The sequence below is a fragment of the Podarcis erhardii genome (assembly GCF_964252035.2).
Source record: "Podarcis erhardii genome assembly, chromosome: 7".
In the NCBI taxonomy this organism is placed as follows: domain Eukaryota; kingdom Metazoa; phylum Chordata; class Lepidosauria; order Squamata; family Lacertidae; genus Podarcis; species Podarcis erhardii.
The window spans coordinates 58,435,790-58,506,826 of NC_138511.1; the positions used below are offsets into that span (position 1 = coordinate 58,435,790).

Here is a 71,037-nt window from a genome sequence, read left to right on the forward strand (position 1 = left end):
CAAGGAGAGGCGAGATTAAGACTTAATGAAAGGGCTAATCCCCCTTCCTCTCTTGCACTCATCCTCTTGGGTCAGGCAGGCGCTTATCCCTCCCAAGGCAGCATCCCAGAGGGGAAGCCACAATCCCAGTCTCTGTCTTGGGCACCTGGTTTTGCTTGCAGCAGTGGAGCGAGAGCAGGTGAAGATGGCACTCTGCTGGGTGGGTGGGTCAAGGCAGGCATCCTGGAGGCAGGAGGCAAATTCTGCACAGCATGCCTGTGTGTGTGTGTGTGTGTGTGTGTGTGTGAGAGAGAGAGAGAGAGAGAGAGAGAGAGAGAGAGAGAGAGAGAGAGAGAGATGCAATGTCATCCATGACAAATATCAGGAAAGAAGATGTGCTGTAGTTATTAGCTGATCCTAGGCACTTCCTGCCTTTTTGGTGTTTATGAGACCCACAGTTTCTCCTCTTTCTTCTGCAGAGGCACCATGGTGCCCCACAAGAGGCTGCTCCACCCCAGAGCTGGCTTCAAGTTGCTTTTGGCACTGGTGCCAAAGGCCCTGGATGGGCTTCTTCTCCTCTGGCGAGCTGTGTGGGTTAGTATATGTGGAGTAGTGTAGGACTTCATTAGCAGGCTGGGAGTAGCCTTGTGACTGGGTGAAACATAGCTCATGTTTTCCCCTCTGGGATCAGTCAGCCAAAGGGGAGGAGCCTTTCAGGAGATCACTGAGTTTTGCCTTTGCACAAACGGACCTTGCTGAACTTTTGCAGTGGCGTAGGCAGGGGTAAAACGGCACCATTTAGGCACCGGCTACACCCCCATCTCTGCCAGTGTTGTGGGCTCGCAACTGACCCCTTGATGCAATATGGACAGGGTTTGTCGTTTTTCAAGAAGAAACAAAATTCCATTTAGTGATGGCTTTTCCAGAGTAACATCTGGCTTCTAAAATTGTTTGGTGGGGAAAGAGTTAGAGTATGTACATACATTTCACTTTTAAATTTTGAAAGGTTTGCATGTTGGTTAGCAGACCATCCCTATTTTCCAAGGACAGTCCTGGATTTACAGAAGCCATCCCCATTTCTGATTTGATCCCAGAATGTCCCGCTTTTCCTTAGGATGTCTCTATTTTCATCGGAGAAATGTTGGAGGGTACGGGTTAGAGTGAATTGGGGGAGGTTCTGTGGGGTTTGTGTGTGGGTTTTAAACTCCCTTGTTAATTGTGTCTTGTTTTTTAAACTCTCTGCTGCCTACTCCTTATTTATTTGTTTCATAATACCTACCTACTGCTTGGTTGTAAAAAACAACCCTCAAAGTGGTTTACAAAGAGAATAAAGCTATAAATTTATCAGAAAAACAACTTTAAAAAAACCACACACAAAACATTCAAAAGATAAAACCAATAAAATAGATTAAAACCCGCATCAGCTTTCTAAGCATCTGCATAGGCTTGTCTAAACAAAAATGTTTTTAGCAGGTGCCGTAAAAGAGTGCAATGAACGTCCCTGCCTGATATCTATAGGCAGGGAGTTCCAGAGTACAGACACCGCAGGCTGTGAGCTTCCTTTCTGACATTCCTCAAATGTGGGTGGCAAGCAGAGGGTGGAGAAAGGCAGCCATGCTGCGCATTGTGGTTCAGAGGTTTGCACTTCACCAAACTGCAATGCCCTGGATTCTTTTGGGGAAGCCCTGGCAGATATAATGCTGTAAATGTGAGGCAGTTTGGTAGGTCAGGTAATGCACCCTCAGGTGAGAAAGGGGGTGGGTGGGATTTCTAACTGCTCTCTTCTAACTGCTCTCTTTCCACCTCCACAGGTTATCTTGTTCTGTTACAAGCTCTGCTGGGAAGCCGCCTTTGACCTTGTGCAGGAGGTAACAGCCCTGAATCTTGCAAGTAACCCCCCACCTCTATCCAAGCTAAATAGACACCTCAGCCTTCGGGGTGTCAGAGTGTTATAAAGGCTGGGGGTCTAAAATACTGTTATACGCAACCCCAGTCTCCAAATCGTGAGAGCATCCTGGGGTTCCAGGAGCTTACCCAGGGTTTGGTTTTCTTGGAATGAAGGTTAGAGAAGACTGTGGTGTCTTTAGAGTACATAGTTTTATTTACACATATATACAACCTGAGGATGAAGATGGAGGGGCTCACAACGTCAACACCCCAACAGATCTTGCTTCTCCATTTGTCACAGCTTTGGATCCAGCATAGAGGAAGCATGTCTCTGTGTCTCCAGCTTCCAGCTCACTCTGGCTGCTGTTCTCCTACCCAGCAGCTAGGAATGGTGGTGGATGTGAGCCCCGCCCATTAACCCAGTGGGAACCATCACTCAGCTGTAGCTTTTGCTACCTGGCTCATTCTTTTGGGATGCTGATGAAGACACTTAAGTGGCCAGCTAAGGTCATTGTTTTACAAAGAAACTTGTCTGACTAGTTTAGCAAACTAACTAACCCTCACTGGGTACAGGACCCCAAGAATTGGAAGGGACTAGACTGACCCCCCCCCCCAATCCACAATAAAACCTTGAGTTTGATGTTCTCACCCTCTGCTGCTGTCTTAGGCTTGTTCGTCAATGACTTCATGGCTGGAGGACATCAGTGAAGCCCACCAAGGAGATGGACTCCTCTCCTCACCAACAACCCCTGAGCCCCAAGAGGCAGGTTTGTAGACTTATGATGGGCATGGGGTTTTTTTTTGGGGGGGGGGAGTGAGATGAAGGGGTTGAACTAGATGGGCCTCCTGATCCAGCTGCTGCAGGCCTCTTCTTAGTTGTTTTCTTAATGATTCCTAGATGGAACTTCCACGGACAGAATCATGGAATGGTGGTGAGCAAGAGAGAGAGATGGCCATTGCTCTTACATCTTGAGCAAAGGCTCTGTTGCCACCAACCTCTGGGTTTCTTGTCTGAGGGTTGCCTGAAGTTCACAGGCAGAGGCAGTTGGGGGCAAGGTATCTAACATCCTGCATCACAGGGGGTTGAACTAGAGATGACCCTTTGAACCCTTCCTTCTCTACGATTCTATGATCTTGGTGTTTCCAGGTGCTGAGAAACTGGGGAAGATGGTGCAGATGCTCCAGGAGTCCAGCAGCACCATGCTGGGGCAGCTGGTGGGTCTGGAGGCTGAGGTGCAGCACATTAGCCAGGAGCTGCGAGCTGAGAAGCTCCTGTGGAGCAGCCGCTACCTGGAGCTGCTCAGGGAGCAGCAAGAACTGCTTGTGCAGGTGGGCCTGGAGCGGAAACCCCCCCGTTTCCCAGGAGTCACTTCCTCAAGGCTCCTCTTCAGCTGGAAAGATGGTAGGGCAGGGGTGGGGGGCAAATCTGTACCCCGCCCCCAAAGCTGTCAGGACCTGCAGCTCTTGCTATTCTCCCTGGCTGTTCTCGGTCTGATGGGAATTGGAGTCTCAGTGGAATGGGCTACCTGGGAAGGTGATGGACTCTCCTTCATTGTGGGTGGATGGACAGGGATTCCTTAGTTGTGATTCCTGGAGTGCAGTGGGTTGGACTAGATGGCCCCTGAGGTTCCTTCCAACTCTAGAGTTCTATGATTCTATATCTGGAGGGCTACTCCTAATGGAAGGGCCTCCACGTACCTGTGCCCCAAGGCAAGGGTTTATTTTTGCAATTATTATTTTGCAAATCCCAAGGGCTAAGGCCATCCCGAACTGAGGACAGGTTGGAGAATGCCAGTGGGAAGGTCCTCTGGGGAAGCCCTACCAAAGGGAGAGAATGGAGCTGCGTTCAAGCTGTGCTAATGGGCTTCGGCAGCAGAACTTCATACTGGTCCCCCCCACCCTACAGATCATCTCTTGTTGAAATTTATATCCCACCCTTCTCCCTCTGCAGCAACCCTGAGTCCAGTCTCCCACCTCTCAGTCTACCCTGCCCCTGCTGGGTGTCCATCCATGGCAACAGAAGTGACACTCGCTCAACTGGCAGCAGCCAGCCCAGCCCCTCCCCAGCTGGCTGATCTCTCCTCCACCTCCCTTCATGGTTTTGCTGTGGGAGACGCAGGCCACTCCTGAGCAGAATGGGCTCCACAGCAGAGCATCAATGTCAGCCAAGCCAATGTGGTGTAGCATTAAGAGTGTAGGGCCAACACCTGGGTTCGAATCACCACTTAGCCGTGAAGCTCACTGGGTGACCTTGTGGGTCAGTCACTGCCTCTCAGCCTCCACCTACCCCACAGGGTGGTTGTGAGGATAAAATGGAGGGGGTGGGCGAAGAACCGCATAGGCCACCTTGAGCTCATTGAAGGAAAAAAGTGATATATAAATGCAACAAGTAAAATAATAAATGAATGAATCAAGCCCTCTGTTTGGTGCAGTTCCAAAGGCAGGACCAGACTCTGTGGCTGCAGGACATAGAAGGAAAGAGCGATGCCCAAGAGGCCCTGGGATGCTACACAGAGGCTGGTGGCCAGAGGACACAGGCTGCAGCAGGCAAGTGAGCCCAAAGGACAGGGGATCTCAAGCTGGTGATGGAAGGGGAAGCTATATGGTGGTTTGGCAGGTCAAGGTGGCAGAGGAGGAGAACTTGCAGGGTGGCAAGATGCCGGAGGGGTGGTGGAAGTAGGCAAGAAGCTGGTTTCTCCCAAATGGGCTTTGCTGCTGTGAGTTTCAGCCTGCAATATGTTTCACCACCTGTATATTTTTCTGCTTCCTTTCAGAGCTTCCCTCTCCCTAGTCTTACAGACTACGAACAGAAGCCGGCTGAAAAGGCATGCTCAAAGTTGCACAAAGAGCCCCTTGTGGAAGGAGAACTGGAATCCACATCTCTGTCCCTAGCCTCCTGGATTGCACAGGCTCACTGATAAAATAAACAGGATAAAATAATCTAGGGGTTGCTATATTTCAAAAAGTGAAAATCTGGACGCAAAAGTTGTTGAGCTTTTAAGCAGGTGCCGGAAAAAAGTGCAATGAAGGCCTCTGCCTGTGAGCTTCCTTTCTGGCATTCCTCAAATGTGGAAGCAACAGTGTCGCAGAAGGTGGCAAGCAGAGGGGTGGAGAAAGGCAGCCATCCTGTGCATTGTGGTTCAGACAGTCCAGAGACACTGGACACTGTTTCCGATGGCCAGATCCCAGCGATGTCTGGGAAATTCCAGATGTGTGGCAACCCTAATTAATCCCAAAGCCAGAACCTTTGTGACAAGGGGGCCTCTGGGCTATACTGGGTTGCCTTTAGGTGGCTTGGGGGGGGGGGGCGGTCAGATAACTCCATACCTGTCCAACATTTCTCCAATGAAATTAGGGACATCCTAAGGAAAAGTGGGACATTCCAGGATCAAATCAGAAACTGGGATGGCTTCTCTAAATCAGGGATGTTCCTGGAAAAGAGGAACACTTGGAGGGTCTGTAACTAGGCCCATTTGGAGTTCTGTCCTCCATGAGAATTTTCTTGCCTGAGATTCAAAAGAAACTCCAGGCTATGGGGGCTTTGATCAGATAAAGCTCCAAGGGGCAAACAGATGGATGCAAACAGGAATGGGTCAGGGGGATAGACAACATTTGTGTGTGTCCTTGACTGGTGGGTTGGCACCTCTCTCTGCCTGCATTCTGACCATGGTCTGTGGTGCTTTTGGTGCTATGGAGGGTGCTGCCACTAGGTGGCACCCATAGCCTTCTCTGTTTGCTGGCTAGCTGGCTAATTCTAAAAGGTCTCCCTGCTTTCAGATTTAAAGGGCACGGAGACCAGCTTCTGGAGGAAGGATGGGGTGACAGGGATTGAGTCAGAGCTGGTGGTGTGTGGTGTGGAGGTTATAGGCGGTGATCTAGCCTAATCTCCATACTTGATGTGGGAGATCAAGAGAGATGTTGTGAGAGAGGAAGAAAATACTTGCGTTCCTGATTCCTGGTACCTAAATGCAGGACTTTACGCTTGTCTCTTCTGAATCTCATCTTGTAGGTTTCAGTCCAGCATTCCAGCCTGTCAATATCATTCTGAAACTTGATTCTTCTTTCTGTGGTTTAAGCTGTTCCTCCCAGCTTCATTCAACCTGCAGATTAGATAGGCACCCTCTCTACACACTCAGACAAGTCATTTAGAAAATTGATGAGCAGCAGAATGCTTTGTACTTTCCAACCATATTGACAAAATACATACGTAGATGCATTATTTTATTTGTATGCTACCTTTCCATAGTTCAAAACATGCTCAAGGTGGACATTACAAACATCTCAAATAATTACAAACATAACCCCCCCCAAATCAAAAAGTTCCAAATTTGAAATTTTTTCACATAGAAATAATAGAACAATTTCCACACAAAAATAATACCAGTAACAGGTACAGCCTTCTGCAACACCCCCCTAAATAATACCGCATTGCAATAGTCTGTTCAGCAGCCTCAGCTTTTGTAGCTGGAGTCAGTCAGTCTCACGGTCAAGATAGTCTCTTGACGTCTTCAGCAAACTGGAATGTGTGCAGAAGAGGGAGACCAAAGTGATAAAGGGTCTGGAAACAAAGCCTTATAAGGAATGGTTGAGAGAGTTGGGGATGTTTAGCCTGGAGAAAACTGAAAGGTGATATGATACCCAACTTCAAATACCTGAAGGGCTGTCACAGGGAAGATGGAGCAAGATTGTTTTCTGCTGCTCCAGAGGGAAGCATGTGAACCAATGGATTTAAATAACAGCAAAGGAGATTCTGACTGAACCTTACGAAGAACTTTCTGGTGCTAAGAGCTGTTTGACAGTGCAACGGACTCCTTTGGAAGATGGTGGCCTCTCCTTCATTGGAGGTTTTTAAAGAGAGGTTGGGTGGCCATCTGTCAGGGATTCTAGAGTTGTGATTCCTGCATTGCAGGGGGTTGGACTGGCTGAACCTTGGGGGGCCCTTCCAACTCTACAGTTCTATGATTCTATGAATCCTGTTGCAGTCCTCTTGAAACTTCCCTCCAGGCTGACGCAGAGCCATTCACAGTGAGCGCTCGGTGGCTATGGTTGCTCAACCACCCGTGGATCCACCTAACAGTGTTATTATCCAGCCCATGTTTTTACCATGTTGTCAACAAGGAGATTGTGGGAGCCCTTGTGGATGGCTTTGTTGAAACCAAGATGTAGTGTGTGCATGCCTTGCCCACCTAGTAACTCAATCAGCAAAGGAGATAAAGTTTCCTTTTTTTTTTTTTTTATAAATATTTATTAAAGTTTTTAAATATAAATGCACAAATAATAAACAATCTTACTTCTATCACAGACATAATTTCATGACTTCTTTGGACTCCCTCGCGTCTCCCGCTCCCATTTACATCGTTAAAAGTTTTTTCCAAACAAATTATCAACTTGTTTACAATCTCATGTCCACACATTCAAATATAATCTAGCACTTCTTCCAAAAAGTTTTATATTTTCTTTAGTCTCACTTATCATCAAATTTCAAATCTAATTTAGTGGTGGCCAATTTTTTATAATCTAGCATCCTTCTTAACATTCAACCAAATTACAATGTTTTTGTAGATACTTCTTGAATTTCTCCCAGTCTTCCTCCATCTTCTCTTCTCCCAGGTCACGGATTCTGCCAGTCATCTCGGCCAGTTGCATATAGTCCATCAGTTGCATCTGCCACTCTTCCAGTGTGGGTAGATCTTGAGTTTTCCATTTTTTTGCGATGAGTATCCTTGCTGCCGTTGTTGCATACATAAAGAATGTTCGGTCCTTCTTTAACACCTTCTGGCCGACAATACCCAGAAGGAAGGCCTCTGGTTTCTTAGTGAAGGTATACTTAAATACCTTTTTCAGCTCATTATATATCATTTCCCAGAATACCTTCACCTTAGGGCATGTCCACCAGAGGTGAAAGAATGTTCCTTCGTTTTCTTTACATTTCCAACATTTATTATCAGACGAATGGTATATTTTGGCAAGTTTAACTGGGGTCATGTACCATCTATATATCATTTTCATTACATTTTCCTTCAGAGCATTACATGCGGTGAAGTTCAGCCCAGTGGTCCACAACCTTTCCCAGTCCTCAAACATGATGTTATGCCCAATGTCCTGTGCCCATTTTATCATAGCCGATTTAACCATTTCGTCTTGTGTATTCCATTTTAACAGCAAGTTATACATTCTAGATAATACCTTAGTCTTTGGTTCTAACAATTCAGTTTCTAACTTCGATTTCTCCACCTGGAACCCTAACTTTTTATCATTTTTAAAAACTTCTTTAATCTGAGCATAATGTAACCAGTCTCGCACCTTATCCTTCATTTTCTCTAAACTCTGCAATTTCCAATTGTCAGGAGATAAAGTTTCCCTGGCACAACTTATTCTTGGTAAACTCATCCTGGCTCCTAGTAATCAATGCATTCTTTTCTTGATACTCACAGACCAACCCCATAGTAGTGTTGCTGCAGAGTTCAGCCCTGACTAGTCTGTAATTTCCTGGATCCACCTTTCCTCCTCTTTTGAAGGTAGGGACAACACTCCCCTTCCGAGAATTCTCAAAGATAACAGGCAGCAGCTGTGAAATAACTTCCACCATCTGCTTATAATTGTAGTATTATTTCCCCTCAGAGCTGTTGTTTGTACACAGGGGTAGGGACACCTCTCTCTTGCAAATTTGGGATGCCACCTAACCAAGCTAAGGGCAACTTAGCCCTGCCCATTTCAGTGAGAAGGAGAGAAGCATGTGTGCTTAACTCTTGCATTAAAGCAAGCCAGTAATGTAGTGGATCATGCACCTAAATTCAAAGGACTTGTAAAAAAGCAGGAAAGGAAATCAGGTTAAGGCCATGATAAAAACTCTCTCAAGTAAATTTAAAACCCCACTTTAAAGGTACTGCTTGCTGTCATAGCTGTCACAGATTGGAAGCTCAAGCTGACATGCATGGTCTCTCACTCTTCATCCTCACTACAACCCTGAGGTTGGTAAGGCTAAGAGATTGGTCACTGCTCAAGGTTACCCTAGGGACACGGGTGGTGCTGTGGGTTAAACCACAAAGCCTAGGACTTGCCGATCAGAAGGTTGGCGGTTCGAATCCCCGCGACGGGGTGAGCTCCCATTGCTCTGTCCCAGCTCCTGCCAACCTAGCAGTTCGAAAGCACGTCAAAGTGCAAGTAGATAAATAGGTACCACTCCGGCGGGAAGGTAAATGGCGTTTCCGTGTGCTGCCCTGGTTCACCAGAAGCGGCTTAGTCATGCTGGCCACATGACCCAGAAGCTGTCTGCGGACAAACGCCGGCTCCCTTGACCTATAGAGCGAGATGAGCGCGCAACCCCAGAGTCAGTCACGACTGGACCTAATGGTCAGGGGTCCCTTTACCTTTACAAGGTTACCCAGTGAGCTTCATGACTGAGTAGGGATTTGGTCCGTCAGGTCCCTAGGCCAGCACTCTAACCATGACACTGCGATAGGTGGGATGAGAAAAAAATGCACTCTGAACATGCTCAGACACATGGTCCCCTGGATGATGATTTATTATTCCAGCTTGCCCAGGGCTCAGCCACTGGCTCCCACACCCCATCAGAGGAGAGGTTTCCTCTTTGCTTCTGATCTTCTGATGGGCATTTCCCCGCCCAGGTCTCTTCCAGAGGAAAGGATAGGCAAGGTGCAGCCCGATGGCAGCTGCCTTCCCCAGGCACAGGATGAGTCATGCAGGAGAGGGCAGGAAGCATCTCGTTCTGTGGAAAGGCTGCTGGGAATGGGGATGAGCTGGATGCCATGTCAGAAGGGAGGTGAGCATGCCAGCCTGGGGCAACGGGCAGCACAAGGGAGGGAGGAACATAGGAATGTAAGAAGTGCCTTCTGGATCAGGCCAGTGGCCAGTCTAGTCCAGCATCCTGTACTGGCGTTCAGAAGCATGGTTGCTTCCAAACTGTGGAGGCAAAGCATAGCCATCCTGGCTCGTAGCCATCAATAACCTTATGATTTTGGTCAACCCTCTTTTAGAGCCATCCAAGTTGGTGGCCATCACTGTCCCCTGTAGAAGTGAGTTCCAATAGTTTAACTATGTGCTATGTGAAGAAAGACTTTGGGCTTGTCCACACTTCTGCTTGCCCTGTGCCTAGAAAGAATGGGACTCCGAGCAGTTTTCAGCTTGCCCTGTGCTTTCTTTGTCCTGATGCTCTCCTCTGGAAAAACCTGCCTGCTTCCTTGGGGTCCTTCTATGCAGCAGAAGGAGAGGGGGACGCCCCCCGCATAACACTGTAGTCCAGAGAATCAAATGATGGGATGGGAACATCTGTTCAAAGCTCAACTTATTGCATAAGAAGAGCCTGGGTGCTGCATCAGGCCAGAGGCGCATGTAGCCCAGCATCCTATTCTCACTACAATCTGTCTCCACCAGTAACTATTTCCCCATCTGCAAAATGGGAACAACGGCACTCTGAGTTGTTTAGAGGTCAACCAAGGTAAGGACTACAAAGCACACTAGCCCTGTATCATAGGAACCCAACTAAGCTGGACAACCTTTGCCTATTTATGATTATGCTTCCTGTTGGGCTAGGAGCTCAGCAGTGCCCAGTCTCTGTCCCCACGGCCAGAGGAAACTCTTTCCTTGTTTATCTATAATCACGGTGGGGTGGGGGGAGTGGGGAGGTAGGGAAGGAGGGGATTCCCCTTCCACCTTGGCTCAGACTGGGTGAGGCTGCTCTGTCTTCCTGGTCTCTACAGGGAGCTGTATCTGGAAAGGCAGAGAGAGGTGAGCAGAAGCTAAGGCTGCAGATGGAAGGAGCTATCGCCCCATGGACAGGTGTGACAGCAGAATTTTTAAATGCTGCAATTCCTCCTCTGTTGCCTTCAATGTGACAACCCTCACACAGTGAAGGGTAGAGCATCTGTCTTGCGTGCAGAAGGTCCCAGGTTCAATCCCTAGGGAGGGCTGGGAATGTCTCCCCCCTGAAGCCCTGTAAAGCAGCTGCCAGTTAGTGTAGACAATACTGAGCTAGATGGACCAATGGTCTGACTTAGTATAAGGCAGCTTCTTAGGGAGCCTGGAAGCCATCAGAGTCACTCATGTCTACTTGGCTGCTGCCCTCCCTCCTTGAAGCTCCAGGGAGCAGATCAATGGCTGTCCATACAGCTGGACCTGTGGAGCTGATTGACCGAGTGTGGCATGTATGTACGTATAGAAAGAAAGAAAGAAAGAAAGAAAGAAAGAAAGAAAGAATTATTTATATACCACCTTCATCTCCAAAGGATTTCAAGGTGGTGTACCTGGTTCTCCTCACCATTTCATCCTCACAACAACCTTGTGAGTAGATTAGGCTAAGAGATGAAGACTGGCCCCACCCAGTGAGCTTCATAGCCGAGTGGAGATTCGAACTCTGGTCTCACAGGTCATAGACTGACACCCTATCACACCACACTGGCTCCTAGAGTGGTTAGTGTGTTGGACTAGAACCGGGGAAACCAGGGTTCACATCCCTCCCCCACCCTCAGCCATGAAGCTCTCTGGGGTGACCTGGCGCCTGCCGCTGCCTCTTAGTCTAACCTACCTTGCAGGGTTGTTGTGCGCATTATATGAGAGGGGGGGGACCATGTACACCACCTTGACCTCCTTGGAGGAAAGGGGTGGTACAAAAGTGCAACCAATAAATTAAACAAATGCATTTCAGAGCGGTTACATAAACTCCGGCTGAAATGGGTGTGGGGTTTTCCCCACAATGGGTAGATCGAGAGAGGCCCAAATCGCAGGTATTTGCAAGCCCTTTTCTTCTGCCTTCCCGCTGAGCTTCTCCAAGCCGAGAGGCTGAGTGATGGGCTGAGCTCCCTGCCTCACGTCTCCACAGACACAATCTGAAACCAGTCCCAACAAGCCCTGCCCTGCTGCTCACCCACGCAGCAAGAGCAACAGCACAGAGGCTCCAGGAAGTTGCTTCGAAGTCAGGTGATTTCTGGGGCTGGGAAAACCCCTCACAGTGCAACTGGCTGGGTTCAAGGGAAAGCTCAGCACCGCCAAAGGAGAAGGCCCGAGAGGCCTCTGGGAGGGTGGGAGCCACCAGACAGGCCTGAGGGTGGGGTGGGGGGAAGCCAGGAGGAGAGGGAGGCAGCCTTCCCCACCCCTTGTAGTCTCAGGCAGGATCTGCTGATGGAAAGAGGCTCTGCACCCAGCCAGCCAGCCTAGGCTCAGGGGAGGGGAGCAGGGAGATTCTACATCAGGCGTCAGTAAACTTTTCCAGCCGGGGGCCGGTCCACTGTCCCTCAGACCTTGTGGGGGGCTGGACTATGTTTTTTGGGGGAAAATGAACAAATTCCTGTGCCCCGCAAATAACCCAGAGATGCATTTTAAATAAAAGGACACATTCTACTCATGTAAAAACACGCTGATTCCCAGACCGTCCGCGGGCCGGATTTAGAAGGCGATTGGGCCAGATCCAGCCCCTGGGCCTTAGTTTGCCTACCCATGTTCTACATCCGTAAAGAGTAGCAGGAATCTTTCCCCTACCCCATCCTGTCCCTACATGGCATGTTAGCTAGTCTTGCATTGCAGAACACCTGCTTGGCCTGCAAAAGTTTCCAACCTCTGGGATCGCAGGTTTCAGGGCTAGGAAAGTACTCCCTGCAGAGCAGGCTCCCCTAGCCTGGCAGCCTCCAGGTGTTTTGAACCACAACTCCCATCAGTTGTGGTCCTAAGAGCATAAGAGGAGCCTGCTAGATCAGGCCAGTGGCCTATGCGGCCCAGAATCCTATTCTCACAGTGGCCAACCAGATGCCTGTGGGAAAGCTACAGGCAGGATTTGAACACAAGAGCCTCTGCTTTCCTCTGGTTTCCAGCAGCTGGCAATCCTCTTTTAAAGTGGCCATCACTGCTCCCTGTGGGAGTGAGTTCCATAGTTTAACTGTGAGCTGCAATAAGATTTTCTTTTACCAGTCCTTAATCTGCCAGCATTCAGCTTCGGTGGATGTCTGAGTTATAAGAAGGAGGGGGGGAATGTCTTTGTATACTTTCTTCATATCATGCATAATTTTATAAACTTATGTCACCTCCTACTGTGAGCGTAGATGGGCCAATGCTTGGGCTTGAGATGGTGGTGAAGGAATTAAATGCAGAGTCTTTCGCTCAAATGCATCAGATAGGCAAGCGGGAGTCCTGAAAGCCTCTGGCTGAACCTCTGACAGGCCTTGGGTGGAGGTGGGCTAGTTTTAGTTTAGCTGAAGTTCCTCTGAAGTCACAGGAAAGCCCAGTGCCCCCCCCCACCCCCGAGACTGAACAAAACTGGGCACATCCCATGATGAGGAAAGTCCAACGTTCAAAGCTCAGCTCGGCGTATAGAGCACGAAGCGGAGACACAAACAAGGAAACTCCCCTCTCAAGACAGAGAGCAGCTTATTTCCTGCCCCCAAAACCACAGTGTGATTTTTTAATTATGTTTTTACCACTAGTAGCAGCAGAAGCAGCAGCAAAGTACGCCGGGAGAGCTGTTTCATACCAGGGCCAGACTGTTGCTCCATTTAGCTCCAGCAGTACCCACTTTTGACTGGGAGGAGTTTCCTGCCATCTCAGGCAAAGTTGGCTCTTCTCTGCCACCCGCTCCTGTAATGGGAAGCGCCAGAGATTGGAACCTGGGACAAGCTGCAGACGAAGCACATGCCTGACCACCAGTGCTGTGGCTGTCCTTTGCAGGTTTTTGCCAACCTCTCCTCACGAGACGTCGACAGGCGAAGAGTTTCGTCGTCTAGGCCGTGGGTCACCAACATGGCACCCATGGGTTCACACAGTCCCTCAAGAGGCCTTGCCTGGAAAAAGAGTCCCATCCCCAGCACTGAAATTAGGCTTGGAAGCAGTTTCCTATTTCTATTCTTTTTTCAGACTTGTGAGGGGGCACTTGGGGGTCCAGCTGGGGAGGGGAATTAACTCTCCTCTCCTCAGCTGAAAACAACCCTCTGCTCTTAGGGCACACCTCACACAGTTTCCCTCTTGGATTTAAATTATGTTTATTTATGAAGTAAGGAGGGACAGAAAATATTTGTCCAGATAAAACTTGATTAACCAATTCTGCTGTTTGTAGCCGAGCAGGAGGCACACAAGGAGTCCTGGGCACCTCAGAAGTTTGGTGACGAGCCCATCAGAGGCAGGACCCTTCTCAGCATGTGCAGCAGAAACTCAGAAAAGTGCTTTTGGAGAAGTTTGAAGCCATTCAGTTGTTATGTCAGAACCTTAGAAGAGCTTGCTAGATCAGGCCCATCTGGTCCAGCATCCTGTCCTCCCAGTGGCCAACCAGATGCACCCATGGGAAGCTCACAAGCAGAACCCAAGCACAAGAGCCCTCTTCCCTTTTGTGGTTTCCAGCAACTGGGATTCAGAAGCATTGCTGCTTCCAATTGTGGAGGGCAGAGTGTAGCCATCATGGCTAGTAGCCACTGACACTCTTACATGAATTTACCCATTCCTCTTTTAAAGCCATCCAAGTTGGCAGCCCTCAGTGCCTCCAGTGGGAGTGAGTTCCATGGTTTAAGTTGAAGGAGGGGAAAGGGCTCCATTTCATGACTCGAGAGCTGCTGTTGGGGTTTGGGGTGGAAATGGAGAGAATGTCTTTCTTAGCATCTTGCAGCACGCACGCACACACGCACTGGCCTCACAGGGGCTTCATGGACCACGCTTGGGATGCAGGAGCCCAGGATTTCTCAGCCACACCCTTCCCTCTTCCATGACAGAGGAAACAAGCCCTAGGGGCAGCATTGGTGTGTCAGGAGGGGTGCCACAGAAATTGCCTCTCACCCTCCTGCTTCTACCTGAAGGCACCTTGCTTCAGCAGCAGTGTGTTCCAACCATTGACAGCCAGTGTGGTGTAGTGGTTAGAGTGTTGGAGCAGGACCTGGGAGACCGGGGTTCAAATCCCCACTCGGCTATGAAGCTCACTGGGTAAACGTCCACCAGCCACCGCCTTTCTAGTTCACAGGGTTGCTGTGAGGGTAAAATGGGAGGAGAATCACGTATGTCGCCTTCAGCCCCTTGGGAGGAAAAGTGGGATATACAATTGCAACAAATAAATTAAGGGGACGAGAATGATGTGAACAACCAGGGCCTTTTATTTGTGCATCACAATCGGTTGTTATTGCTTCAGAGAGAGAGAGAGAGAAAAAAAAGGAGGAGGAGGAAGAAGAGGAGGAAGAGGAAAAGGAAGAAGAAGAAAGATCACAAGACATTCCAAAGTGTTTTTACTGTTCCATGCACTTTAAAACAGCCCACTCCTAATTATGGGACAGCGACCTCAGAAGGAAGGAAAACCAGCATCATCCAGGAATCCCATCCCATTAAAAACCAAACTCTCACGTAATTTACAAAATGTGCAAAGTTATAAGATTACAAACAATAGTTAAAAAGCATTTTGCTTACTAACATGAAACACCACTGTTCCGTGATGTATCATAATATAACCAGGCATACGGGGTTTTCTGGGTCCAGGTGGCTCTTGCAGCACACAGTGCTAGCCTGGCTGACCTATCCCTTTGGCACGTGGGAGAAGGAAGGAGCAGGTCACAGCACCCCCATCCCCCAAAAAAATCCACTCATGGGGCAGGGGGTCTTGTGCTCTGCTCTCTCCCTTCTGCCAGCCGCCACCTGGGATGGCTTCAGCGTCAACCACTAGAAGGACCACACGGAAGAATACATAACGTATACAGAGGGATACAATATGCATCAACAGATCAACTGCTCCTGGCCTGCAAGTGAATCACACACTTTATTTTTTAAAAAATATATAAGCAGGAACCAGGAGCAATTGCTATTTATTCATTACCGAAAGTATCTATAACCGTTAATATCGGACTTGCCAGTCACCAAGACTGAGCCACTAGAGGAGTAGCGAGCACTGAACTCTCCACCCCATATCTAGAGATGCCTCCTTCTACAGTTCTGGAGGTCAGGGGAGTGTGGGTGCCCTTTGAAAGCTGGGAGAAGGCAGGAGGGCAGTCAGAGCACAGCCAGTGCTCTCACGGCTTCCAGTTGTCAGAAGTTTTTTGTTTTTTTTAAATCACAGCAATGTTATGGGAGAGCCTGTTATCCCCTTTTGCCAACTTCACCCTTGCCTGGACGTGCCATTGCTCTTATGTGAAGAACATGCCTTGCCTCTGAACAAATGCTTGAAGGGGAGGGAAAGGTTGTCCCTCCTCATCCTAATTGCTCACTGGCCCATTCAGGCTTCAAAGCTTCAGCCGGTGTTTGGGAAGGACCTTCCCAGGGGAATCACAGAATTATAAAAGTCAGAAGGGACTCTATGGGTCATCTAGCCCAACCCCCTGCAATACAAGAAGAGGACTTCCTCCAGGGCCGAACCACTGCTTTCCCTCCACTTCACACCCCAGGGTTTTGGGACTTGTAAGTGAGGATTTCGGCAGCGAGCTGCTGGGGGTCGAGAAGCTGCGGGAAGCGGCTCATGACTGCGTCCACCAGGTGAGGGTGGAAGATCCCGCACAGGCGGGTGTGAACGTTGGCCCGCTCCTTGGCAAAGTGGTCTGTTGCGGCCCACTGGCAGGAGGCCTTGTCGTAGGGCAGCTGGTGGCCCCTCAGCCCCTCCCTGGGGGCTGTTGGCTGGTAGGGCTCGGACCAGTACTTGGGCCCCAGAGAAGCCCTTGAGTCAGCAGGCAGGCTGTACCCGGGCAGGGAGGGAGGGAGGGCCCTGGCAGAGGAGGAAGGCACCTCTGGGTTGTAGGGCATGAAGCCGGTGCCCGAGCCCGCAACGGACTTGTGGTAGCCCTGGGGCTGGTAGCAGTTGTAGCTATTTGACTCGGGGCCCAGAGGGTGCGGGTAGGTGGGCCTCTGCCCCCTGCAGTGGTGGGGGTGAGAGCTATGGCTGCCTGGGGGGCTGGGCCACATCTCGGACAGCTGGCTCTCCAGGGAGCCAATGCCAGAGTCAAACTGCTCCTGAGACACGTAGGAGAGGGAGTCCATGTGGGGAGAGGCAGGAGGCGGCGGCTGGTACCACTCTGCAGGCCGGTAGGTGCCACCGCCGCTGCTCTTATGAGGGGCCCCTTTGAGCAGGAGGTGTGTGGGGCCTTCCCCGTGCTTGGATTTGTGGGTGGAGCTTTTCTTGTCCACGGAAGCCTTCTGAAAGGGGGTCTTCTCACTCTCAGGGGGCAGGGAGCCCAAGGCTTCCACCTGGGAGGGCCGCCGGCTCCCCCTCTCCTCCTTGGAAGTTGGCACACCCCTGGTCGGGGAGAGCCTGGCGTTGGCGCGGAGCTCGTCGGCCACGGAGCGCTGCAGCTGGTTGAGGCGCTCCGGGTGGTAGAACTTGCACTTGACGCCGTAGGTGCATTTCTTCCCTGAAAAGGGAAGGGAAAAGGGGTTGAATGTGGGGCAGAAGTACCACAGGAAAAATGGAAAACCCTCCTGGCCCAGAGAGAGAGAGAGAGAGAGAGAGAGAGAGAGAGAGAGAGAGAGAAAGAAAGAAAGAAAGAAAGAAAGAAAGAGGGAGGGAGAGAGTTTGGTGCCAGGGGTGGGTGAATGGAGAGTGGAAATAAACCAGCCTTACCGTAAGGGCACTGCTGCTTCTTGTGCTCAGGAACCACCGGCTTCTTCCTCAGAAAGTTGTCCAGGCTGGGTCCATGACGCCCAAGCGGATCATCGGGAAGCATGAACCTGGAGGCAGGCAGCACACACCTTGGTCAAGAGCAGCAGTTCCCAGAGGCCATGATTCTCCCCCTCCCACCACAGCCAGCGACAGACAGAAAACCCAAATGGCCCCTGAAAAGAAAAAAAGGGTTGTAGTTCCAACTTCTTCGGGGAGGTGTTTCCCCTGCCCCCCCCCCGGGCTTGTGCCCAGGAGTAATCACTGAGAAAGCCCAGCTCCTTGCCATGCCCACCCAAACCTTTTGCACAGATGGGGCAGTGTATTTTGGTTCTGCTGTCCCCGGAGACGAATAGGGCACTGGAGTCCTACTCCTGGCCACCAGCACCCCTTCAGACCCAATTTTCCACTGACCAAGTCTAGCTTCCAAGGCCCCACCAGGCATGCTGCCGTCCTCGCCCCAAATAAAGCTTATCTTGGCAGCCATGTAGGCTGGACCCCCCAAGAGTTCCTCAGCAAATCTCTCCCATTCTGTGTCCAGCCACATTCTCCCCCCAGTCCAATTTCCTCGAGCGCCCAAGGGACCTACTTGTCATTGACGAACGAGTACATCAGCAGACGCTTCTCGATGAACTTCTTCCACTCAGGCCGCTCTGCCTGCAGGTCTCGGTAGACGTCGTTGGAGACCACGATGCCGTCCGACTCGTAGGCCAGCTTCACGATGAAGCGGTCATCGTAGCAGACCACCCGCTTGCCCCCCACGCGCCGGGAAGGCGTGAAGACAAGGATCCTCTTCTCCTCAAGCTCGCGGAGGATGTGCTGGTCTGCAACAGGACACACCAAGGTCACCCTCTGCCCAAGACAGCTCTTGGAAGGGCCAGGCATTTGCAGAACAATTCGTGAGCAAGCCAAGCTGGCAGGAGGCTGGGGGAGGCCAACTCTCTAGAGCCGGAAACTGAGAGACGCAGCCTGACCTAGGTAACACTGCCTGCTGCTCACACCCCCAAGCAATTTTGTTCCATCCCTACCCAAATGAGAGCTTTCCCTCTTTCTCTCTCTCACTCAGATGCCATATCACATCCTACAGATTTGTTTGACTTGAACCCTCCTCTTGGGACATGCAAGTGGGAACCCAAATTAAAGCAAGTCTTAGAGATGAAACGTCCACAGTCACGAACCTTTAACGTAAGAACATATGGTGAGCCTGCTGGATCAGGCCAATGGCCTATCTAGCCTGGCATCCTGTTCTCACAGTGGCCAACCAGAAGCCCCAACGGGGAGCTCACAAGAAGGACTGGAGCACAAGAGCCCTCATAGGAGGTTGGGAGAACAAGTTCCATAGTTTAATTATGTTCTGTGTCAAAGACTTTCTTTTCCTTTACCTTTGCTGAGTCTTTGCCATTAGAACTTGCCATAGCAAGGAAAGCTGATAGCACTTCAGGAAAATGTTCAGAGTGGGATTTTGGAGTGTTTCTGGAGGGGGAGTTCTGACCTTGGTGCATCTCGACATCCTTCTGGTCAGGTAGAGGCAATTCAGGGCAACCCAAGAGGCAACTGGGGTGACTATTTGGGTGGGACAGCCAAGCCTCACCTGACATTTCAAAGTATGTGGGGTGGAGGGTGGGCAAGGCAGAGGAGTCAACCATGATCTATCCCATCCAGTGCATTCAGTCATCAGCTCAATGTCAAATGAAAACAGACACTCCCCTGGCTATCTCAAGCCATGTGCTCAACACATACCTGTGATTGGGACATCAGGCCTTGGCTGCTCCTTCCTCCAGGATGGCACAAAGACAGTGATGTCTGTGTGTCCTCGGTCAAGGAACCACTTCACCGCCAGAAAGATGCCCTGGCAGGAGAAGACATCTTTGTCCCCGTGGCTGCAAAGATACAAAGATTCACAGGGTCAGTGTTCAGGTTCCCACGTGACCTGTGTGTCACGAAGGCAGAGGAAACCTCGGAGGAGATCCACTGGGCAAGCTCTGTGCCCTGCTGTTATTTGAAGCCAAAACTCACAAGGAGATGCTGAACACCATGCCACCGCCGCCATTGCCGCCTTCCTTCCCCACACCACTGGGATGCCCCTTGACCTCATTATTGGAGCGAATATTCCTTATGTTAAATGTTGAATTCAGCCCTGCCAGCCAGTCCAACAACCCCTAAGAAGAGCTAGCTGAATCAGGCCAAATGCTCATCTAGGCCAGTATCCTGTTCTCACAATGGCCGGCCAGATGCCTGCGGAAAACCCGCTAAAGGACCCAGGTGCAAGAGCCCTTCCTGTGGTTTCCAACAACTGGGATTCATTGCTGCTTCTGAAGGCAGAACATAGCCATCATGGTTAGTGGCCCTCGATAGCCCTCTCTGCCATCATGGTTTATAAATGATACAGATACACAAAACAATGCGAAACAAAAATAAATAAATCTTATTCTTTTGAAAAACAGCTCCTCTGAAAATATGTTTTTATGTGTGCTGGGAGGGTGGGGGGAATCACAAGAAAAGTCTGCCTGATCAGGCTAATGGCCCAAGTAGTGCAGCATCCTCTTCTCGCACTGGCCAACCAGATACCCATCATGGGAAACTTGGAAGCAGGATTCAAGCATGAGAGCACCGCCCCCTCCTGTGGTTTCTAGCAGCTGGTATTCAGAAGCATTGCTGCCCTCTTGACTGTGGGGGCAGAACATAGCTATCCTGACTAGCAGCCATTAACAGCTTGCTCTTTTGAGTGGAAGAGGTCTGTTAAAGCACTTTTGCCTCCAGGCTGGACATTGCGAGCCCTGGATCTCATCCTCAGCGTGCCCTTCACTGCCTGCTCTGCCCTTTTGCCACTTGCATCAGCCTCCCCCCTCCCAATCCCTTTGGTTCTCTTCCTGCTCAAATTAGCTCTCTGGAAATGGTCTCCGGGTTAATGTACAACATCATCGCTGATAAGTTGAGGTATGCAGTGGATACGACTGAGCTCCTGCACAACTAGTCTTGGTAACACAGGGCAGACTTTTCTCACCAACAAAGTACCTTTTCCAAGAGGAAGTGGAAAGGGGGAGTTGGGAGAGGAATCTGTCCTTCCCAACGCGATCTTTCCAGCTGGGGGCTCAAGGACATGCACATTGACACAGTGCAAAGTTTTCTAACCCCACCTAAGCCAAGGAAAGCAGCTTTGAATGCCAGGAGCGCTCAATCCCTGCCAAACGAGTAAACGGCGGTCTCCCCTTCGGCATGCACAGAGCACAACTGCTTCCCTTTGGAGTCACTGCATCTAGCAAACCTCTTCCCCGCCCACAACTCTGACATGGAGGGGGCAGAACTTCCAAATCCCAGCCTCTCCCACAAGAAGTAGCCAGGTCAGATGCTCCTCTCTGGGCAACAGTCCAGCGCTACCAGCTTAAGTTCCCTGGGCAGTTTCATCAGAGGGTGAAATCCACTTCCTGTTCAAGGCCTTTGTGCAATTAGCACGTGCGCCAAGCAGGAAGGAAAAAAGGACCCAGCAGCAGTGAAGCTGAGAAATGCTCCCCCACAAAGACCCGCATAATGCAAGTAATATTTGCATAGGCTGAATATGTTAATTCCTTCTGGCAGAAAGAAATGTTCCCATAGTTTTTTGATCACCCACACCCCAAAAGATTTAAATTAGGGGCCAGGTGGGGATGATCATAGAATCACAGGTTTGGAAGGGACCCCGAGGGTCATCTTGTCCGACCCCTTGCAACGTAGAAATAATCACAGCTAAACAAATCCTTGACAGAATTCCTGATGGGAAGAAAATATGACTTTCTATTAAGAGAGTGTCTTAAAACTTTCATGGGGCGCTGATGTCTTTCCCAGAGCTTCCTGTTATGATCATGGTTTCTAGAAGCTGGCCTTTCCAAAGCAAGAGAGAAACAGGAGGAACCTCAGGAAGCCACACCTGCCCTGGGTGCCCCTGGTGGTTCCAAGGTCTCCGTAGCCACAGGGCAGGCAGGATGCTCTCTTGGCTTCAGGGCCCCTTTTCCAAAAGGGCTCAAGCAAGGACCGGCAGCGCTTGTTTATCGGCTGGCTTCCTTCCTGCAGGTTCTCTGGGGAGTTCACAAAATAGAGCTTCAGACACAATGATGTAATGATAGAATGCAATGTAATATCTATAACAATTTCTAAGCCTGAAGAGCCCCCAAGCCTGGGAAAATGACGTCTGGCAACAAAAAGACCCCCTCCAAATGCCAGGCAGGTCTCTTTGGGGAAAGTGTTCTACAGTTAAGGGGCCACAACTGAAAAGCTCCCTCAGAGCATTGGAAGAGGTCCTTAGCACTGAAATCAAGGCCTGCCCAATGAACAGGTGGATCCTATTTCTACAGGCAGGTAAAGTCCATCAGCCCTTGGAAGGAGCCCAACTAATCCAAACACCAACCCCCACATCATGCAAGCGGTCAGTGGAGATAATTGCTTTCAAAAAACCAGTTCATTTCCCTCCCTTTCTTGCCATGCAAAGACGATTCTGCTTGCAAAGAGACCAGCGCCTGCCTGTGACCAAGTCACCTGTCCCCTTACCTCAGAAAATTTATTTATTTATTGTGTTTATATCCTCATTTGTAGGATGCTCTCCCCAGGGAGGTTCGGCTGGTGCCTTCATTACACACCTTTAGGCACCGGGCAAAAACATTCCTCTTTAACCTGGCCTTTTAAAATGTGTGGAGTGTGTGTTATTGGGTTGTTTTTGTTTTTATTTCTATAATGTATTTCGTGTTTTTATATTGTGATTTTATGTTGTAACTGCCCTGAAACCTGCGGGTATAGGGTGTTATATAATAAATAATAATAATAATAATAATAATATTTTCTCCAAGGAGCTCAAGGTGACATGTACATTGTCCTCCCCCTCCTCACTTAATCCCCACAACTCTGTGAGGTAGGTGAGGCTGAGAGGCAGTGACTGGCCCAAGGCCACCTGGTGAGCTTCATGGCTGAGTGGGGATTCGAACTCTGGTCTCCCAAGTCCTAGTCCAACACACTAACCACTACACCACACTGTAACACACTAACACACTACACACCACAGTGGTGCGATTACTCAGCCATGCTTCCGAATCGGGTGCCTAGCCCATCTTCACTATATGATGCTCACATCTCTGTTATTCCCAAGCCCATTAAAGACCACATTAGCTGTGCATATTATAGGCCAATCTCCTTAATGAATGTAGATGCCAAGGTATTAACAGAAATCCTTGCTAACAGATTTTAGGCTGTTTGTATAGCTAGATCAGGCGGACTTTATTTGCCAAAGGCAGGGAACAGATGATTTAAGCTGGTAGCAAATCTTTGTTTTTGTTTTTTTTTAAAAAGAACTGATGGGCTGCAACTATTTTTCCTGATGCTGGAAAAGTGTTTGATAAAATACATTGGTAGTTTATTTCTGTAACTTTGAAAAAAATGTGCGTTTCCTCAAGAATTTATGAATTGGGAGTAGAATCTTACACCTCTCCTCAGGTGGACTCGACAAACGGAATTCATCTGAGTGAGTTTGGTATAGAGAGGGCTACAAGGCAGGACTAATATATTTCACCCGTTATATTCATGGTTAGTGCCATGACGGTGTGCAATTTGCCAGAACAGGGAAGACACTCCTGGTTTGCTGCATGAAAAAACTGGAATTTAAAGCAGCTATGTATGCAGATGACTATTACAGTATTTATTATTAGCAGACTCCAATAGTCTATATAAACTAATAAAATCTATAAATTTTTGCCTAATTTCTGCCTATACAATGAATTATTTAAAATCCAAATTCATGCCACTATTAAGTTATCTGGTTTATGTGACTAACTGGCAATTTTGTTGGTACCCAGAGGTAACATATTTCAGTATTTTGGATCCTAGAGATATTTCTCAATTAATTAAACTGAATTTAAACAGACTGATGACAGAGATATCTCTTGATTTGGAAAGATGGGCTTAGACTTAGTATTTGGGATAAAGTTAATATGCTTGAATTGAATATTTTGCCACAGATAATTCATGTGCTTTGTAGTATTCCTTTAGATATTCCCCAAGTGTATTCACACAGGTTTAATGTGGCATTTTGGGAAGTTTATTTGAGGGGGACCTCTCAACTTCATTCTCACTTAAAAAGATGAAGCTGTCAATATTGGAAGGAGTTAATTTTCCACATCCTACTTTACATCATAAGACAAACCTTTTAGCTTATGCAAATGGTTGGCAAATCTCTTTCTGCAAATACCACGCCCCCCCCACAAGGGTAATTTTGGAGATGACCTACTTGGCACCCCTGTATGGATAGATGATGCTTGGACATGGAGCTATAAAGCTTGGACTGTGCCTGTAAAACACAGAGGAAAGGTAAGTGTGGATAATCCCTCAGTGCAAGCATAGGCATAGGCAAAATCGGCCCTCCAGATGTTTTGGGACTACAACTCTCGTGATCCCTAGCTAACAGGACCAGTTGTCAGGGATGATGGGAATTGTAGTCCCAAAACATCTGGACGGCCGAGTTTGCCTATGCCTGCTCTAATGGTAGAGGAGGAAAAGCAACATTAAGAACATAAGAAGAGCTTGGTGGACCAGGCCAATGTTCTATCTAGTCCAGCATCCGGATCTCACAGCGGCCAAACAGGTGCCCCAAAGGGAAACCTGCAAGCAGGATTCAAGCACAAGAGCACTTTCCCTTCCTGCAGTGTCCAGCAACTGGGATTCAGGAGCAGTGCGGAGTCCAGCTGTGGACTCAGCCATCACGGCGAGGAGCCATCAAGAGCCCTCTCTCTCCATGAATTTGTCTAATCCTCTTTCAAAACCATCCAGTTGGATATCATCCTAGAGCGAATGTTTTGAATAATTTCTTTTATATAACTGACAGACGGAAAATAGAAAGTCCTTGTAATTCTTTCTCCTTCTCTTTCTTTTTCTTTGGTGCCCTCTGCTCTGGGCCATTATTGGGGTCCAAGGATTAAGCACACATGAAGGTGGTGGCTGGCTGGTAGAAGAACCATGAGTGAGAGGCAGGGAAGGGAAGATCTCCCAGGGTGAGAGGCAGGGGGTGGGAGCTGGGAGGGTCTACCAGTTTCTGTGAGCAACAAGAGCTGCCTTTGAGAGAGGACTCTGCATTATCTTTTCTCTTCCTCTGTTTTTGTTTTTAGTTAGATTAGGTTCCTAAAATATCATTGTATTATGAAATAGCTTTAACAAAATCTTATAAAAATATCCATCCATCTATCTAATCAGGAGAAATGTCAACTTTCCAGGGGCTCCCTCTCACCTCCTCCAAACCCTTTGACACTACACCTTCCTGAAAGTTGACAGTAGAGAGAAAGAGAGAGTCAATATTAAAATACGAAACAGTATTATGGGAAGCAAATCCCACAAGTCAAAACTGAAACTTTCTTGAGGATCTAAGAGCAACTAACTACCAAACCCTCTTCTCCTTATTGCAGCTGCTGGAGAAAATTTGCATGCTGTTTCCTAGAAGCCTCGTGTGGAATGGCTTGCGAAGGAGCCCAGCAGACTCATCTGATGTGGCAACAACTGTGAAAAATTCCCTTAGAAGGAAGTGGAGGCCAATTCTCCTCCACTCACCCCTCTGAGATTTGCATATAGTTGCCTTGAGTATTATCCAGGGGAGGGTGAATCAAGAATGAACACAGCAGTTCGTCATTCCACTCTGAACAGGAAGCTGGCTCTGAAACTGCCCTGCTCTTCCTGGGTCCTGGTGGCTGCTTGTTTATATAAAAATAGCAAGGCAAAATACAAACAAACCTTAGAAACAAAACAAATTATCAGCACACTTGTGTAGGACTTGTATCCCCCTCCACCCTGCTCCTTTAGGAGGGTCTGATGGACAGGAGGCAGGCAGTAAAAAACCCTGAAACCTTAACTGTGATCAAGGAGCAAATGAGGATAGCAACTGCTGTTTGCCCCATTTCCACCATAAAAAAAAGAAAACAGGCCCTTGCTGGATCAGGCCAGTGGCCAATCTAGTCCGACAGTAGCTGACCAGTTGCCCTAATGGGGAACCAGCAGGCAGGACCTGAGCCCTCTCCCATCCTGTGGTTTCCAGCAACTGGGAATCAGAACCATGGCTGTCTCCAACTGTGGAGGCAGAGCACAGCCATCATGGCTAGCAGCCCTCTCCTCCAGGAATTTGTCTAATTCTCTTTTAAAGCCATCTGGGTTGGTGGCCATCACTTTCTCCTGAAGGAGCGAGTTCCACTGTTTAACTATGCCAAGTTCCTAACACCACCACTGCCTTGGGGCAAAGGGGGCAGGGGGTATCTGAACACTACAGTAAGGATGCTGTGCAGCTGCCTATTGGGGTGCGTGTGTGAGGTGATGGACACACTATGATCCCGGAATGAATTAAGATGCCATTCTCACCTCCACTACCCTGATCAATGTTAGAACTTCTAACAGGCTCTCAACCTCACCAGGCCAGGTGAGGAAAAGCTCTCTCCCTTTGAAGGGCTGCAGGGATGTCCCCATTCTAGCAGCTAACTCTTAAATCAGCACTGTTTTCCTGGGAGACTTCTCCAAATTCAGAGAACATCCAGCATGGACTGTGTACAGCCATACCTCAGGTTGAAGTAGCTTCAGGTTGAGCGTTTTCAGGTTGCGCTCCACGGTGACCCGGAAGTAACGGAGCGTGTTAGTTCCGGGTCTCCCCATTCGCGCATCCGCAGACGCTCAAAATGATGTCATGTGCATGTGCGGAAGTGGTGAATCACGACCCATGCAGATGCGGGTTGCGTTCGCTTCAGGATGCGAACAGGGCTCCGGAACGGATCCTGTTCGCATCCAGAGGTACCACTGTATATTCTCTGCTACAAGGGTAGTCCAGAATCAATCACACAGAATTTGGCATTCCAGAATCGTGGCTTTCAAAACCAAAGAGCACCAGCTCATAAGTAATCGAGAAAAAGGTTTTCTCCCATTGGCAGGAACATGAGAGTTTGCCACTGCTTAACTTCTTAAATGACTGGCAAGTGCTTAAATCTGTCAACAAGCTACAGCCAGTAACTTGGGAGTTGCTTCCCCAAATTCCACAGTTGAGCGGGGGCACTTTGGGTATCAAGTAAAGGGAATACACTCAGATTATAGTTTACTCAAAAAGGCACTCCCCACATTATTCTCATTCTCTGTTTTTCCTGGCCACAGGCAGACTCCAGGAAGGAGTGCTGGCGCAAATAAAGGTTTTAGGATTCTTTTGCTCAGGGTACCTTCAAGAGAGGGTCTACATCCAGGCCCTCTCTGCAGTGGCCCTGAGGTGCTTCTGGGAAAGGGGCAGGTACATTTTGGGCCCTGGAAACTTATGAATCAGCACAAAGGGTAGTTTTGAGGCGAGTGTTTTATGCTCTCTTAATAACTGGAAGGTTGCAGGCGGGGTGGGTGGGTTAAAACAAGCAAACTAGCAAGGACAAATCTGCCCCAAGACATGCCCAGAACTCCTGCAGGGGGAAACTGGCCTTCCAACCCACAGTTGCTGCCTCTTCCACTTGAGATGCACCCCCTCTCCACCTGCTGCACCCCTTTCAAATCAAATCAAATCAAATCAAATCAAATCAAATCAAATCAAATCAAATCACAGCTCTTAGATGAGCAACAACCACAAGAGAGAAATGATCACTATAGAGCAGGGAACCTGCTTGGTCAGATGCTTCCTTACAAGCATAATTCCGTCATAGAAATCCAGAAATCAGTGTTCCAACTTGTCTGTGAAAGCATGAACAAGCAACCTGTATGCTGCCACCACCTCTTTTAACCCTGGAGTAAAATTAACTTGCCAGGCAGATTCCTGGGCTTGAAAGTTAATGTTAAAAAAAGTTAGGTAACTCTCCTCTCAGTGGAAGGGTTGCTGTTTCAGGAGGCTGACATCTCTGCCACCAGTTCCTCTCCGCTCCCCATCTGCAGCTGCTTCTGCCCCATCCCTCAGGAGCAGAGACCCCTGGATTGTATCACCCACTGTCAGGGGAGAAGATATGATACAATAACCACGCACCACACCACAACACACCAGATCCCCATTGTAATTTTTGCCTGGATTTTATTGTCAAACTGGGGAGACCACCTCAGCTGACGAGCAGGATATACATATCAGACCACTATATCTACACAGGGCAGGATCTTGCCCTCTGGACAAAACAGGAAACACAAACACAGGCCTTTCCCTCACAGCAAGGCAGAGGATCCTGCCCACAGTGAGAGGAACAAAAACATACAAACTTGTAACACGAGGCCCTCCCCTTGCTTAAGGAGGTGGACGTGTTGGTTCTCAAGCGGCTTATTTCTTGCAAAACAGCAGAGCATGGCTTGCCAGCTGTGCAACACGGGTCCTGAGCAATCTCCCTTGCGCCTGAGGCCTTTCATATGGCTGGAGGCTGGAAGAGGAGCAGGTCAGAACCTCTTCCCCCTCCCACCAGTTCCAAGCGCCACAATAACAACTCTTGCCCCATCACTGCACAGAAGATCCTCTTCATGGTCAGAAGGAGAGAAGGCCTGCCCACTTTCCTCAGGCACAGGAAGGAACTTGACAGCGTGAAAAAACCCAACAAGCACCCTGCTTTTCAGAGCCATATGACATCAAGCTCTGTCAACGCCCCACGAGTCAGTCATGAAACCACTACAGAGGGAAAGTACACAGAGATGGAGAGGATAGGCAAAGAACTAGGCCGCTCCCTAGAATATTGACATCTGGGCTTAAAAAGAACAGCCAGGTTGGGCATTTAAGGTGTCACTCTCTGCTTATAGGATCATAGAACTGGAAGGGACCCAAAGGGCCATCTAGTCCAACCCCCTGCAAGGCAGGCGCCACAGTCCCAGCAAGCACCTCCCACGTGGGAGGGAACGAGCCACCACAGACAAGGCCCTACCTCATGGCCACGTTGCTCCCGTCAATGACGATGGGGCGCAAGTTCTCCCCGTCCTTTCCCTCCAGAGGTGTGGCCCGGGTGGGGCTCTGGTTTGCTGCACCCCCTCGGGGGACCAGCGGTGCCTCGGGGGCGTCCTGGGGTGCCTCAGCAGGGTCCCTCTCCCCCGTGGCCATCCCATGCTTGACCAGCTCCCCGAGGACCGTGTTGGTGTCAGCGTTCGGGCCGTGCTTCTGGAGGACAGCCAGGATCTGCTCCGAGGAGTAGCCCAGCTTGCGGAAGAAGTCCACCTTCATCTGCATTTCGGTGCTGTCCTGCTCCAAGGAGCTCCACGACTCCAGGTCTGCGTCAGACTCCTCTGGGCTTGGGCCCTTCAGGCTCAGGTAGCCACTCTCCTGCATGGAGCTCCCTCCAGGCTCCTCCTGCCCACTGCCACCAAGGCACTTCGTTAAGGGCAGAGGCTCAGGCCAGTGGGCAAAGCCACCCTGAGGGGCGGTGGAAAGGCCGCCTAAGTTCATCCTTTTCTCCTCTGGGCAGAATCTGTTCCTCATTCACATGCCAGAGCTGCAAAGGAAAACAGAGCAGCTGTTACAGCCAGACTTCAGGAGGGAGTCGGAGGTCCAGGCTGGAGCACTCCTGACTGCTTAGCCACAACTCAAGCCTGGGGTACAGGAGGCTCCATGGGACAGAAACAGGCAGCAGAGCCCCACTAAAGAATCTCGCCCACTTCCCAGTCATGTGCTTTCCCTAACCTCGATCCAGGAGGCACCTCCAGCCAGGGCTGCCCCGCCTGGACCCAGGAACTCGCCACTTCCGCCCCGCCTCGGTCACTCTACAAGGAGGATTGAGCGGAGTGGGGGGGGGGGGAGTCGCCCCCGATCGCTCCTCGCCCCCAACGGAGACGCGCGGGGGGCAGAGTTCAGCTCCTGCTCCGCCTAAGGAAGCCGAGGGCGCGGCCTCGCTCCCCACCCCCTCCGCTGTCACCTGCCGGCGCTCGTGACCTTGACGCAGCCCCAGCCAGACCAGCCGCCGCGGTGATGGGCGCGGGGCAGGAAGCGCCCCGTTTCCACCACCGTGGGGGCGAGGCAGCGCACCGGGGCGCTGCTCCAGGACACCCTTTTAAAGCTGGATCGCCCCTCCAGGACACCCTGGATTTAAGTTGGATTGTCCGCCCCCCCCCCCGCAAAACAAAACAAAAGCCAGGCCGGGGGTAGAGGGCGCCGCCTCCGCGCCCGGCCAAGCGGGCTCCCTACCCGGCACTTCGCCCCCGCCGCCGCTTCTTCCCCTCCTTCTCGCTCTCCAGCTCGGCGGGGCCCGCGCGCTCCTCCATGGGGCCGATGCGGGGCCGGCCGTGGCTGGTGCTTTATAGGGCGCCGGGCTGCTGGCAGCCGAGAGGCGAGGCGAGGCGGGGAGGAGCCGCCTGCCGCTTCCTGAACCGCCCTCCTCCCCGGCCCGCCCCGGCTCCGCCTCCAGCTCCTCCGACGGCGCGCAGCGAGGACGCGCGGGGGACCCATGGCCGCCTGGCAGCGCCGCTCGGGGTTGCCACTTTCGCGGGCGCGACTCGAGCTGGTTCCCGCGGCGGCCGCAGCTCCTGGCTCTGTCGAGAGCGTAGCCCACCTCGCCGGGTTGTGCGGAGGGAGAGGGCCTAGTACGCCTGCCTGAGCCGCAATGGTCACTGCTTAGGTTGTAAAATTATACACCACTTGATAGTGAAAGCAAAACAAAATCTCCAAGCTGTTTACCACGAGAACAAAACAAGATTATCAGTAAATGCAACTCTTTAAAATGTTGCTATTCGTATATAAATCCCATAACAACTTGGGACCAGTTTGCCTGCGAGATCACCTTGCCCCACATGTGCCCACTCAACTGCTTCGTTCTGATGCTGTTAAAGATGCCCCTTAATTCCTGTTCCACATTTGTAAGAAATCAATATTTTAGTGTGATGGCAGGCACCTACACTTAGGAACTCCCTGCCTGTTGAAAGCAGCATAATTATCATACACTTTATACACTTGCCTGTAAACTAAAAAGGCCCAAATGCTGTAGCTTCTCCACAGGGGAATTGTTCCAACCCCTCCAGACTATACAGTTGTGCTTGTTTTGCTGGTGTTGTATGTGCAATACATAGCATTTCAGAGAAAGCAACCTTGGGCATCCTAACTACATCATCATAACCACCTGATTGCATGTATCTTTGCCCAGCCGACCAAAGAGAAGGCAGCATGGCATAGTGATTAGAGTACTGGACTGGGACTTGGGAAAGACCAGAGTTTGAATCCCTATTCTGCCATGAATACCACTGGGCCAGTCACTCACTCTCAGCCTAACCTACCTCGCAGGGTTGTTATGGGGATTAAACAAGGAGGGGGAGAAGCACTTTGAACTCCTTGGAGGATAAGTGGGATAGAAAGGCAACAAGTTAGTAATACCCACCCGCCCTCCTGCCAGAAAGGAGAGTGAATTGGGGGCAGGGGGGGGGGAAAAGATGTAGATCCATATGTGCCCCTGCAGCTTCTCCCCAACCTTGCCCAGGGCTCCTACTTCTGCCCTTGGGGGAGGCAGAAGTGAGGAAGTCTAGGACAGGGAGCTTCTAAGACTGGCCTGAGAATATTTCGTAGCATTTGTTTATTTCAGATTGTAAATTGCCTTGGGTGCCGCGGTAGAGAGGCAGAATATAAATGTAACAAACAAACTTCACAGAAAAGCTTCTGCCACTCCAGTGTGTGAGACAGGCAAAGGAGGGGAAGCTAATAGAGCCCACACTACACCCAGTGTGGTGTAGTGGTTAGAGTGTTGGACTAGGACCTAGGAGACTAGAGTTCGAATCCCCACTAAACCATGAAGCTTACTAGGTGACCTCGGGGCCAGTCGCTACCTCTCAGCCTAACCTACCTCACAGGGTTGCTGTTGGGATTAAATGAGGAGGGGAATTTCCTTTAGTTCCTTGGAGGAAAGGTGAGATATAAATGTAATAAATAAATAAGTAAGTACAGTAGACATAAAAATGCAAGAGATATATCCCACTTATGTTACAATCCTGAATGTGTTCTGTTGGACTTTCCTGCCAGTCCCTCCTTGGTACATGTGGGTTTGTGATTGCAGCCCCCACGCAAAGAGTTAGAGCCTTTCATATGCAGCCACCCCATCCACTGGTCTTCTGCCCCCAAACACAGATGCTCCGCCTCTCTCTCTGTGAAGCTCTTTCTGCATGTGCTTAATTTCAGGAGACAGAGATTCTCCACGGTATTAATACTGGTGCAGAGAAGCACAAGCTTGGACTCCTTCGAGTGGAATTGATTTTGCTAGGCAGATGTGATTAAATTTGTACGAATCACAGCGTGAGTTCAGCAAGAGTGCAGGCGGGAGAGGCAGGCACAAGTTCGATGCTTTGCCCCAGGAGTTTAGCTGGAAGCATTTGCTTAGGAATGAAGGGCTGCAGACAGAGATTTGTGGAGGTGGGGCGGGGGAAATGATGAAGAAAGAGAACCATTCCGTACTTTAACTTATGCATTTCGGGTGGATATTTAACTACAACACAACACATGAAGCCAGATGACCAGGTGGTGTAATGGAAACAATGGAAGCTGCTCTAGGGAACCAGACCCTCAATCTAGCTTGCTCAGTTTGGCTACCCTAAGTGGTAGCAGCTCTCCTGGGTTTCAGGCAGGGATCTCTCCCAGCCCTACCCAGAGATTAGAACGTAAGAACATAAGAGCAGCCTGCTGGATCAGGCCCATTGCCCATCCTGTTCTCACCGTGGCTAACTGGATGCCCCAATGGGAGGCCCACAAGCAGGATTTGAGCACAAGAGCCCTCTCCCCTCCAGCTGGCATTCAGAAGCATTGCTGCCTCCCAGTTATGGAGGCAGAGCATAGCAATAATGGCTAGTAGCCAATGATAGCCCTCGCCTCTTCCATGAATCTGACCAGTCCTGTTTTAAAGCCATCCAAATCAGTGCTTCCTGTTGGAATGAGTTCCATAGTTTTAACTATGTGATGTCTGAAAAACTTCCCTTTATCTGTCCTGATTGGACCTTCTGTATCCAAAGCAGGCCAAATGTCTTCAGCCAATCAATGGATCCTATGAAATCAATCAATCCCCAGGTACCGTAACTTGGCTGGAAATAGCCCTAGTGCCTGATCACCAGAAGTTGCTGGTTGCTAGGAATTTATAGCAAAACCCACCAGATGTTATCTAGTGGGTCAAAGTCTCACTGAGATGAATGGATGCAGGTGACCACTGATTTCAATGGGGCCTATGCCACAGCTTTCTCAACCATGGAATCAAAGAATTGTAGAGTTGCAAGGGACCCTTAGGATCATCTAGTCCAACTCCCTGTAATGCAGGAATATGTAGCTGTCCCCATCCAGGGACTTAACTTGCAACCTTGGCGTTATCAGCACTATGCTCTAACCAACTGAGTTATATAGGTTGGCATAAGCTCAGCTATAGGGAAAGCTGCAAGGGCCTTGAGAGCATTTGATGTCGACCCCTGGGAATGAGAAGTGTCTATCCAGGCTTCATCTTTTCTCTTTTTCCAGGAATAGCACCACTCAACTCTGTTGGCAAGACCACCCCGTATCCAGAAGAGGAGTGGGGGACTTTCGTGGAAAACCATCTGCAATGACAGGGGATGCAGCTTCCTTTTTGTTTCAACCTAATTCCAACAAGATGGACGACATGAAAGCGTGTCTCGCTAAAGAGCTTTTGCCCTGCTACAAATGGCAACTGGGTTTTCTGTGGGTTGCCGTTTGTTCCAATTTAGTACTAAAGAGTGGGTTTTCCAGGGGGAAGTGGAGGGGCAAAGGTAAAACTGCTCAGACCTGTGCTTTTCTAGGCACAGGGCAAGCAAAAATGTGGATGAGTCCTTAGCCACAGCTAGGATTTCAATAGCCCTTGAAAAATCTGCATTTGTCTCTGTGTTGTTATGGACTTTGGCTGTTGTGGAGAAAAAATACACATAAACTGTGTGTTTCCAGGGGGATGGAGGATCCAGAAAGCTTTTATGTCATCTGCTGGGCTTTTATTTCCTAGGCTTCAGACTTAGATGCCCATCATTTACTAGCCATGCCAGCTTGGGAAATGTCTTGAGATAAATTGGTGTGTCACCATTTCTTTCTGTTACGATTTATTTTTTGTTTGCTTTGTATATGGTATTATGCCATTCCTTGCTATTTACTTTGGGGCTGTTAATAATGCTAAAGAAAGTTAAAATAAAGGCACGGGGGGGGGGGGGAGGAGGAAAAAAAATAGTTCCAACAATTGCTGCTTTCAAGTTGGGGCACAAAGTGAGCTTCCATCCTTTCCCTCAGCTGCCTGCCTGACTCTTTTCTGTGTTCAAATAGTTCTGCTGCCTTTTGTCTCCTTCCAGCACCTGGCAGGATTGTGACACAGCCTCCTGGTGGGTGCTGGGGCAGGATTTCTGTGAGAACACCTGGCCTCGCTATGCAAATCGGCTTTTGCAATGAGCAGTATTTGCCTAAAATGTAAATAGCGGCAATTTGCTTGTTCATGAAAAGCCTCCTCTGCTTCCTGGTTTCTTTGAAGGCCAAGCCAAGCACCCTTTGCTCCTGGTTCTATTTCCTCCTTGCCATGGCGTGTTTGGCCTCCAGTGAGCCCTAGGAACTTACATGCTGAGCCATGTGTGGGAATGCCTGAATCGGGGCCTTTCCTCTCCACTTACAGCACTAACCTGTCTCTCTCTCAGCTGAGTCCTTCTGCCAGGAGACAGGAGCTGTAGTCAGGGTTGCCCTGGGGAAACTGGCCTTTATGGGCACCAGCTTGTCTGCTCAGTTGCTTGCTGAGCTGGGAGAACCCACCTAGATCCTGCACTTTCCTGGAGAGAGCAAAGCTGCCCGAGCTGCAGACATCAGAAGGCGATAATGTTTCCATGTTGCGAAAAGCCTTCCCCTGATGCTGATCTTTGCACATCAAGCTGCCATTGAAGGTACAAAAGCCAAGCCAGGAGGGAATTCTCCCCTCCTAGGCTGCTGGCAGCTCTAAAATGTGCCTCTTCCACCTCTTCCTCCTGGTGTTCAAGGGCAAGAAAGGTCCGTAAGAATGTAAGTGCCTGCTGGATCAGGTCCATGGCCCAACTAGTCCAGGATCCTGTTCTCCCAGTGGCCAACCAGATGCCCAGAAGCAGGATTCAAATGCAGCAGCACTCTTCCCTCCTGTGGTTTCCAGAAACTGGCATTCAGAAGCATTGCTGCCTCCAGCTGCAGAGGCATAGCATAGCCATCATGCCTAGTGGTCAAGACTGCTTTCTCCTCCATGAATTTGGCTAAACCTCTTTAAAAGCCATTCAAGTTGGTGACCATCACTACCTCCTGTGACAAGGAGTTCCGTAATTCTTTTTTTCTTTTAAAAAGTTTTTATTTATACTTTTCAAGTTTATACATTTCTTTAGTTTGACAATCAATTTAACATTTCAGAGTTTGACTTCCTTCCCTCTTTCCCTGCGGTTCCTTAAATTTATTTTTTTAATATTTTCTCCATATCCAACTTCATTTAATTTGCTTGTTTAATTATCTACTTTAAATATATACTCTTATGAAACTGCAGGTTATTACAATAATCCTGCCAATGTTTTTATCTGTAAATATTCAATAAGCTATTTCCATCCTTTTATCAAAAGTTTGTTATCTGGATATCTTATTCTTCCGGTAAGTTTTGCCATTTCTGCATATTCCATCAGTTTTTGTATCCATTCTTCCTTTGCTGGGACTTCTGCTTCTTTGCACTTTTGGGCAAGTAGCATTCTTGCTGCTGTAGTAGCATACATAATAAACTTCTATACAATTTAGGTAGTTCTGTCCCTATAATTCTCAGAAGAATTCAACTATGTGTTGCACCCTCCGGCGTTCTCACTTTCTCTGAGTTGCGACACCAGGCTCATATAATGATTTGTTGAGGTGCAGCTTCTGTGGTGTCTAATCCTGTCCACATTTGGCTGTGAATAGGGCGCTCATTACAGAACCTTCAGGCTGGGTTTGAGGAGGAAGTCATATCTGCACCTCTGTACAGAAGCATCTTTATGTGATACATGCCAAAAGCAGGACCCTCTTCGCACCCTTTCTTTGGTTAATGTACTTACAACAGGTGGGTGGAAGTAGCAGTCTATTCCCAGCAGCAAAGCCTCCCCGATATCACATGGAGGATAATGTGCCTGTCCCAGGATCCCACCCTCATGGCAAGGAGTGCAAGAAAATGCACTCAGGAGGCCTCTTCTCTCACTTCATTGCATTTGTGTCCCATTTCTTGTATTCCTATCCCACCTTTATCTCCAAGGTACTCAAGGAGGCATACACGATTCTCTCCCTCCTCACGTAATCCTCACAACAACCCTGTGAGGTAGGCTAGGCTGAGAGGCAGTGACTGGCCTGTGGCCACCCAAGTGAGCTTCATGGTGACAAATGGGGATTTTGAATCCTGGCCTCCCAGGTCCTAGTCCTACACCCAGACGACAGCACTGCATTTTACCCTCTCCAGTAAACCTGTGGCAGAGAGAAAAACAAATCACCATGAATCTATTTATGCAAAATAGTCCCCTCTACACCCTGTAAAGACAGTGAACTTGGCAACCTAGTTACACTCTGCGATACAAGCACATCCACACCACCACACACAGGAAAAAATATTCCCCTTTTGTGGGCACAGGGCAGAAGCAGTAGCTGAGGTTTCCTCTGCTTTCCAGGCTGTGGCTGTCCCGCTTCCCCTCTCTCTCTGTGTGTTTACAGTCCACTTGCTGCATTGGAAATCCCCTTTGCAGAGCTCAAACATACAGCCATTGTCGAGGGACACAGAGAACGAGAACAGAGCATCCAACCTCACTGGGGAACTGACAACAATCTGCTGACCACAGACTTCAGCACATGATGGGAAAGATCAAGAGGTACCATGGATAGTACCATGCTTGGTGGTGGGGTTGGAAGACAGGCTTCAAGGCCTTCCTCCTCTGCCTTCTCACGACATAAGACCAGCCCTGCTGGATCAGGCAAACACATAGCCTCCAACATTTCTGTGATGAAAATAGGGACTTCCTATATCACCATCATAATCATTTTATTTATACCCTGCCCACCTGACTGGGTTTTCCCCAGCCACTCTGGGTGGCTTTCAACATATATAAAAACATAATCAAGCATCTTTTTTCGTCTGTTGCCATTGTAGTGAGCGGTTAGTGAAGCTTGAGTATGTCTTCCCACAAGACGTTCAAGATCAAGCGGTTTCTCGCTAAGAAGCAGAAGCAGAACCGGCCCATCGCTCAATAGATCCACATGGAAACTGGCAATAAAATCAGGCACAACTCCCAAAGGAGACCCTGGAGGAGGACCAAGCTGGGCCTGTAAAGAGAAGCAGCTCCAATCTTACCAGCATGCCTCTGTATCTTGCATCAAGCTCTCGAGCGTCAGAATAGCCTCTTCCTACCAACCTGCCACTTTTTCAGGGCTGGAATTCTGTCTGGTGCTGTGCAGTTCCCCCCCTTTGTAGAAATATTTGTTGTTGCAAATATGACTAAATTAAAAACTGAATAATGGGGGGGGGGGGAGAATCCTATAATCAAACGTTAAACATTAAAAACCTTCCTTCCCTGTACAGGGCTGGCTTCAGATGTCTTCTAAAGGTTGTATATTTACTTATCTCCTTGGCTCGGGGTGTGCATAGCTCCATCCCCTCCAACATTTCTCCTATAAAAACAGGGACATCCTAAGGAAAAGCAGGACATTCTGGGATCAATCTAGAAACTGGGATGGCTTCTGTAAATCCGGGACTGTCTCTGGAAAAAAGGGACACATGGAGGGTCTGCAAATGGCCCATCTAGTCAGGCATCCTCCTCTCACTGTGAGCAACCCAGATGTCTGTGGGAAACCCATAAGCAAAATCTGAGCACAACAGCCCTCTCCTCTCCCGTGGCTTCTAGCAACTGGGATTTACACCTCCAGCTATGGAGGCACAGCATAGTTACTGTGGCTAGTTGGTTGCACTTCAAAAGTTGAAAGCCAATGTGACTTAGTACATAGTTAGAGCATTGGACTAGGAGCCGCAAGTGTTTTTAGATGTTTTGATTGTTTTATTGCCTGTGTTTGCCACCCTGAGCTCCTTTGAGAGGAAGGGTGGAATAGAAATATAAAAACAAACAAACCCAAATCTTATCTTAATCATACTGTTCTATTCTGCCTTGGTCAGGTTCCAGATTCCCTCTGGAATCCTTGGTCCAGTTTTGGGCACCCAAGTTTAAGAAGGGTACTGACAAGCAGGAAGGTGTGTAAAAGGAAAAGGTAAAGGACCCCTGGACGGTTCAGTCCAGTCAAATGCGACTATGGGGTTGCGGTGCTCATCTCACTTTCAGGCCGAGGAAGCCGGCGTTTGTCCACAGACAGCTTTCCGCGTCATGTGGCCAGCATGACTAAACTGCTTCTGGTGCAACAGAACACCGTGATGGAAACCAGAGTGCATGGAAACGCCGTTTACCTTCCCGCCACAGTGGTACCTATTTATCTACTTGCACTGGCATGCTTTCGAACTGCTAGGTTGGCAGGAGCTGAGACAGAGCAACAGGAGCTCACTTGGTTGCGGGGATTCGAACCACTGACCTTCCGATCGGCAAGCCCAAGAGGCTCAGTGGTGTGTGGAGGAGGGTGAACAAGGTGACCAAGAGTCTGGAAACCAAGTCTTACGAAGAACAGTTGAGGGATTGGGGTATGTTTAGCTTGGAGACTGAGAGGAGGCACGAGAGCCACCTTCCACTATAGAAAGGGCTGTCTCATGGAAGCTGGAGCAAGCTTATTTTCTGCTGCTCTTGGGGATAGGATCTGAACCAATGGATTCAAATGATAAGAAGGGAGATTTTGACTAAACTGAGGGAAGAGCTTTCTGAGAGCAAGAGCTGTTTGACAGTGGAACGGACTCCCTTAGAAGATGGAAGACTCTCCTTCATTGGAGGTCTTTAAACAGAGGTTTCTTTAGTTCAGGGATTCTTTAGTTGTGGTTCCTGCAATGCAGGGCGTTGGGCTAGATGACCCTTGAGGTTCCTTTCAACTCTACAGTTCTGTACTTCCAATCCCCATGCTTATACTACTCAGGCTTCATTCAAATACCTGGCGACTCTCAGCCCCTGGCTTTCTCCATAACTGGCAAGTGGCTCTTCTTACCTCACATCTGAGCTGCTGGTTTCTGTTTGAAAGTTGTTTGCTAATCAATGTGTATATTAATTGCCGTGTCTTTGATTCTTAAGCTCTTTCCCGTTGTCTGGGTTCCAATTTGCTTATAGGCTAGGCGTGACGAACCATGACTCTTGCGACACATGGCGCACGTCAATGGAGAACATGAGTGTATGTCCATATTTGCACGTATCATATGACTGAAGGGGAGCAGTAGCAAATTCATCTGTGCTGGTGTGCTCGCCTGGTCTTGTTAAAAGGCACTGCAAAGTGGAAGCTGGCTCATACAGATCCCTTAGCGCAGAAAGGCTGCCCCACAAAAAAATCTTGTTTCAGTGGGATATTTGCTCTTGATGCCCTAATGTGACTAATGAGTTTGTCTCCTCACTTCTTTTAAACAATTGATTCTCTGGGTTGCCTTGAGGTCTTTTTCATCAGGCCCCAAACAAGGGCGCTTCTATACTTTTCTTTTTATGGCATTACAAATGATTACTGGGCAAAATACCCACATGGCTTGGGTAAGATTTATCCCCCTGACGTCAGTGACAGGTGGTGAGTTTGTCACGGGGAAGAATCCTCACCTCACCTCACCTCTCTCCACCCTATCTCTGCCATCGCAATTGCATTGCTGACTGATCAGATGGTGAATAGACATGAATCATAGACTCATAGAACTGTAGAACTGGAAAGGATCCTGAGGGTCATCTAGTCCAACCCCATACACAATGTAGGGATCCTGCCCACAGCCAGCCCTGGGTGGGCTCAAACACTGACCCATTGCACCACAGGAGGGAAGCATCATCACCTGCTCATGCCTGCAGGTCAAGCTGCTGTCTAATGGCAGAGGAACAGAGGCCACCAGGCAGTGTGGTACAGTGGCTAGAGTGTTGGACCAGGACCCGAGTGACCAGAGTTTGAATCCTTCCTCAGCCATGAAACTCACTAGGTGACCTTGCAGGCCAGTCACAGCCTCTCAGCCTGACCTTCCTCACAGGGTTGTTGTGGGGAGGAGGAGAACCATGTATGCCACCTTGAGCTCCTTGGACAAAATGGTGGGATATATATGAAATAATAAACTAATCAACCAACCAACAACCAAGCTGACAACCTACACTTCAGTAAAGTCATTTTCCCACTTTGGGTAAGTGAGCCATAAAAGGGCAGCTCACTATCGAGAATGACGTCAGGAATACTGAACACTTTTTTGGGCTGTATTTTAAATCTGGGGTTTTCTGGATGGCACTGATAACACCTCAGGAACTTTTTATGAGCTCAGAAACTGCTTAGTCATGTTGCACAGCAAAGTGCTGAGTCACGCGTTGTGGCCTCTTTCCTCTGGCTTGTTGCTTTCATTTTGCACTGAGTTCCAATAAAAAAGGGAAGATGCACAAGGACCCTCAGCTAAAATAAAGCCCACTTGTCCTCATATGGGATGTTGCAAGAAAGGCCACTGACAAGTTCTAAGGGCAGGTCCACACCACACATTTCAAACACAGGACTTCCCCCAAACAATCCTAGTTTGTTAAGGACATTGGGAATTGTAATTCTAAACTTCCATATAGATAGATAGATAGATAGATAGATAGATAGATAGATAGATAGATATGGAGGATGGAGGAAGCCATGTGTTTTAAACGTGCTTTGAATGTGTAGTGGGGATCTGCTTCTAGTTTAGCAAATAAAATGAAGGGAAATCAATGGCACGGACAGATGCTCATAGCCTGCCACCTAGTGGAACAGATGGTCTGCTACAACTCCCATCAGCACCAGCCAGCACATCTCTGACTTGCATGTCTAAGCAAGTGGGAAGAACAGAGCATTGCCCTCTCACGCCTCCACCCGTGACAAGTTGTCCTCTTTCTTCTTCCACAGAAACCCCACTCATCCTCCTGTCTCTCTGGCACTGTAGCTGAATGTTGGTGGCCTTTGGCAACCCACTCTTTTTTCAGCCACTTAGCCCCCACCTCACCTGGGCCACCCGACATACCTTGCAATGTTGTTGTAAGAATGAGATGAAGCACATGGGAGACTCGGGACTGGCAAAACCGATCTACAAATTTATTGATTTGTGGAACAACTTATAACAGGGAAACATTAGGAAGAACTTCCCGGTGGCAAGAGCTGTTTGATAGTGGAACAGGCTCCCCCAGGAGGTGGTGGACTCTCCTTCATTGGAGGTTTTAAAAGAGAGGGTGGATGGCCATCCGCCAGGGATGCTTTAGCTGTGATTCCTGCATTGCAGGAGGCTAAACTAGGCAAACTTCTCACTTTATGATCACAGCAACCCTGTGAGGTATTTGAGGCTGAGAGACAACGAATGGCCCAAGGTCATCCAGTGGGCTTCATGGCCGAGTGGGGATTTGAACCCTGTTCTCTCCCAGGCCCTAGTCCAACACTCTTAACTACTACATTGGTGCAAAACAAAACATGAAGTGAAGGTCATTTGTTGGCTGAATGCTCAGAAAGATTCTAAAAAATATAGGGAGAGAAAACAGATCCAACCAGGACGTATCTAAAGGTTATCCCAGAGAGAGTTTGGGAGGGATGTAAAGCTTTGAACACAAGAAGAGCCTGATTGGGGGATCCGAAGGAACCTCAGCCTCTAGGAGTTGGCTCCTATGCTCCTATGTGTTGCGCTTTTCCCTCCAGTGAAGTCAATGGATGTCAAAGCCCAGGGAAACTGCAATGGTGAAAGCAACCACTGGGTGGCTCTGTTGTGCCATAGAATCCTCCTCTTCCCACTGACGCTCTGCAAAAGATGTTTCTTTTCAATCGCTGGAGGCTTTGCTGCTGCTATAAAGGAAACCAACTTCTTGCTGCTGTGGCTGCATTCGTTGGCTTCAGTGCTCCAAGCTGGCTTCTCCATGTAGGGGTCTTGCCCAGCAGCCCACAGGCTATCAAACCAAAGGCCAATGGCCCCACCTCAACATGGCTGAACAGATGCATCTTATGGGAAATTGGTGCCCGAGTTTTGGGTTTTCCTCTTCTCTCCTTGTCCCCTTTTCCTTGTGTGTCATGTTTCTTTTTTAGACTGTAAGCCAGCAGGTAGGAACTGTCTTGTTTTGATTGTATGTAGGAGGCTTTGCGGCTGAAGAATGATAGAATCAAAGAATTGTATAGTTGGAAGGGATCCGAGGGTCATCTAGTCCAACCCCCTGTAATGCAGGAATCTCAACACATGGTCTCCCATCCAGTTTGAAACCATACCAGACCCTGCTTAGCTTTGCAAATGTGCTAACTGTTTTATTGCTGCACCACTAGGAAACAGCAAGATACAAATGCTCTAAATAAATAAGTAAAAAAACCCCCACCAAGCCCTGTACTCTGCAGGCAAGGGCATCCCTATAAGGAAGTCTGTCCCTCACAATGTTGGAAAGGGGGCTTTAGTGTAGGACCCCCCCATTGGAACTCCTTCCTCTGACATACCAGGCAGGGGGACTTGCTGCGTTTGAATTCAGAGTATGTGGCTGCAGCAGCAAAGGAGCTGCACTTGCCAGCCGGCCGTTCCAGTCTGTGGGCAGCTCGATTACCAATTTGTAGCAATTTAAAAGACAGATACTTAAAAAAACCCAAACCAGGAATGGAGGCAACACTGAAACTCTTGGACCGACTTGTAAAGTAATCCATCAGACTGCAGGTTATATAGTTGTGATCCACCTGGATCAAACCAGGTGAGTCTCCTTTGGAATTTGAGTTTTGTGGGTTCATTACAGTGGTACCTCGGGTTACATGTGCTGCAGGTTACATACGCTTCAGGTTACAGACTCCACTAACCCAGAAATATTACCTCAGGTTAAGAACTTTGCTTCAGGATGGGAACAGAAATCGTGCTCCGGCGGCGCGGCGGCAGCAGGAGGGCCCATTAGCTAAAGTGGTCCTTCAGGTTAAGAACAGTTTCAGGTTAAGAATGGACCTCCAGAACGAATTAAGTACTTAACCCGAGGTACCACTGTATTTGTGAATAGACTCATACTTCTGGGAAAGACAACAACGACATCATCATCATCATCATCATCATCATCATCAACAACAACTAAACTTCACACGAAACCCTCTGGGAATAAAATATCCATGTATTAATGCATTTAACAGACTTTAAAACAATGCTGTTTAATCTTGGAAAACTCTGATCTTAAGACCCCATTGCCTTGCAAGATATCTTTGGGAGAAGAAAGGGCTAAGATGAAAACCCTACACAAATCTGGAGTAGAGTCCCTAAGATGGTTGTGCTGTAAACTCATTCACATGTTTGAGAAAGTCTGCCTTTGAATCTAATTTTAATTTGTGGATGCTTTGCATCAACTTTCTGTGAGACCTTTTGCTGGTAGTTCCATACACAACTTTCAGATCTTTAAGGATCTTGGCGGCATCATCTAATGCAGGCACCCCCAAACTCAGCCCTCCAGATGTTTTGGGACCACAACTCCCATCATCCCTAGCTAACAGGACCAGTGGTCAGGGATGATGGGACTTGTAGTCCCAAAACATCTGGAGGGCCGAGTTTGGGGATGCCTGATCTAATGTATTAACCTGTGCCATTTGCACACCTTTAATTGGTAAAAGGTAGCTCTAGCTTGGTTGTTCTGATCTTCCATTATAGATTAATTGCTGCAATGGAACCTTCATCTTTGCCAGTAGGCTTTTGTTTAGCAATTGCATTTAAAACTTCCTTTGCTTGAAAAATTGCTATCAGACACTTTCCCCACGGAAATAGGAAGCGCTGCAGCCAAGCTGGTGCCAAACATATTGCTCTGCTTTCCCTTGGACCACATCAGCAAGGCTAAGTGGGTGGAGTCTTGTCATCTGGGCAGCCCAGGACCTCCCTACACCCTGCCCAGGCTTGTGCCCAGGAAGGTCAGTTTAGTGCTGCTAACACAGCAGTTTGACTTCACCCCTGGAGACACACTCCATTGTCTCTCGAGTCAGATGGATGACAACAACCTGTTTTCCATGACATTTCCCAGTTTTTCAGCAAATTCTTTGTAATAGTAATTAAATGACCTTTGAAAATGGCAGTGGGTGGGAGACATCCTCCAAAACTAAGTACTGTAATTATGCTTCAGCATCTTGAAAATCACCTGGAGGAAGGAAGTGTGTTTATGTCAAGAAGTGGAAGGCAGGCATTGGAGACTGACCAGTTCTTACTCTGGCTTGTTTGCTAAGAATGGTAGCACAGCAGCCACCAGCACAAACAACTGGCTTAGCAGACCCTCCTCCACATGCCCTATAGGAACAGAAGAACCCCTGATTGCATGCCCCTTAGTGCAGTTGCATCAGCAGAGCTGAAGTGCTTTGAACTCCCTGTGCCCCTCGCCCCTATGTTAAGCCTGAAGGGATTGCTAAAGGAACTTCTGCAGCCATCATTCTTCTTCCTGTTCTGTTCTGAACTGCTGTCCTCTCGTTCTTTCTGTGCCTTGTGAAATGTAGGTGAGTTCCCACGAGGCAAGACACAGTGATAACAGCAAGAACCTTTCTTGAACTATGTACAGAACTGGACAACAGGGGCAAAGCAACTGCTTATGTACATTTCTGAAGGTCTTGGCCACTCCCACTCCCAACGCGATTGGCTGTCTAAACTTCCAAGCTGCGAATCATGACGCAGAGTTTAAGGGCCAATGGCAGAGGCCCAAATCCTGAAATGTTCTGTGATAGGATATAATGTATCGAATCAGAACACAGGGGCTCAGAATCCTTAGTCTAGACTCAAACTCAGGCAAACATAGACGTAACACTTTGAGAGACCTGCCATCACCCTCAAGGTCTGTGCCGCCTTCCCTTAAATTTCAGTGTTGTGATTTAAAAGCCCAGAACAATGTTTGCAAGCGGGGTGTGGGTGGGTGGGTTTGCTGGATCTAAAGGCGGAGTCTTCTGGATTTTGGCACATCCAGGGAGGGGCATAGCCTAAGTGGATGAGGCTGTGGGATGGGGGTTGGTGCTGAGGAAATCCTCAGCTCAAAATACCTCCATGTGTTATTCCACAAAATATACGAATCTTTACCCAAGATAAAAAATACTGCTATATATGTCACCCCAATCTCTGAGTAGGGAGAGACTTCAGGGGTTCCAGAAGCATACACAGGTTTGGTTTCTTGGAATAAAGGTCAGCAGAGACTGTGGTTTTATTTACACACACACACAACCTGAGCATAAGATGGACAAGGCTCACAGTGTTAACACCTCCAAAGATGTTGCTTCTCTATTAGTCACAGCCTTGGATTCAGCACAGAGCAAGCATGTCTCTGTGTATCCAGCTTCCAGCCTGCTTCCATCTTAGCTCACATTGTTTTCCTACCTAGCAGTTTGGTGAGGCATGGGGAAGAGAGGCCCACCCATTAGCCTGGAGGGCACCATCACTTAGTAGCAGCTCTTGCAATTGAGCTCATTCTTTGGGGGTCCTGATGGAGCAGGGCTGCCCCACCCATGGGGCAAAATGAGGCAACTGCCTCAGGTGGCAGGATCCACATGGTTAGCAGATCCAGCCTCCAAGGAATGCATTGCCTGTTGCTGAAGTGGTAGCAGTGACAGCAGCAACATGCCCCTTGGAGGCCAGATCTGCTGGCTCCTTGGCAGCGCCAGCCAATACCACCTATTGGCAAATAGGAAGCGCTGCTGGTCTCCCAGCCTTGTTCTGATGCATATCTTTTACCTCCTCCCCCCTGTTGTTGATGTAGACTCCCTCATCTTCCAAGGGAAGGGGGCATTTCATGGTTCACCTCAGGTGCCAAAATGTCTTGGGCTGGCCCTGTGATGGGGACACTTATGTGGCCAGCTAAGGTCATTGCCTTACAAAGAAACCTTTCTGACTAGTTCAGCAAACTCCTTTCCTCAGATTTTAACCTCACTGGGTAAGGTACAGGTAAAGGGACCCCTGACCGTTAGGTCCAGTCGCGGACGACTCTGGGGTTGCGGCACTCATCTCGCTTTACTGGCCGAGGGAGCTGGCGTACAGCTTCTGGGTCATGTGGCCAGCATGACTAAGCCGCTTCTGGTGAACCAGAGCAGCACACGGAAACACCGTTTACCTTCCCGCTGGAGTGGTACCTATTTATCTACTTGCACTGCATGCTTTCAAACTGCTAGGTTGGCAGGAGCAGGGACTGAGCAATGGGAGGTCACCCCATCGCGGGGATTCAAACCGCCGACCTTCTGATCGGCAAGTCCTAGGCTCTGTGGTTTAACACACAGCGCCACCCACGTCCCATAACCTCACTGGGTACAGGACCCCAAATATTCAGAGAGACTTAAGGCACCATCCTGACTGACCCTCCAAAACCTACAAGAAGGCTAAATTGGCAAAAAGCGCCTTTCTCTCTGTTTCAACTCCCCACCCCCATTTCCCCTTCTGCTCACAGGACTCTCTCTCTCTCTCTCTCTCTCTCTCTCTCTCTCTCTCTCTCTCTCTTTCTCTCTCTCTCTCTCTCTCTCTCTTTATGGACTGGGATTTTTCTGCCCCTTTTTATTCTTTCTCTCTCACTGCTGCTGCTTTTTATCATCACAAAGATTTTTTAAAAAGATGTGTAAATGGGAGTGCAGCTGTTTCTGCGGGCCAAAGCGGGCTGGGTAATTTCAATATAAAACAAACAAGTTGCCTTTTAAAATTAAAATTGTATGTGTGGCATTTTTTTTTTTAATGGCATGCACAAAGACTGGGAGAGAAGCAATTAACGGGAGGTTGACATTCAGTGTTCAGTGAAATTGAACACAAAAGCGGCTGGTGAGGAAGAGTTATTTGTACAAAGCGGGAGAGAGAAGAGAGCTGGGGGAACAGAGGCACATCTCTTTAAAAGTGCCGGCCTTACAAAATGCCTCCGCCCCAGCCCCACGCACCTGCTGGGCTTTTATCAAGGAGCTTTGTGCCCTAGTAAGATGAAAGACAGAAGACAACTTAGCCTTTGTTTCTCCAAGGGTGCAGAGGGTCACCTTGAATCCTGGCCTTGGAAAACAACAGTCCTCAGGAGGAGGCCATGCCCTGGGTCTTCAGGGCCCACTGGGGGCATCCCTTCATGTTTCCTGGCAGCAGGTTGGAATCAGGTTGTTGTTGGCAGATGCATTTATTGTTTGCTGCTGTTCCCCATATCCTAACATGGCAGAAGCAGTGCAGATGGTTCTAGGGAAGAATGCCATTCATTTGGTCCTCCTGAGCACAGAGAGAGATGGCTAGAGTGAACTTTTTCTGTTATCACCAGGTTGGGCTTTTCTTTTGGGTGAAGACAGAGGCAAAGGAGATGTTGAGCAGTTCCACCTTCTCTCTGTCACCCAGTAACATTTCTCTGTCTTCTTCATGCCGAGTACCTACCACTTGCTTACTGCCTTGACCCAGAGCAAGACATGGGGTGTTGTGGGGGGGGGGGCTGTGGTCCCAAGCACAACCCTCAGGAGTTATGCTGGACCTCTGTTGGGGGGGGGCAGCCCTCCAAGGTGCTAGCTTGGGGCACCACCTTCTTCCCTGAAGGAAGAAGAGCTGCAGACATGAGGAAGGATCTTGAGAAACCCCCTACCCAAGCTAGTATGTTACCACCTATTAATTATGCCATTTAATTGGATAAAAAATATTCACATTTTGTTAGCGGCACCAGCAGATTTTAATCACGTCACTTTCTAGGATACCTCTCCAGTGCCTAATAAACAGCCACTTAGGGTTTTAAGGAGGGAGGGGGAGATATTTTGAAGTTAATTACCTTGAAATTAGCTTAATCATAGCTAATTTGAACTTATCCAAAGAACTGCACAAGGAATCTATGAAGAGCAAGAGTGCAACTTGCAGTGGATTCTGCTTCAGGATGTCTTTCGCCAAGGACAGGAGCATGTGGGGCCCCTTCATCTGTAAGGGATGCTTCTCACAAATGTCATAGAAACCACAGAATTGTAGAGTTGGAAGGATCAGCTAGTCCAAACTCCTGCAGTGCAGAAGGTCATAGGGAGTTTCGGAAGGCATTGGCATTAGTATGCTGGTGCCTTGCTGTGAGGCACGTGACTGTTGCCCAGTCATGATAATGGACTGGATGAGGCCTAGTAAGATGAAGCTTAACTCAGAGAAGACTGAGATGCTGCTAGTGGATGGTTCTCCTTACTGGTGTACCACCTGTTCTAGAGGGGTTCACTCTCTTTGTTCATGATGGAAATTTGGGTGCAGCTCAGCTTGCACAATATTGCATTTCTATCCCACCTTTTTTCTCCAAGGACCTCTAGGTAGTGTACATAGCTCTCTCCTTTCTCACTTAATCCCCACAACAACATTGTGAGGTAGGTTCGGCCGAGAGGCAGTGACTGGCCCAGGGTCACCCTGTGAGCTTCATGGCTGAATGGGGATTTGAAGCCTGGTCTTCTAGGTTTTAGCCCGACACCCAACCACCATACCATACTGGCTCTCATGGGTTAAGACAGCCAGAGTTAAGGACCTCGAGACTCCCAGACTATCCTTATGTATTTAACCACTAGTAATGCCCTCCCCAGCTCTTTGATGTTTCAACTGATGTTTCATCCTGCTTACTATGTCATCGTCCTTCCACTTTTCTCTCAGACCTCCAGATGAGAGGTCACCTTGGATATGTCCTCTGAGACAACAAAGCAGCCAGCATGGCTGACATGTTCTACTGTAGACTAGCTAGTTATACTAGGAACTTGGAACTTTTCTATCCAAGCATGTATTTCCAGAAATCAACTACTTTGCTATTTTCCTTACCTACAAACATCTCTCTTCGTGTGATTGCAACAGGTAAAAATCTGCTGCCTCACCAAGATTCACTCCCTAACTCAAAAGGCTTTCAATGGCTGATTGACTCTATTATCAAATAGGCAAATAGGATAATGTGAGTATTATTGTGCCTTCTCCCCTCCCATAGCCAAGCATTCCCTTTGTCTGAAGGAAGTTCCCTTCCATAAAATCAGCATGTCAACCCCTGTGTCTTTAGACACATAGACAGAGAGTGATGTAGCTCCACAACACATGTCTTGAGATATGAGACCTGCACCTTATCTATTTCTAGGGCCATGACTGACTGCAGTAGTTAGATTCCTATCCTTCATGTTGACTGGGGTGTGTAGGGTGTGTGTGTGCATGAGCACGGGGCATTCATGCACAGTGTTCTCTGGGACTGTTCACCAACTTTGCTGGGAGTGTCAACACAGGCCACCTCTCCTGCAGGTGTATTTTGGCACCTACCTTGAAGCTGAAGCCACAGCTTAGGACTGAGATGAGGCCCCACTCCTTTGCCTCTGCCACTCTGCCAACACCACCCAGCCCCCCCCCACCTTGTGCTAGTGGAATCCTACTGGTATAAGCATTATCACCAGGTGATGTGGTTGCTCTTTCTGCCTGCATAGCACTTTGCTCTCAAAAGGGAATTAGCAGCAGTGTATTCCCACTCAGCAGGCATAACTCTTGAGGACAGCAACACTCTGTGAATTGCACTGAGAGCCTATTGTGTTAGTAAAACAAGGATTCTCACATTTACTTTGCAATTACTTGTATATCACAATATTCTATTCTTTTCTCTGGGCAAAGCCAACCTGAACCATGCAGATCCATTTTCAGCTTGTATGCACTGCTTGCAGAATGGCTTCTCCGAGGCGGAATCCATTCTGTGGCAAAACATTCACTTCACTGAGGCTTGTGCGGGATAACGGGTGATGGACCATGTTCATGAGGGCTTCCTTGTGGGTGTCCCATCCCAACACCACCAGTCACACTGTGGCTTAGATTCCCACCCCTCCTGGTGAGGCTGGGGAGCTGTCCAGCACACCAAGGAGCAGACTTTCCAGCTGCACAGTCATAGAAGGGACACCAAGGATCATCTAGCCCAACTCTCTGCAATGCAGGAATCACAGCTCAAGAGTCCCTGACAGATGGCCACCCTACCTCTGCTTAAAAACCTCCAATGACGGAGTATCTGCCCCCTTCTGAGGGAGTCAGTTGCACTGTCAAACAGCTCTTACTGTCAGAAACTTCTTCCTAAGGGCTAGTTGGAGTCTCCTTTCTTGCAGCTTGAATTTGTTAGTCTATCCCGAGTCCCCTTCACTGCAACAGGTGCCAGGATCAGCAAAGGAGTCTTATGATGATGTTGAGTTTTCATCTGGTTGTAGTCAGGTCTGGACAGGAAGGAGGAAGAGCATGACAGCTGAGGAATCCTGTCTGAATTTTTCGCCTTAGGCAATGAAATGCTTTATGCCAGCCCAGCCCTGACCTACAAAAAGGAATTTAAGAACCACCCTTGACAGACTGGGGAGTTTCTAACATGTCTCTGGAGTCCAGCGAGGAATTCATAACTCCCATCTCCTAATTGACCTTTGGCTCGTTACCCAACCCTGGAATTCCTTTGCTCATGTGAAATAGTCCTGGATTCTGTGGGAATGTTCTGGGGTGCAGGAGAGGATATATTGACTAATTATATCCTTATCCAACTTGTGCTAACAAGTTCCCAAAATATCAGCAGAGTTTATAGACATTCCCCTTTTAAGTTCGCAACGGTAACGCTTGCACAGGTTCGCTAGAACCTCTATAATAATTACTCTGGTAATTTCCCCTTTGTTCCCTCTTAAAATACAAGACACGACACAGTCTTTATAAAAGTATAAAAGAGTTTACTCACGTTCTGTTCACAATATGATCCCAGAAGGTAGGCAGGCTTAAAAAGGTTACATGCACTTAGAAACATGCACTTATAGGAAGATAGTACTGTCCTCTCTTGGCTGAGAGCCAAGAGGGCATCCTTAGATGTTTCCTCATCGAAGGAAGATGGCAGAGAGGCAAGAGGCAAGAGGCAAGAGGCAAGAGAGAGTGGCTGCCTGCCCTGTGCTTTTATCATTACCTGCACAGGTGAGGCCACACCCACCTCTGGTCACATGCGGAGGAAGTCCGTCCCCAGGAAGTTTACCTGCTTGCTGGACAGACATCCCTCCCCATGTTCTAACATGTACACTCTAGGAATGTTGCCATTGACTGCTCCTGTGTTTACATCCCACATACCCCTTCTCAGGCAATACAACATTATACAAAACATAAACAACTTTATTCAACCACCCAGAGTCCCAGCTTGACACGTAGATTCTGGAAACTCTCTCTTGGTAGGGGTTTCGTCAGGATGTCAGCAGTCATCTCTTGGGTGCTGCAGTAGGATAGTTCCACAAGTCCATCCTGGATCATCTGGCGTATGTAGTGGTACTTAACCCCAATGTGTTTTGTTCTGGCCAGGAACTTCTCACTCTGCGTCAGCTTCAGGCAACTTTGATTGTCCTCTAGCAAGCTGACAGGCCCTTTTCTCACCAACCCAAAGTCCTTTATGAGTTGATCAAGCCAGGCGATCTCTCTGCAGGCTTCTGTTGCTGCAACGTATTCTGATTCTGTGGAAGATAATGCTACACAGCTCTGTTTATAACTGCCCCATGAAACAGGTCCATCACCAAACATGAAAACATGACCACTTGTTGATTTATAATCAGCATTATCCCCAGCCCAATCCGCATCAGTATACCCAACCAACTTAGGGTCTCTGACGGCTGGTAACCTTAATTTACAATTCATGGTACCCTTCAAATATCGCACCACCCTCTTTACACCTGCCCAATCATGCTCAGTGGGAGAATTCACTTTTCTGCTAAGAATCCCCACAGCATTTGCTAAGTCAGGTCTACATGTGGTAACTAAATACAAAAGTTTACCAATCGCCGACCTGTAGTCATTGTTGTCTGGCAACTGCTTCGAATCCTGCTGATTCTTCAGGAAGTCAGTAGCCATCGGTGTAGCAACTGGATGTGCGTCTTGCATCTGCATGTGCTCAATCAGCTCGTGGATCTTCTGTCTTTGGCTGAGAAGAAATGAGCCGTCCTCTTCTCTTTCCACCTGGATCCCGAGGTAGTACTGGACATCTCCTAGCTCCTTGACCTCCACCTCTTTGCTAAGGTGTTTTACTATCTGTGTATAGTCTTTCTCACTTGCTGTGGCAATAATCAGGTCATCGACAAAAGCTAAGATATATGAGAATTGTCCATTATTTGACTTACTGTACAAGCACTTGTCAGCGTCGCCTTGCTTGTACCCAAGTTGCGTCAGCATTTTATGCAACTTCTGGTTCCAGGCTCTAGCAGCCTGTTTAAGTCCATAAAGTCCTTTCTGCAGTTTGCACACTAAATGTGCCTCATGTGGTTTCACAAAACCTTTGGGCTGTTTCATATAAATTTCTTCAGAAATCTGCCCATGTAGAAAAGCGGTAGCAATGTCTATGTGTTTCACTCTCATTTTCTTGGAGGCTGCAATGCTTAAAAGCATTCTTACGCTGCTGTACCTCACGGTTGGTGCAAAAACTTCATCATAGTCTTCACCAAAACGCTGTGAAAATCCCTGTGCTACAAGTCTAGCTTTGTAGCGCTGCACTTCTCCTTCTGACCCCTTCTTAACCTTGAAAACCCATTTACTGCCAATGGCCTTCTTACCGGGAGGCAGCTCAGTGAGTGTCCAGGTCTTGTTCTGATGCAGTGCATCCATCTCCTCCTGCGCGGCCTTCCTCCAGAGACTGGCTTCTGCAGCTGGCATCTCCTGTATCTCTTCCCAAGTGGAAGGTTCCTGTGGAAACGCCGACCCTGCAAAGTAGGACAACCGTAATGGTGGGACACCTTTGTTGGTTCTGGACGAGCGCCTGACCTCTGGTTCTGCGACCGCATCAGCTTCCTCATCCTCCTCCAACGTAGGCATGTCCCCATCTGAGTCCTCATCTTCGTCTCTGGTGCCGCCAGGGTTCTGGTCCTCTGCGTCTTCTGGTGCGTCGCCTGTAGGGGGCGCTGTAACACTTGAAGGCAGATTATTACTTTGTGGGGTCTCAAAAGGGAAATATACAAATTCTTGAGTCCTTTCTGACTCATCAGAAGAATCCACAACAGTGTTCTTAGTGTCTACTTTTCCATATTCATCAAAATAAACCGCATGGTATGCATTTGTCTTACCAGTTTGTAAGTCCATAATTCTATATCCTTTGCCTCCAGAGGCGTATCCCACCAGGATACCTGCTTTTGCCCTGGAGTCAAGCTTGTGTCTGTGTTCCTTGGGCACGTGGAAATAACACGGACTTCCAAACACACGTATGTGCGACAGATTGGGAGCTTTCCCATGCCAAAGTTCAAATGGTGTGCGCTCTGCACCTTTAGTTGGCAGTCTATTCTGCAAATAGACCGATGTGTACACTCCTTCGGCCCACAGCTTCTGTGGCAAACATGCATCCTTTAGCATGCACCTTGTCATGTCCATAATGGACCTAAACTTTCTCTCAGCTATGGCATTCTGCTGTGGTGTGTAAGGAATTGTGGTTACATGTGCAATTCCTTCCTTGGCCAGGAGAGCCTGCATTTCATTTGAGCAGTACTCACCTCCATTGTCGCTCATTAGCACAGCTGGAGCTCTCTGGAATTTGTTCTTGACCATGGCAATGTATTCCTGGAACTTGTCCACTGTCTCACTCTTCTCTTTGAGAAAATATACAACACAAAATCTTGAAAAGTCATCCAGAAATATTAAAATATATCTATTCTTTCCCAGTGAGGGAACATTCATGGGTCCACATATGTCAGTGTGCACTATGTCAAGCACTTTGTTGCTTCTTTGTTCTGCACAACGTGGAAATGAAGGTTTTACAGCCTTCTCAGTAATACAGCTTATGCACTTTGCTGGAGCTTTGTTGCTCTGCTTTACCTGCAAACCTCTTACAAGATCTCTTTTCTGTAGATCCAGAATGACGTTGGTGTCTCTATGTCCAAGCCTTCTGTGCCATAGGTCCAGATCTGCTTCATCCTTCTGGCTGGAATGTGCCACTTTTGCAGACTGATTCTCTGAAACATCAAGCTCATATACACCATTGATTAGCTTTGCTTGAGCAAACACTTTGCCATTTCTAGTCACTTTACATTCTCCATTTCCAAATGTGATCTGGAAACCTTTCTTGTCCAAAGTGGACACGCTGATTAAATTGCAGCTCAGCTCTGGTACATACAAAACTCTAGAGATTGTGTTCTCAATGCATTCATTGTTTATATTGCATTTCAGACTCATGGAACCTGCACCTTTTGCTTTAACAATGTTCCCATCTGCAATTTCAATTTCAGATCCTTCTTCATCATTTATCTCATTAAAATAGTCCTCTTTATATGAAAAATGTGAGCTGGCACCTGAATCAATTATCCATTTATTACGTCTATTTTCACGATTCTGGACAGCTAAATTCCTTTCTTGCAGTAGCCATGTGCATTCGCATTTCCCCTTCTTTTCCCCTTTTGGCTGAAAGGGGTGGGGTTTCTTGGCTTTAGGAGCCTTGCAATTCTTTGCAATGTGTCCTTCTTTGTTACAATTGAAACAAATCACTTTCTTAGGCATCTCTTTGGACTTTGTAAATTGCCTAGATGCATAACTACTGTCTTTGCTTCTAGCATTTCTCACTGGAGATTCAGCTCTATCTCTGCATTCTTCTTTTAAATAACCAATCAAGTCTTTAAAAGTCAGACCTTGTCTATGATCCATCAAACTTACAAATGCGCTAAAGCGTGGTCCAAGTGATGACAACAAAAATGCTATCTTTGTATCTTCATCAAAAGCTTTGGGAGTCAAATCAATTCTCTGAATAATCTCAGTAAACTTGTTGATGTGCTCTGTGAATTCCTCTTTTGAATTCATCCTCACTCTGGTTAATTTACACACCAAGTTTCTGAAGCAGTTTATGCTAGATTCTCCATACACGCGCTCAATATCTCTTAAGATTTGAGATGCATCATCTGTACTATTTATTAATGATAGCTGCTCATCACGAAGTCCACTCAAAATTATGTGTCTAGCTTCGCTGTTCATGCGTTTCCAAGCACTTATCTTGGCTAAAGCTTCCTCAGACGATCCCGTAGGTTGAGGGTTTAAAGCTTCCAAAATGTGCTTATAATCTAAACATGCTATCAAGCGCTGCTTCCAGTGCATGAAATTGTGTTCATTCAGCACAGGCATTCCTAGCTTTGCATCACTATCAAAAGCTGCTCTAGCCATCTTAAAATCCAAAAATTTGAAAATTCTTCAAAATTTCAAAATTTCTCAAAATTTTAAAATCAAAATCTCAAAAATCTCAAAATTCAAAACAATTCTTCACTGCCTTGGGTCACTGTGAACTCTGAGGGAAGGGGGGGGGGTTGCTTAATCCCCACTGCACAATGGAACAAAGGACCATGTGCTTACCAGGAAGTTAACTCAGAAAAATACTACTCAATTCAAAATCACAATCCAATGCAATCCTTCAAAAATACGCAGAAATATGCAATACTGGGGCCAATAACCCTTTGTGGGAATGTTCTGGGGTGCAGGAGAGGATATATTGACTAATTATATCCTTATCCAACTTGTGCTAACAAGTTCCCAAAATATCAGCAGAGTTTATAGACATTCCCCTTTTAAGTTCGCAACGGTAACGCTTGCACAGGTTCGCTAGAACCTCTATAATAATTACTCTGGTAATTTCCCCTTTGTTCCCTCTTAAAATACAAGACACGACACAGTCTTTATAAAAGTATAAAAGAGTTTACTCACGTTCTGTTCACAATATGATCCCAGAAGGTAGGCAGGCTTAAAAAGGTTACATGCACTTAGAAACATGCACTTATAGGAAGATAGTACTGTCCTCTCTTGGCTGAGAGCCAAGAGGGCATCCTTAGATGTTTCCTCATCGAAGGAAGATGGCAGAGAGGCAAGAGGCAAGAGGCAAGAGGCAAGAGAGAGTGGCTGCCTGCCCTGTGCTTTTATCATTACCTGCACAGGTGAGGCCACACCCACCTCTGGTCACATGCGGAGGAAGTCCGTCCCCAGGAAGTTTACCTGCTTGCTGGACAGACATCCCTCCCCATGTTCTAACATGTACACTCTAGGAATGTTGCCATTGACTGCTCCTGTGTTTACATCCCACAGATTCAAGGCAATTATTTTGGAAAACATCACTTGCCTGTTGCTCATCCACGATGGTCCTTTCCTGCAGCTGTGGAGCTGCTTTTAACTATCAGCAACATTTCGATCCTCTTTCTGCTTTTCCGCCTCTGCTTGCATCTCCTTGTTTGCTATCACAGCTCTTGAGTGTGTTGTAGGGAAGCCCCGGGATGGGTGACATTTTCTTTCAGAGAGGTGGGACAGCGGCTTCTGAATAAAACAAAACAGCTCCTCTTTCAGGAGGCGCTCAGATCTGGCAGCTGCATCGCCGTGAGATTTGTGTCAGGGAAACGAGATCATAAATGCATTCACCTGGGATGAATTTCAGGGAGATAATTCTCCCCAGTTTCCCCTAAAATACAGAGAGAAAGAAAGAACGAGCGAGAGCTTGATTAAATCACTCTGCTTGGATCTGACTGCAAAGAAAATTGTTGTTGTGATAGATTCAAATGTTGCTTTTGTGTGTGCTCCTTCAGGGGTTTTCCATTTTCCTCTTCTCCCCCCCCCCCCGCTCAACAGCTGCATTTCTGGCAAACGCACAGAAGAGGCAGGGTGAAGGGAGGGGTGTGATTCACAGTTGGAACCAAGGCATTTTGCATCTCCTTCTACCCCCCACTCCCAGCTACTACACTCAGGTCAGCCCTCTCTCATAGCACTAGAATTCGTGGGCATCCAATGGAGCGGGCTGTTAGATGATTCAGGACAGATAAAAAGAAGCAGGGGCAGGACAGGACAGAAACACAGGAAGCTGCCTTGTACTGAGCGAGACTATTGATCCATCTAGCTTAGAATTGTCTACACTGACCAGCAGCAACTACCCAATATTCAGGCAGGAACCACTCCCAAGTCCTGGCTGGGATTGAACCTGGGACCGTCTGCTTGCAAGGCAGATGCTTTGCTACTGAGCTAAGGGCCTTCCCCATGCAGCACTTAGTTAAACTATGGATTAGACAAATTCATGACGGAGAGGGCTATTGATGGCTCTGCCTTCACAGTTGGAGGCAACAATGCTTCTGAATATTAGTTGGTGGAAGCCACAGAGTGCGAGAGTGTGCTCAAATCCTGGTTGCCTACTGTGAGATCAGGATGCTGCCCCTGATGGGTTGTTGGCTTGATCCAGCAGGCTCTACTTAATGTTCATTAGAAAGTCTTGCTGCACCATTCAGACACCAGTTTCCCTGACCTTGGTGCTGATCACCCTACTTTGCCAACAGGGCAAATCCAACTCTTTTTAGTACACCAAAACAGGAAGATTCTTACTGTGGTTCTCAAAATGGCGAAGGCTTTGCTTCTTGATCATTTCCATTGGGAGCTGCTGGGGGGCAGTTGTGGGTGGATGGGAGGGAGCTCAAACTGCCCCATTTAATTCCAGTGTTCAAGATTAAGCCAGCAGGGCTAAACATATTTTAATGCTTCAGAAACTAGTTTTTAAAAAAACTTTAAAGGGACATGAATTGTGTATTTATGCTATAGTGATCTAAGCATTTAAGAGTGCTTTGAGTGATCTAAGTGTTTAAGAGACTAAGTTGTCGATTAAAAATACTGATTAAACTTATGACCAGGAGTCCTGTGGCAAATTAAAGATTAATAAATTCATAATGCCATAAGCATTTGTGGACCAGAGTCTGCTTCATCAGATTCATGCCAAAATATGTTTGTTAGTCTTTAAGGCAGGGGTGACTAACACTTCCCCACTCCTTGGCCGGTCTTCGGGGGGGGGGGCTGTGTGCCATGGCCTGAATGGAAGTGATGGGCTAAAGTGGGGGTGGTGACCTGATACCCACCATCACACACACACACACACACACACACACACCTATCTGTCGATTGAGGGGATCATTAGGAAAGGGACTGAAATGTAGCTGCTGATAATACCATCATACAAATCTATGGTTCAGCTCTATTTGGAATGCTGTGTATGGTTCTGGTCGATTCACCTTCAGAAGGATATTGCAGAGTTGGGAAACATTCAGAAAAGGGCAACCCAAACGACCAAGGAGATGGAGCAATTCCCCAAGAGGAAAGGTAGCAGTGTTTGGGAATTTTTAGTTTAGAGCAGCGGTTCCTGAACTTCCTGAGTCGCGGAGCACTGTTCAGGAGAGCAATTTGTCATGGAGCAATATTGTTGTCCTTATGCCAAAGGCATGTATTTATTTATTTTCCTTTCCAACAGAGCAGTTGGGAATGCTTCGTGGAGAGCCAAGTGCTCTGCGGAGCACAGTTTGGGAACCACTGGTTTAGAGAATAGGCAAGTAATAGGCAACATGATAGAAGTTTATAAAATTATGATCAAGGGGATGGAGTGATTCCCCAGGAGGAAAGGTAGCAGCATTGGGGACTGTTTAGTTTAGAGAAAAGATGAGTAAGTGGTGTCCTGATACAGGTGTACTGGGGGAAAGGTGGTACGATGGAGAGCCACCCATTTCCACAACACAACTTCCTCCTGCAAAACAGCCACTTTCCCCACACAGCACTTCTGTTAATAGGATAAAAGAACAATTGGCCTCCAGGAGTGGGCAAAAGGTGGGTCTCTTCCTTTCACCAGGCAATTATGACTGCTAATTGCGCCTCCGGAAAAGCCCAGCGACAGCCAAGAGGCCCTTAGCTGTGGCAACAGCAGCCAAGCTGCCACCATCAATAAGATACACACATGCAGAAAGGTGAAGGCAGAAATCCTCTGAGATCTCATTAGCAGGGAACTCTCGCCAGCCGATCCCTCCCTGGTCTGGAAACTCAGCTCTCTTCACAAGACCACCAAGGGATTGTTTTTATTGGGGGGGGGGAGTGAGCAGGGGAGGGGTGTGGAAGCAGAATTTGTACACAAAGGTGGTGAGCCAAAGTGAGTGGGCTGGGCTGAGGAGATGCAATTTACATCTGGGGAAGTGACTGGGGTGGAGGAAAGAGAAAACAGGCAGCTCTCCCTCTTCCTGTCGTTATGTCTGTCTTTGTCAGAAACAAGCTTTTGGGTAACACGAGAACATTAAGTAGAGCCTTCTGGATCAGGCGAATGGCCCATCTAGTCCAGCATCCTGTTCTGACAGCGGCCAGCCTGTGGGAAAGCCACAAGCAGAACATGAGCACAAGAGCCCCCTCTCCCCTCCTGTGGCTTCCAGCAACCGGGGTTCAGAAGCACGGCTGCCTCCAGTTGTGGAGGCAATGCATAGCCGTGATGGCTAGTAGTAGTCATCAACAGTCTTATTCTCTGCCATGAATTTGTCTGTGAGAGGAAGCTTAACTCTGTGCTTCATGAAGAAGAAATTTATTCTATTCACGCTGAATCTTCCAACATTCAGCTTTATTATTTGTCCACAAGTAAAAGAACATACACATGGGTCTTTGAGGGCAATCCCAAAAGCTGTTCCCCAAATAGCTTTTGAGCAAATGGTGAAGCTTTTCCTGAGGAGAAAGAAACCCCCCTTCCTTTCCTTTGATCTTCTTCTTCATAATCATCATCATCACCCCCCCAAAAAAATAAAATAAAACAAGTGATGATGAGAAATTAGGAGACCCAAAGGACTACCTTCTGGATGAAATGCTGGGCCAGGCAAACCTCACCCCACCCCAGTCTCGCAGGACATGATTTTATTTAATTTATTTAATTATTTATTTCATAAAATGTATACACTGCTTGATTGTAAGCAAGCAAGCAAGCAAACAAACAAAAAAAAACCACCACACACCTCAAAGCGGGTTACAGAAAACAACAATAGAATTACCAATAATTAATTTTTTAATAGTTTAAAACTTTCAAAAGTTAAAATAACAGTAGACTAAAAGCAGATTAAAATTCGCATCGACTTTATTTAATTTTGTTGTTGTTATTGCATTAACCTTCTAACCAAGTGGGAATGCTTGTCCAAACAATAATGTCTTTAGTAGAGAAAAGAATACAGAGAAGGCGCCTGTCTGATATCAATAGACAGGTACACCCAGAGTTTAGGTGCTGACACATAAGCAGAGCGGGTATTATGTGGCATGATATGCCGCAAGCAGAGGTGTGCACGCACGTTCTCAAAAGGCTCCCAGAGAGGAAACCCACCTCAAATCCAATTCTAGTCCAATAGGATTTGGACTAGACAAACACAACACAGGGAGGAAACCTTCTGAAAGTCTCCACTCCCATGAAGATACACGTCACATAGGACCCCCTGGCACAGAGAGGACCGTCGTGTAAGTCTCCCCCGCCCAGCCACGGCCAATCCTTTGCGAAAGCGAGAGATCCCTGGGTTCTGCAAGGCTCTGCGTGCATAACGCAATGGAGAAGGCGAACGGTTGCCTTCTGTTGCTAATAAACACAGTGGTCTCATCCTTACACATATTTCCCTTTTTTCTTTGATGAGGGAGCTGGGAGACTGTTTTGTTTCCTCACCCAACTATGAGCCACGTTCTGCTTGGGGGTCAACAGACACCCCCCTCTTCCCGCCCCAAACGATGGCTTTTTCGTCCGACTGGCACGCCGCTTGCTGCATGCACCAATTACTTCCACCCAGCCGGCATTTAGAAGCAACAGCTCCCTGCAGGCTCACCTGCTCATTTTCCATCCTATGAAAGATTCACGTGCTATTATAGGGGCTATTTGTCCTTCCTGCGAGCGCGGCGGAGCTTCCATTAGGCGTAATAGCGCCTCCGCACAATGAGGGGAGAAGTGGCTCCGGGGCTGGAAGAGGGCGAGGGCGACGAGGATGCCCACTTTGCTTTCCGCGAGACAGACAAAAAAACCGAGCTCTTTTGCCAACGCAATGAGCTCTTGACGCCTGAGCGATTCACTACGCCGTTAGCAGTGATGGCAGCATTTAATTACGGACCATTCCCCCACCCCCCCTCGCTCCTGCTGCTCTTTGTTTGTGTACGTGCTCCCCCCCCAAAAAAAAAAAGGAGGAAAAGAAAAACCACAACACAGCCCAATCCCTGCCACATGGTTCCTCTGGCACGGGGACCCCAGCGTCGCGAGCAGCATATGCCAGAACAATAGAAACGAAAAGTTTTGCGGCTTCTCTCGTTGGAAGAGCTCAAAGCAAACAAATATCCCAGAACGGAAAACATCAAAACATTAAAAATCGGGAAGACATTCAGAAAGGCTGGATGCCAACCACAGGAAAACCACCATGGCCAGTTCTCTTGGTGACTGTGATGGAGAAGATTGACGCAGACCTTCCTACAAGAGTGAAGTTGGCCCTGTAAGGGAGGAGAGCCAGCGTGGTGCAGTGGTGAGAGCACAGGGCTAGGACCTGGGAGAGACCAGGGTTCAAAGCCCCACTTGGCCATGAAGCTCAGTGGGTGACCTTGGACCAGTCACTACCAGTCTCAGCCTAACCTAATCTACCACACAGGGTTGCTGTGGGGATTAAATGGGGAGGAAGAGAACTGTCTTGTACACTGTCTAGAACACCTTGGAGGAAAGGTAGGATAGAAACAAACAAACAAACAAACACTACAACTCTTATATGCAGTAAAACACTTCAGTGCACACATCCTATTCCAATAATCTAACACTTTAAGCAAGGAATCCATATACTATTTCAACATAAACTTTACTAGACTGGTTGCAAGTAAGATTCTTACCAAGCTGAGGGTTGTGTGATGTTGTAGTCAGATGGGGTGTGGTTCTTTATCTGTGAGGGTGAGTCTCATAGACTAACCTTGGGCTTTTTATAGTATTTGTCTCAAGCTTTCTTCCCCATATGCTTGGGTGGGCCTCATCTTATCTTCACATGCCAGAGGCTCCTGAGCAGCCCAGGCCTCATCCTTATTGCTCTCTCCTCTTGACACCATTTTCTACCTCCCAAGGTTAGAAGAATCACTGAATTGTAGAGTTGGGACTACAAGGCTCATCTAGTCCAATCCCCTGCAATGGAGGAATATTTTTACCCAATGTGGGCCTTGAACTCACAACCCTGAGATTAAGAGTCTCATGGTCTACTGACTGAGCTATCCCAGAGCTTCTAAATGTATAGTTTTGTCATGTCATTCATCAACACCCTTTTGCATATTACTGTACTTAACATATTTTTTCCAGCTTACACTATTTATCCTTTCCTTTACTGAACACCTAACACTTTACTTGTCCTATTGTCTTTCTGCCATCATCTACTTAAGAGATCCAGTCTTCATTTAACCCCACTATTTTAGCTGCTCCTTTATCTACTGTTACAAGTTTTATTTGGTGGGGTGGTGGTGGTCAGTCCGGATGATGCCCTGAGTCTCTTCCAGTTCTTGAGACGTTGTATCTGTGGGGGTGGGATATGTGAGAGCAAGCTTGCCAAACCAGTCCCTTTGTCTAGGCCAGGGGTGCCCAAACTTTTTTCAAAGAGGGCCAGATTTGATGAAGTGAACATGCGGGAGGGCCGACCATTTTTTTAGGATTGAAGTTGTTGAGCTTTCTTTTACAATTTCACCCCAGGCCAGATTAGGCCCCCAAAGGAAACTTTGGACATGCCTGGTCTAGGCAATGGTTGTGGCTGATTAATGAAGCACCACAATCAGCATAACAAAGTAAGTTGCTCTGTGCCATAGAACAAATGGGTGAAGAAACAGTAGCTGGAGTGTGGTGTGTGAGTGAACTAGAAAACAGGCTGGAAGCTAGATACACAGAGACATGCTTGACCTGATGGATCCAATGCTATAACTAATGGAGAAGCAAGATCTTACGACGTGTTAACACTGTGAGCCCCTCCATCTTATGCTCAGGTTGTGTATATGTGTAAATAAAACCATATATCCAAAAGACACCACAGTCTCCACTGATCTTCATTCCAAGGAAACCAAACCTGGGTAAGTAGCTGGAACCCCTGGAGTCTCTCACCACTCAGAGGGTGGCATGTAACACTATATTCTCCCTTGCTATATTTAATTTCCCAGCTTAAAGTATCCACGTGTTACGATTTTTCTCATAGCTGGCATTTTTTGTCCAATGCATTTTGTCATTCAGAGATCCTTTCACAGAGCACACTTTCCTTTTCAGACCCCCCCCCCAACAATACACAGGTTCACACAGCAAAAACATGTTCCCAAGCATGTATTATCCTTGCTAGCAGTCAGAATGTATCCGTTGCATTCAGACTTTGAAGGAATTGACTCTCTGGGCTCAATGCTGTGCAGTGTGTGAAATGGTCCACAGTCAGTTTCCCACAAGCAGAGGGGCTGCCCCAGATGTATGTGTTTGGTGGTGGGTGGGGGGAAACCGACTGCACAAACCAAGGTGACCATCACTTTGTGCAGTTTCATCTCCCTCTCTCCTGAAGAAAAAAAGGGAGCTTCGAAACCACGGCACATAGATTCAAACCTGAGGAAGGTCCCCCTCCTGGCCTGCTCTCTCTCTGCTGCTCCCTGGGCGATTTGCAGGCTGCCAGGATTGCTAATTGGGACAGACATTAAAAAGTGGCTTGCAAACGATTCTGCATGTCCTCAAATTGGGTTTGCATTGAGTTGGTATTAGCTTATTGATTATGTTCAATAAGCAGCTAATTGCTCACTCTGCCTAGAAAGCAGCCTGCGACACACCTTTTCATAAAAGGAAGGAGCCTCAAAGTGTGCCTGCCTCATTAGCATGCTGCTGGTGTGTCACTCTTCTCTCCACCCAGAGCCTTGCTGCAGGATGCTTCAAGACCAGCCATGGAGCCACTGCTGCTCCAGCCCTCTCTCCCTAGTAACTACTACATTTGTGCAACGGGCATTAATATGGGTCTCTGTTTCTGTGCTCGTCCACATGCAAATGCTTTCTATTTCATGCCTTTGACCAAACTAAGCTTCCTGATATATATTGTGCGCCAGGAGGCTTAGCTTGTTCAAAATTGAGTGCACACTTGCAGAGTTAAGAATAAATACATTACAGTGGTACCTCAGGTTACAGATGCTTCAGGTTACAGACGCTTCAGGTTACAGACTCTGCTAACCCAGAAATAGTACCTCGGGTTAAGAACTTTGCTTCAGGATGAGAACAAAAATCGGGCGGCGGCAGCACAGCGGCAGCAGGAGGCTCCATTAGCTAAAGTGGTACCTCAGGTTAAGAACAGTTTCAGGTTAAGAACGGACCTCCATAATGGATTAAGTTCTTAACCCGAGGTACCACTGTACTTCTGGTAAATGAGCCACCATAGCTGCTAGAGGGCCATGGAAATTTGTGTCCCAGGCTTTTTAGACTTGTCTACCCATGTACTCTCTGAAACCAAAGGGGTGCATTGGTTGCCAGATGTGAATCCCCCCCCAGCTCTCCTACCCCACTACAGTGAACTCTACCACTCTTTCCTATTTCTAATAAATTGGCCTTTTAGTGTGGCAGCACCTTGGAACTCCCTGCCAATCGGCATCAGGCAGGGGCTTCACTGTTTTCTTTAGGGCACCTGTTCAGAACTTTTTTGTTTAGATAAGTCTACCCAGACATGTAGAATGTGGATGTATATTTTAATTTGCTCTTAGTTTGTTGCTGATTTTATCTTTTGAATGATTTAAGGATTCCCACCATATTAATTCTGATTTTATTGTTTTATTTTCATTGTAAGGGTTTTTTTTGTTCAAATAATCAAGTGGTGTATAAATTTTATGAGAAAATAAAAACAATAAACTAACGGACAGAACTCTGAAAGGGTGCCAGGCCTCCTCCTGACAAAATGTGCAGATGTTCTGCATCAAAGGAGGAAAAGTATCCTCTTAAGAAGAGGAGCCAGCCAGGCCTGCTGGGAGGGAGGCGAAATCCAGCCGTCAGCAAGCCTGGGCCGCAGAAGAATATTTTCCTCTGGAGAAAGAGGAGTGATGGATTGCTGCAACTTGCACAGAACCCCGCCACAACCTCCAGGCACTTTGTGAACAGCTGATGAACTCAGCAAATTCATCATTCAGTTGTCAGAAGCAGCAGGGAGCCCCGGCGTTCAAGGCTCCTGATTTATTTTACATGTTCCTTCCCCTTTGAGGTGCATGAACGCAGGCAGCAATCCTCTTCCAATAACCTCCCAGCCCAAATGCCTCAGTTGCTGTGGGGGTGCAGGGCTCAATCAAATAGGGAGAGCCATAGAATTGTAGAGTTGCAAGGGGCACCAAGGGTCATCTAGTCCAACCCCCTGCAATGAAGGAATCACAGCTGAAGAATCCCTGACAGATGACCATCCAGCCTCTGCTTAAAAACTTCCAGTGAAGGAGGGAGTCCATTCCAGTGTTGGACAGGAAACTGCCACTGTAAGAAGAACAGGATTCTGAACTAGATAGTCCCCCTTTGGTCTAATCCAGCAGGTTCCTCTTATGTTCTTGAATGAAACTGCCTCTTCCTTCTGATTTAGAGCGTTGTTTGTGGAGGGAATTCACTGGAAGTTGTCCACCAGATTCAAATAGCAACATCTTCCTTGATGCCTCCCAAGCGAGATCTCAGGATTCTCCCTGGTTACATTCCTGATCAGGTACACAACAGATGGCTCCACAAAGCAAAGCTCTCTCCCCCTCTCTAATCTGGGGGAGGTGGCTGAATTGTTGTCAACTGGGGATCTCATATATTATTCACAGTTTGCTGCAACTGTTCCAACACTGTCAGTACATACCTGGAACAACCACTTCCGCATCGCCAGATGAGCTGGCCCAGAAAAGGCATCAATATGATAATGGGTTCGATGTTATACTGAAAAGTTTTGTTACTAGATTCTTCTGTTTGCAGATTAGAGGCAAAGTATCTAGGGATTTTTGCACTCTACAGCACATAGATAAACTATGGAACTCACTCCCACAGCAGACAGGGACAGACCCTCCAAGTATCTCTATTTTCCAGGGACGTCCCTGATTTGGAGAAGCCATCCCGGTTTCTGATTTGATCCTGGAATGCCCCAATTTTCCTTAGGATGTCCCTATTTTCACTGGAGGGTATGGAATTATCCAACCCCTGAGCCGTCTGAAGGCAATCCTGTATAGGGAAGTTTTTAAAAAAATGTTTAATGTTTAATTATGTTTTTATATCTGTTGGAAGCTGCCCAGGGTGGTTGGGGCAACCCAGTAAAATGTGAGGGGTATAAAGAGTAAAATTATCATTATGCAATGGGATGTCCCTATTTTCATCAGAGAAATGTTGGAGGTTATAATGCGATCAATTCGCCTTCAGATGGCTCAGGCGTCAGATAACTCCATACCCTCCAACATTTCTCCAATGATAATAGGAACATCCTGAGGAAAAGTGGGACATTCCGGGATCAAATCAGAAATCGGGATGGCTTCTCTAAATCAGGGATGTCCTTGGAAAATAGGGACACTTGGAGGGTCTGTCACATGATGTGGCACGTATACACCATTTGAATGGCAATGATCTACCAATTTGGAGAACCTCCAACCCCATCACATATTTGTGTGTGGGCGTGTGTGCCTGGGCTTGTAGGAATTGACTCCAACTCCAACTTTATTGCTTTTTGCATATAAAGTACTGAGACTCTCAGCAACTTGCTCAAGGCAAGGCAAAAGAGGGGAGCCTCCATCTCCCCTCCCCTCACCCTGCCAGGTCCTAGTTTCCCAGCTCCTAAGGCTGGTTTCCCTTTGGAATTCCTGGTTATGATAAAGTCCAGCTCCAGGAGCCCTTGCCTCCCTTGGGAGCACGACTGGTTGCCACTCTGACTCCTTCCTCTCTCTGTGACAATCTGCTGGCCAAGAAGAACCTGCCTCTATTCGGCTTGGCACAGTGCCCTGGAGCCCCCTGGTGGATGAAGGCAGCACTTCAAAACTGAGCTGGGAGGAGGGAAAACACCGCAGGACTGTACCACAGAGTGGGTGAGCTAAAAGCACTGTCACACCTCTGAAGTGAGGGCAAAAACATCATGCTGGGGTCAGGCCTCCAAAATGGGTGGAAAATGTAACCCAGGCATGGGCGTAGCCAAGGGGGGGGGGCAGCGAGGAGCAGCGACCCTCCCTAAATAAATAAAAATACATAAAAATACATAGCAAACTGAGGATCTGCCCCCCAACAAAAATTCTGGCTACGCCCATGGCCGGGGGTGAAGCAAATTCAAGTGAGCCTGAAACATTAACCATAGGCCACAACTGTGCAATGGCAGATGCGGTTTTAGGGTAGCATGACTGGTGTGGCCCCATAGGGTATTGCACTGCAAGGGGTGCCACAACAATGCTGTAGAATGGAGCACAAGATACGAGGGGAACGTTGAATTTTAGCGTCACACAGGGCAGCGCTGAAATTTGAGAGCCCAAAGTCTGCTACTGGCTCCCAGTGAAGCTGACCCAAAAGTAAGAACAAAAATGTGACCTTGTAGGCCATGCCTCAGAAGTGAGGGAAACACGTGACCTGAGATTAATACCTTCCCTAACTAAGTAAGGGCAAAAATATGACCCATGTGGTGAAACCTATAAAAGTGACGGCAAAATGTGACCCACCAGCCACTTCTCCAAAGTGCAGGCAAAAACATGACCTGTGGGTCACACCTCACATGTGAGGGCAAAAAAATTACCCTTGTGTTAAACCTACAGAAATGAGGGTGAACATGTGACCCACAGCAGAAGGATATGAAAGTGAGGGCAGAAACATAGCCCTCAGCTCATGCCTTCCTAGTGTGGCAAAATTGTGACCCGCAAGACAGGCATCTCAAATGAGGGCAAACATGTGACAAGGGGGTTATTATGCCTCTGAAGTGAGGGCAAAAACGTGAGGCATAGGAGAAAGCAACTGAAGTGAGGGCAAACACATAAGGTGTGGGGGAAGCACACCTAAGTGAGGGCAAAACATCACCCACGAGTCATGCTGAGCCAAGGGAGCTCAAAATGTCACCTGCAGGTGACACTGGATGAAACATGACCCAAGTGAAGACAAACCTCGGCCCAGTATACCTGAAGGAGTGTCTCCACCCCCATCGTTCTGCCCGGACACTGAGATCCAGTGCCGAGGGCCTTCTGGTGGTTCCCTCATTGCGAGAAGCAAAGCTGCAGGGAACCAGGCCTTCTCAGTAGTGGTGCCCAGCCTGTGGAACGCCCTCCCATCAGATGTCAAAGAGATAAACAACTACCTGACATTCAGAAGACATCTGAAGACAAACTTCAGGGAAGTTTCTAATGTGTGACATTTTAGTGTATTTTTGGTTTTTGTTGGAAGCTGCCCAGAGTGGCTGAGGAAACCCAGCCAGATGGGCGAGGTACAAATAAGAAATAATAATAATAATAATAATAATAATAATAATAATAATAATAATAATAATAATAATTATAAACCACCACACACAAGGAATGCCAGGCCACGTGAGGCAAAAATGTGATTTGTAGCTGAAGCTGTCCGAGCAAGAGTAAAACAGCACCCATTGTTGAGGCAAGCCCACTCTTGGAATCCAGCTTCCAAGTGTGGGAGAAGCACAGGGGAAAAGTGACCCATAGGTGAGCTTGGCTGAAACATGAATTTGTGGGTAAAGCTGACACAAAGAAGGGCAAAACTCCACCCAGGAGTCAAGGCAGCCAATATGTGTGCCGCAAGCCATGCCAAACCAAGTGAGGGCAAAATGTGACCTTGAATCAAAGCTACCTTAGTTGAGCGCAAAACATAACCCACAGGTGAAGCTGACGCAAGTGTGGATGACGCATGACCTGCAGTTGAAACTGGCTGGAATGTGTTTTGCAGGCCACGTCCACCCAGGTGAGGGAGAAACACCACTTTTAGGTGGAGCTGCCTGAAGAACGACCCATGGCTCATGCCAACCTAAGTGAGGCTGCATCGTGGCCTCTGTGTGAAGCTGGCTACAGTGAGGGTGAAACGCCAGTCAGAGGGTGAAGGAGAGTGAAATGGGACCTGCAAGTGACACTGACTCATATGATAGTGTGCAGACAATTTAGCTAAAGCAAGAGCAATTACAGAGAAGTATCAGGCCCCAGAGAATCCTTTTCTGGCTCTAGATGTAGGATATCTGAACGGTATAAAAAATGATGCCTCTCCTCCTCCTCCTCCTCCTCCTCTTCCTTCAATGTGATCTTGGTTTGTTTTATGTTTTTCTGGGGAGGCTGAGAACTGGCCTCCCCCTTTAGCACAAGAGAGGTTTTCCACCTGCATAGGCTGAATTGCAAAAGTTGTGCTGGCTTTGAGCACATCAGGAGAAGCTGCAGGAATTATCCCCAGAAAATTATTATGTAAGTGGTACAAGAATTCAAAAATTTAGCAGAGTCTTAAGAGAGCCCTTTTCCGACAGATGAACATTTCCTTCAAGTCTCATCAGCATGTAATAGATTAAAGGCAAACAGGCATTCATCAAAGGCAGAATTGTCTTCCATTGTTCAACCAAATTGACTTGAGACAAACCTGACAGATTGAGCTTTTCAAAAAGGCAGGAGCATCCCCAAATTGTGCCTCCCTGCCTTTCATAGAGTGAAACACCCCTGTGATCAAGGGTAGCATGTCTCCTACCTGAAAGGCAAGGCATTGAGGGGAATAATGGTTTAATCTTAGCCAGCTGGTGACTGAGCTGACAGCTTCCCGTTTGCCCTGACTTGAGCTCTTCCAGAATAATAATAATAATAATAATAATAATAATAATAATAATGTTCATCGTAGAATTGTAGAGTTGGAAGTACCCCAAAGATCATCTAGTCTAACCTCCTGAAATGCTGGAAGCACACCTAATGCATCCCTGACAGATGGCCATCCAACTTCTGCTTATAAACTTCCAGCAATGGAGTGCCGGAAATGCCACTTGTGCCTCCAAGTTTTTCACTTTCTTCCTCTGAGCTTAACTCTCTTTGGAGATAATACACCCAGGAACCTCACCAAAATGCTGGAGAGGGTGCACCTCCACAGGCACATACCTCCACATGTGGTGGGAGTGTCCCAAAATCCAACTATTCTGGACAACAGCCATACAAGAAATATGTAAAATAACAAAGCAAGTATTAGACTTCACCCCAGAATTGGCCCTACTAAACATCTTCCAAGACAACAATGCCCATTTACTCCACAAAGAACTCATAACCCACCTACTTTCAGCAGCCAGAAACACCATAACCAGACACTGGAGAGACCTGTCAGGAGTAAGCATGGACCAATGGTACCAAATAGTATGGGAAACAGCCCTACTAGAAAAATTAACTAACAAACTGAAACTGACATGGGGACAAACAGAAGAAGACACCTTCACCCCGGTATGGCTCCCCTTTATCACATACACAGCCCAACAGGACAATGACAATAATCCACCAACACCATACAAATCAATATGGCTAACTTGATCCAAAACACCCACCCACCTCACTCACACACGAAAACAAAGATCACCACAGCCAATCACAAACAAACAATCACATCCTAGGCCAACCCCAACCTCTCTCACCACCATCTAACCCAGCATCCTGGCCAAGCCACAAGCAGGATTCAAGCACAAGAGTCCTCTCCCCTCCTGAGGTCTCCAACAGCTGGTTTTCAGAAGCCTTGCTGCTTAAAACTTTTGAGGCAGAGCATAGCCATCTTGGCTAGTAGCCATCGATAGCCCTCCCCTCCATGAATTGATAGGTATAGATAGCATTCAAGATCATGAGTGGTCCTTCTTCCCACTGGCAGTGATATAAAAAGGTAAAGGTAAAGGACCCCTGGATGGTTATGTCCAGTCAAAGGTGACTATGGGTTCACAGTGCTCATCTTGCTTTTCAGGCCAAGGGAGCTGGCGTTTGTCCACAGACAGCTTTCCGGGTCATGTGGCCTGCATGACTAAACCGCTTCTGGCGCAACGGAACACCGTGATGGAAGCCAGAGCGCACGGAAATGCCGTTTACTGTCACCCGCTCCCTGGCAGTGACATAACAGCACAGAAGAACCAAAGTGATTCTCCAAAACAAACACTTCCTGTTTGTGAGATATCCCAGCTCTCTCCCCCAAGAGCCTCCTGCTCACACCTCCCCATGGAGCGCATTGGCAGCAAGACCTCTCCAGCTCGAAAGAGACAGCTGCAAAGATGCTAATTGTGTTGCTTGTTAACAGCTTAGGTGACACTGCACTTTTCTCTATTGTCACAATATTAGGCAAACTGCTTAATTAGACTAAAACCACCATCACTTAAAAATCCCCCCCTAGCTTTCTCACCTTCAAGATGCTTCAAAGTGATACATTCAGATTAGCCATTTAGGAATGCTTGTTGGTGAATGCCTTTTCACTGCTGGAAGGAGGAGGGGGGTTCCTATTTTGGCTGAAAATCAGGAGCTGGTACATTTCTAGACAGAATCCTAAGCTTTGCATGCCAGCCTCTTCCAAAATCAGAATTGCCAACTTTGACACTGGCTCCTGCTCATGTGCCCTTTTCAACAGCTTGACCTGTAGACCTTGGCAAGTGTCAGATGGAGCAAGCTTGTTTTCTGCTACTCCAGAGGGCAGGACCCAATCCAATGGATTCAATCAACAAGTATGGAGCTTCTGTCTAAACATTAGGAGGAACTTTCTGAAGGTAAGAGCCATTTGACAGTGGAGCAGACAACCTGAGAAGGTGGTGGACAGGGGTGCCAAACTGAATAAAATATTAGGGGGGCCCACATAATCAATCACATGATGTGGTGCACACACGCCATTTGAATGGCAATGCCCATCAACTTTGAGGGTGCCTAGCCCCCTCAAATATGTAATTGAGAGAAGGCTCCTATGGTGGTGAATTCTCTCCTTCATTGGAGCTTTCTAAGCAGAATCCTGTCAGGGATTCTTGAGTTGTGATCCCTACATTGCAGAGGGTTGCACTAGATCAGGAGTGC

The 71,037-nt window shown here is 47.9% G+C and overlaps 2 protein-coding genes across 2 annotated transcripts; one reads left to right on the forward strand and one right to left on the reverse strand.

Moving 5' to 3' along the window:
* Positions 1-263: 263 nt before the first annotated feature.
* On the forward strand, positions 264-4,792 carry LOC309345384 (uncharacterized protein). The gene is made up of 6 exons (XM_081868397.1): positions 264-573; positions 1,791-1,847; positions 2,534-2,633; positions 3,014-3,195; positions 4,299-4,413; positions 4,641-4,792. Exons 1-6 carry the CDS (start codon positions 466-468, stop codon positions 4,655-4,657), a joined length of 579 nt encoding a protein of 192 aa, XP_081724523.1. The 5' UTR covers positions 264-465; the 3' UTR covers positions 4,658-4,792.
* A 10,130-nt stretch (positions 4,793-14,922) lies between these two features.
* ZC3H12A (zinc finger CCCH-type containing 12A) lies at positions 14,923-29,667 on the reverse strand. The gene is made up of 6 exons (XM_081872441.1): positions 29,517-29,667; positions 28,267-28,827; positions 19,163-19,302; positions 18,012-18,246; positions 17,387-17,493; positions 14,923-17,177 (listed from the first exon to the last, which is right to left on the reverse strand). The coding sequence occupies exons 2-6, from the start codon at positions 28,812-28,814 to the stop codon at positions 16,210-16,212; spliced, it is 1,998 nt and encodes a 665-aa protein (XP_081728567.1). The 5' UTR covers positions 28,815-28,827; positions 29,517-29,667; the 3' UTR covers positions 14,923-16,209.
* Positions 29,668-71,037: the final 41,370 nt, after the last annotated feature.

Bases quoted from the DNA above. Each gene is read 5' to 3' on its own strand.
- LOC309345384 (XM_081868397.1), top strand. From the start codon at position 466: ATGGTGCCCCACAAGAGGCTGCTCCACCCCAGAGCTGGCTTCAAGTTG. The intron at 1,848-2,533 runs GTAACAGCCCTG...CTGCTGTCTTAG, and splicing joins CCTTTGACCTTGTGCAGGAG to GCTTGTTCGTCAATGACTTC. The intron at 2,634-3,013 runs GTTTGTAGACTT...TGGTGTTTCCAG, and splicing joins CCCTGAGCCCCAAGAGGCAG to GTGCTGAGAAACTGGGGAAG.
- ZC3H12A (XM_081872441.1), bottom strand. From the start codon at position 28,814: ATGAGGAACAGATTCTGCCCAGAGGAGAAAAGGATGAACTTAGGCGGC. The intron at 17,494-18,011 runs GTAGGTCCCTTG...GCCTGCCTCCAG, and splicing joins TACTCGTTCGTCAATGACAA to GTTCATGCTTCCCGATGATC. The intron at 17,178-17,386 runs GTAAGGCTGGTT...TTCCCTTTTCAG, and splicing joins GAAGCAGCAGTGCCCTTACG to GGAAGAAATGCACCTACGGC.